Source organism: Salmo salar, chromosome 01 (assembly GCF_965601325.2).
Source record: "Salmo salar chromosome 01, fSalSal1, whole genome shotgun sequence".
NCBI classification, from domain to species: Eukaryota; Metazoa; Chordata; class Actinopteri; order Salmoniformes; family Salmonidae; genus Salmo; species Salmo salar.
The window spans coordinates 58,691,112-58,763,200 of NC_138291.1; the positions used below are offsets into that span (position 1 = coordinate 58,691,112).

General features: G+C 41.5%; 3 protein-coding genes across 3 annotated transcripts; 1 reads left to right on the plus strand and 2 right to left on the minus strand.

Moving 5' to 3' along the window:
• Positions 1-18,279: 18,279 nt before the first annotated feature.
• On the plus strand, positions 18,280-20,285 carry LOC106608651 (cystatin-F-like). The gene is given in 5 exon segments (XM_082975359.1): positions 18,280-18,520; positions 19,040-19,150; positions 19,153-19,196; positions 19,763-19,885; positions 20,073-20,285. Coding segments are annotated over 5 exon segments (432 nt in total). The 5' UTR covers positions 18,280-18,471; the 3' UTR covers positions 20,178-20,285.
• A 725-nt stretch (positions 20,286-21,010) lies between these two features.
• On the minus strand, positions 21,011-29,457 carry LOC100195226 (adipocyte plasma membrane associated protein). The gene is given in 9 exon segments (NM_001140255.1): positions 21,011-22,297; positions 22,628-22,820; positions 23,767-23,901; positions 24,918-25,092; positions 25,331-25,450; positions 25,876-25,968; positions 26,378-26,493; positions 28,338-28,454; positions 29,188-29,457. Coding segments are annotated over 9 exon segments (1,251 nt in total). The 5' UTR covers positions 29,280-29,457; the 3' UTR covers positions 21,011-22,087.
• A 7,939-nt stretch (positions 29,458-37,396) lies between these two features.
• On the minus strand, positions 37,397-40,788 carry LOC106605977 (uncharacterized). The gene is made up of 4 exons (XM_014202008.3): positions 40,484-40,788; positions 39,998-40,255; positions 39,798-39,894; positions 37,397-39,669 (listed from the first exon to the last, which is right to left on the minus strand). The coding sequence occupies exons 1-4, from the start codon at positions 40,628-40,630 to the stop codon at positions 37,874-37,876; spliced, it is 2,298 nt and encodes a 765-aa protein (XP_014057483.1). The 5' UTR covers positions 40,631-40,788; the 3' UTR covers positions 37,397-37,873.
• Between the last annotated feature and the right edge of the window lie 31,301 nt (positions 40,789-72,089).

A 72,089-nucleotide genomic window follows, 5' to 3' on the forward strand; every position in this document is an offset into this window, starting at 1 on the left:
CACAGCATTCAAATAATATGTGAAGCAGTAGCCTATTTGTTCACATTACGCTGAAGCTACTGAACAATTAAAGCATGACCCGTGTACCCTGACCATCAGGATATGGAGTGGATATATTTTCAGGATATCTTCCCTTTCATTGCAGCAGGGTACAAAGTCCAAACTGATGCCCATTAGGTCCAAATCATTGATGTTAGAGTCATGTCAGGATTAGTTTGACGAATCAAACTGAATTCTTCCGCTGCTCTATGTTCGCTACATACTTCAGGCTGAGACTGCCATTGTTGAAGTCATTTGTGGTGGCGTCAAAATGATGTCACCACAATTCAAAGTCATCAGCGATTGGATCATTTCTAACCAATCAGAGTATCAAAGCCAATAAAACATTTTCAAAAACGCTGCTTTACCTACGTGTTCTGGCCATGGCCGTGAGAAGATGTTTTGGGGTGTAACTTGTCTGTGTTCTCTAAGAGGGGCTGCAGGGGTTGGAACCTAAATTATTTTCCAATTGTTTTGTTTTGAACAGAACCATTCTTTTTTTTCCGTTCCATTCCACTGTTCCAACCAGCAAAATAAAGTTCTGAATCGGTTTGAACATAAACATAAACGCAACATGTAAAGTGTTGGTCCCATGTTTCATGAGCTGAAATCAAAGATCCCTGAAATGTTCCATACGCCCAAAAAGCGTATTTTTCTCCGATTTTGTTCACAAATTAGTTTACATCCCTGTTAGTGAGCATTTATCCTTTGCCAAGATAATCCATCCACCTGACAGGTGTCACATATTAAGAAGCTGATTAAACAGCATGATCATTACACAGGTGCATGTTGTGCTTGGGACACTAAAGGCCACTTTAAAATGAGCAGTTTTGTCACACAACACAATGCCAGAGATGTCTCAAGTTTTGAGGAAGTGAGCAATTGGCATGCTGACTGCAGGAATGTCTACGAGAGCTGTTGCCAGATCATTTTATGTTAATTTCTCTACCATAAGCCGCCTCCAACATTGTTTTAGAGAATTTGGCAGTACGTCCAACCGGCCTCACAACCGCTGACTGTGTGTATGGCATTGTGTGTGTGAGAGGTTTGGTGATGTCAATGTTGCGAACAAAGTGCCCCATGGTGGCGGTGGGGTTATGGTATGGGCAGCCATAGACTATGGACAACAAACACAATTGCATTTTATTGATGGCACTATGAATGCACCAAGATACCGTGACCAGATCCTGAGTCCATTAGTGCTCCAGAGTGGCACAGCGGTCTAAGGCACTGCATCTCAGTGCTAGAGGTGTCACTACAGACCCTGGTTCGATCCCGGGCTGTATCACAACCGGCCATGATTAGGAGTCTCATGGCCCAGTCTTGTCCGGGTTAGGGTTTGGCCGGGGTAGGCCGTCATTGTAAAAATGTGTTCTTAACTGACTTGCCAAGTTAAATAATGGTTAAATTGTCGTGCCATTCATCCCCCGCCATCAGCTCATATTTCAACATGATAGTGCATAGCCTCATGCCGCAAGGATCTGTAAAGAATTCCTGGAAACTGAAAATGTCCCAGTTCTTCCAATGCCTGTATACTCACCAGACATTGAGCATGTTTGGGATGCTCTGGATCATACTGTATGACAGCGTGTTCCAGTTCCTGCCAATATCCAGCAACTTTGCACAGCCATTGAAGAGGAGTGGAACCACATTCTACAGGCCACAATGAATCTATGTGAAGGAGATGTGTCGCTTGGCATGGGGTAAATGGTAGTCACACCAGATAATGACTGGTTTTCTGATCCATGCCCCCTACCTTTTTTTAAGGTATCTGTGACCAACAGATGCATATCTGTAATCCCAGTCATGTGAAATCCATAGATTGGGCCTAATGAATTTATTTCAATTGACTGACTTCCTTATATGAACTGTAACTCAGTCAAATATTTGTAATTGTTGCATGTTGCATTTATATTTTTGTTTAGTATAGATTTTTTTTACATTTAGCTCGACATTAAATTACTTCACAGTGCGGATAGAGCAACACGCCTTGGAGCAGGCAAGATATAGCTAGTTGTTTACATGGGAAAAAAATGCCCAGAATGTAAAAGACCTTTATTTACCAGTTCCCAAACTTTTAAAATAACAGTTATTTTCTGGAACAGTATAGATCACTTTCGTTCCCGGTTCTGATTCTGTTCCTCGAAACATGTAATTCTTTTTCAGTTCTGTTCCCTAAACCAGTTGCAGTGATCCATGCCTGGCAGTCATCTGTCACCAGCCTCAGTCTACTGGAAGGGCAATGCAGGCATTCCATTCTCAATCAGTCTGCCCTAATGCCTCTATATACCTCACCTGTTTTCACTTGATCGACTGTATGTACGACTGAGTCCACTTCGGTTAAGACCGCTCTTGCTTTTCATCCTTCCCTCTTTGCATACATTACATATTGTATAGATTTATATTGCAGTAAATCTGATTTAAATTAGTATGCAGTTAACAATCACACAGCACTGCTATCATTGGTGATGTGGTGATGAACAGGTTTGAGTTTAGAGGACCTAGACTGGGGAATAAAAATGCATCCACTTTGGGAGCTGTTGCTAGGTTACATTCAGTTTAACAGAATAATGACATGGCCTGGTTTAAACTGTTGAGAAACATGCCTCTGCTATTTCTATTTTTAAAAGTTGTGAAGATGTGGCAAAAACTCATTATATAAAATACATATCCACTAAAGACTGCAAGAAATACAGGAATTTGTATGTTTTCCTCGCCTCCTCCAAGCTGTCGTGTTGCAAGGCAAAGCAAAGACAGGACAAAGAGTGACAGATGCTATCTGTTTTAATGGGTATATACATAACATTAGTTAGGCTAAAGCCTTGTTTTGATATGTGCCTGCATGAGTTTCTACCATCGAGCATGTCAAATGACTGGAAGTGAGTGAATAAACGTTACTTAGAGAGCATCCCCTTATCTCTGAACATCACATTATACCTGTGGACAGATGTCCTTGTAAAAGCAGGATGGGAGCGAGAGGCAATTCATAACTAAATGCATTATACGCCTCCAGACTGGATGACTAGCTGTATTGTGTAATGCTCATATCTATCTGGAAAACCACAAACACCCTTTATTACTTTTAAAATAGTCATCCAGATAGTTGCCATTTGCCGTTTGTGGGTCATCATACAACACACTTTGAAAGTAAAAATTGCACCACTGAAGGGTTGAAAAAGCCCTTGCAATTAGGTTATATAAATCAACATATGTAAAGTAAATGGAGACGTTCACACCAAGGATAGATAATAGAGTACACAAACCAAATAAACCTACATACAGTTACATCCCATCCACTTGATATGCTCAAGAGAAGGGTCATTCCACGAAATGAGTGCCTTTTGCATCCCTTTAATATTTTAAGTAGAAATTGTGCACAAATATTGAATTTTAACCCTAGGATAAAACCACCTAAATGTTATTTTTTCAACTTGAAATTTGATGGCTTTTCCTAGAGTGACCCCAACATTAGAAAAAGTGAAACATCGCCTTTGTTCATATTTCCATGAAAGCTGAACACCACCAGGGTACAAACATTGTCTTAGGGTCATTTTTGACCTGGCAGTTATAAAATCATTTACACACCACAAAAACCACAAAGACACACACACACACAATGAGAAATTGAGATTATGTGCGCTACTGATTGAACGTGTGCATGTGCAGCATCTCCCCTCCACAACCCCACACATGACTCAAGTTCACAGACAAAATAAACATTTCTTGAAAGCGTTGTTTACTAATGGAGAATGCAGTCAGAGGCTATAAAGGTGCTGCAGATCACAGTCCCCCCAGTTCTCTCTTTGCTGAAGCCATGAGTGCACGTTTCAGTGCCCAACAGGTTATAGATCTGATTTTTTCAGATGTCCAGGAGGAACAAGAGAACAATGATTTAGAAGAGGAGGAGGTATCTGAAGAAGAAGATGGGGAAGAATACAACCCAGAGCACGATGCATCATCTCCAGATGAAGAAGAAATCCCCTAAGCTGAAAGAGAGACATTTTTGTCATAGAGCAGCAACATTGTCCTAGTAACCATATGACAACCAGGGCAAGATGGCAGCACAAAATGTCATAAGCATGACCCCAGGGCCCACAAGACATGCAGTTGCCAATGCCCAGGACATCGCCTCAACATTTTACATGTTCATCACACCAGCCATTGAAAAAATCATCCTGGAGATGACAGATTTGGAGGGTTTCTGTAAATATGGAGACAACTGGAAAAGGATGGATGAGATTGACCTGCGTGCCTACATAGGGCTGCTAATCTTAGCGGGTGTGAATAGGTCCCGAGGCGAGGCTACATGTAGTCTCTGGGATGCAGAGTGTGGAAGGGCGATTTTCAGTGCCACGATGCCACTGAAAGTCTTTCACACTTTCTGAAGAATGCTACGATTTGATAACCGTGAGTCAAGACGTGTTAGAGACAAACTGGTGGCCATAAGAGAGGTCTGGGAGAAGTGGGTGGAGCGTCTGCCATACCTCTACAACCCTGGGCCTGAAGTAACAGTGGAAGAGCAACTGGTTCCATTCAGAGGTACATATTTATTTTCATATCTGCAATGTAAGTGATTTTCACTGTTAATTTTATTATGTACTGCTGTGATGCTGATACTAATTACTGATAGTAATCTCTTTTGTCAAAAGGTTGCTGTCCTTTCCAACAGTATATGCCCAGCAAGCCAACAAAGTATGTCATCAAGATATGGGTGGCCTGTGACGCACAATCCAGCTACACCTGGAGATGCAAGTCTACACAGCGAAGCTGACCAGTGGAGGCCCGGAGAAGAACCAGGGGATGTGGGTTGTGCTTGATGTGACAGATGGACTGAGGGGGCACAATGTCACGTGTGACAATTTCTTCACCTCTTATAAACTCAGCCAGCAGCTCCTGAAGAGGAAGGCACAGTTAGAAAGAAGAAGCCTGAGCTCTCCCTTGCAACAAGGGGGAGAGGCCTTCTCATCAAAGTTTGCCTTCACCACCACTCTAGTTTCTTACCTCCCAAAGAGGAACAAGAATGTGGTCCTCCTGAGCACACTGCACAAAACGGCTGAGATCAGTGATCGTAGGAAGCCAGCCATCATCCTGGACTACAACCACAACAAAGGAGGCGTGGACAACCTGGACAAGGTGATTGAAACTTACAGCTGCAGGAGGATGACTGCCCGCTGGCCCCTGGTCATCTTCCATAACATCATTGATGTGTCCTCATACAATGCCTTTGTGATATGGATGCCTGGATGCCTGATAAGCAGAACAAGAGGGTGTTCCTGGAGCAGCTGGGAAAGGCACTTGTAACCGCACACATTCTGCAGTGCTTGTGAAAGCTGTTCAGGTGGCTGAATCTTGTCCTAATCCACCTGAGGCTGCAGCAGGCAAGAGGAGGAGATGCCAATTCTGCCCCTCAAAGAAGGACTGTTACACAAATACTATGTGCTGCACATGTGAGAAATGCATCTGCAAAGTCCATGCACACACACTTGCATACTGTCCTACATGTGCTAATTAGAGTTGATTGATTTATGTTCTTTATTTTGTATCTATTATCTTATTTTATTTGTATTTATTGTTGTTGTTTATACACCTTACTGTCATTTTACATTTGACATTTTAGTCATTTAGCAGACACTCTTATCCAGAGCAACTTACAGTAGTGAATGCATACATTTCATATATTTGTTTTCTTCTTTGCTGGCCCCCCGTGGGAATCGAACCCACAACCCTGGCGTTGCAAACACCATGCTCTACCAACTGAGCTACAGGGGGGTAATGGTTAAAAGAATGGGAGAAGACTAGTATTTTGTAGTTGAGGGTCTAAGCTAACATGAAATTGTTTTAAGATGGTAAAGGATCCATACCATGGATCCTTTTGCTATTTGATTTTTAATTTTAGGACCCTTTTAGGTATAAAAATATATTGACAAATAATTTGATAAAATATTGAATTTGGCCTTTACTACTACAGCCCATACAAACGCATTGAATAGCACATTCATAAACGGCAAAAAAGACAGTCAACAAATTGATCATAAGGAATAAGGTTTTGAAATGTCAGTCCTATATTCTAGGAGAAAGCTCAGGAAATATTTCAGTTTTTTGGACACATATTTAACCCCTTATTTTGTTGGCACAAAACTACTTCCATTTGTTTGTATGGGTTACCTTCAGGTGAGTCCCATGACACTTGTGGGGGAAACTACCAATGTTTTTGTGAGAAGACTGATTTTTGGGATGTCTCATGGTCTGACGAACAACATTGTAGCTAGGCCACCTTCCTCCGCAGATGCGGAAGGCCGACATATGCATATGCAGTCGATTGAGACGCAGTCCATGCAAAATACCTGCTATCTCTAGTTTAAACTGACGGTTGCGTCAATAGACTCTTAACTCTCGTTTTAATATGTTTTTTAACAGGTCCTTTTCCCCAAAAAAATTCTAAAGAAACATTGAACGTATAATAGTCAAATCATAGTGTGGCCATTTTGTGGTGGAAAACTGAGCGGGTCGAGCATAACACATCAACTCTGTTACACATAGATAGATAGGCTAGAAAGGTTTTCACAATTTAATTTTTTGGAGTGAAACTTGCATTCAATTGCCCCTCCCTGTTGCACACAACAAGCTTCCATTCCCCCTGTCACATGGGGCTTTATGGCTGATTTAAGATGAAATCCTCAACACTGCTATGGTCCACCCTGTTACTTCATTTGGCACTTAATAGGCACTTACTATAGTACATTTTTTAGTTGTGCTCTTTATGACAGAATGCTAACATAGGTGAAATATTACTTTTTTCCCACCTAGTTACACTACTCAAAATGCCCTTTCAGTGCTTATGGCCACAAGGTGAACAAATGTTAGATGTTGACATAAAAAAGGTCAGGTCTCAAGACATGGATAGCAATTGAGAATAAAATAATAATCTGTCTATTGTCACAACTGGTGGCACAGACCATAATTTCAGGAATAAATTCATGGTATTTGATATTACATTTATGTGAGGGAGAAAATCTAAATGATCTCAATTTCAGATCAGTTAAGTTATTTTATTGTTGTCGACAGCTCTTAGAAAACCTTTTCAAGTAATCCTATTTTTTTACCCTGTGTACTGCATTGACAAGGTTATTAGGCTTGCATAACCTATATAACATAATCTCATCACTAGGGAGTCAGACTTTGATTTAAATGCCAACCCATCCGTAAGTTCTCATATACATTTCTCACATTAAATAAGGGAGGTGATGACATAGAACAGTGCCTATAGAAAGGCTACACCCCCCTTTTCACATTTTTCTGCCTTAAAATGTAATAAAAAAATGTATTCAATTATATTTTTTTCCTTCAGATCTACACAACCTAATCCACATTTTTGAGGTGAAAGGAAGTTATAGAATATTATGTATACAGTGCATTCGGAAAATATTCAGACCATTTTACTTTTTCCACATTTTGTTACGTTACAGCCTTATTCTAAAATGTATTAAATTGTTTTTTTCCCCCACATCAATCTACACACAATACCTCATCATGACAAAGTAAAACAGTTTTTAAAAATGTTTTGCAAATGTATTAAAAATAAAAAACGTTAATATTACATTAACATAAGTACTGTAGTCAGACCCTTTACTCAGTCCTCTCAAGCTCTGTCAGGTTGGATGGGGAGCGCTGCACAGCCTTTTTCAGGTCTATCCAGAGATGTTCGATCGCCTTCAAGTCCGGGCTCTGGCTGGGCCACTCAAGGACATTCAGAGAATGTCACTCCTGCATTGTCTTGGCTGTGTGCTTAGGGTTGTTGTCCTGTTGTCACACCCTGATCTGTTTCACCTGTATTTGTGCAAAAACCAAGCCATGAGGTCGAAGGTGTCACACCCTGATCTGTGTCTCACCCTGACCTGAAACAGATCAGGGTGTGACACCTTCGACCTCATGGTGTCAATAATCGGGTGAATGATAGGCGAAGTCAGGTGCAGGAGAGAAGCGAAATGTAACCAAGCGCACTTTATTATAGTTCCAAAATACGAGAGCACTACATAAATCAAAATGTGCTCAAAACCACGGAACATAACCAAAGTAAAGCACGTAAATCAAACACCACGAAAAACATGAAACAATTACACACAAAACATGATGGGAAACAGAGGGTTAAATACAAGTAGATTGATTGGGGAAATGATAACCTGGTGTGTATGGAAACCAGACAAGACAAATGGATAATAGAAAAATGGAGAGGCGATGGCTAGAAAGCCGGTGACGTCGATCGCCGAACGTCGCCCGAACAAGGAGAGGAGCTGACTTCGGCGGAAGTGGTGACACACGGCTTGGTTTTTGCTCTGACATCCACTGTCAACTGTGGGACATTATATACAGTGCATTCAGAGAGTATTTAGACCCCTTGACTTTTTCCACATTTTGTTACATTACAGCCTTATTCCAAAATTTAAAAAAATCCTTCATCAATCTGCACACAATACCCCATAATGACAAAGCGAAAACTTGTTTTCAGAATTTCTTGCTAATTTATACTAAATAAAAAACAGGAATGAAAAACATAAGGCTGTAATGTAACACTGTCTAAGGACCAACGCCAGAGATGAGAAGCAGGTACGGGGAGTCAACATTTAATAAGGAACAGAGATGAAACAAAAGAGGCACAACGTCAGCACACGGGTATACAAGGACATATGACAATAAATGCAGCAGCGGGGAACAGAGATGGGGAACTGACAAATATAGGTGAGGTAATAAACAGGTGATTGAGTCCAGGTGATTCCAATTATATGCTGATGTGCATGATGGGGAAAAGCAGGTGTGCGTAATGATGGCGGCAGGAGTGCGCAATGCTGGAGAGCCTGGCACCCTCGAGCGCCAGGGGGGAAGTGCGGCAGCAGGCGTGTATATGTTTACATAAGTGTTCAGACCCTTTGCTATGAGACTCGAAAATGAGCTCAGGTGCATCCTGTTTACATTGATCCTCCTTGAGATGTTTCTACAACATGATTGGAGTCCACCTGTGGTAAATTCAATTGATTGAACATGATTTCGAAAGGCACACACCTGTTTATATAAGGCTGGCTCAGAAAATAATCGCAATTTTTATCATTCTAACCAACTTGGAGGGTCACTCCTACATATTATATCACTCACATATTATCCTTTGGAAATGCATAATTATGGATATGAATGTCATTCTCTTTATGGTGCAATATCCTTCTTTGCATATTTGGGTATTATCCTACACACTGGCTATTATTTGAATAATCTCCACCCCCAAACAAGACAAAATTTGGTTGGACCAAACCTGAACCAATCACAGACGTGTATGTTTCAAGTTTGGGTATCACAGTACATCACAGTAGAGTAGAGTAGAATACGGTACAGTACAGTAGAGTAACAGAACAGTAAAGTAGAGTTCAGTACAGTACAGTATAGTGCAAAACAGTACATTATACTACTCTCTTCTACTCTAATGTGCTCTACTGTACTACTCTACCGTCTGGACTGGACCAAATCTGAACCAATCATGGACGTCTATGTTTAGGCCAAATCATGGCCGGTCCGGACCGGACCCAAAAACTACGCCTATGTACTTTCAAAATCAAGGCCAGGGCGAACTGAAGTTCAACTACTTTTCAATGTTCATGGATGTCCAGGGTGTCGGTCGGGGCTCAGGGGTAAGGATGCTGGTTACAGTAAATGGAAAGAGAGGGGGCTTATGGGTATGTGTCAGTAATACCCATGAGCCGGGAGAGGTAACATTAACTGGATATAGAGAAGACAGAGCGAGGGAGTGAGAGAGTTAGGGGTTGTCCAAATGGTTTTCCCATTGACCACCAGATGACCGAAAGAGAAAGAAAACAGTTATGAGCTAAACATAACAGTATGCCAGTAGATGGGAGGACAGTAGCAGGTGACCCAACTGTGGCTTGTCACTACTATGATTCCCCATTGTAGCCAATTCAGTTGCAGTCATTCAGTTACCAATTTGGCAACAGAATTCTGAATTTGAATCACTTAATAATTCAGAAACCAAATTCTTATCAGTTAAAACACCATAACTAACTGGTAGGTCTACCTTTACTATTACTTCTGTGAAATAAGAAAATATCTTAAAGATGTGTGGGTTTTTGGTAACAGAATGACAAGACACAAGGCCATATTTCTCTAAAATAATCAGTAAATGGTTTATAAGGTGCTACATTAATCATCAACTGATGTATTAGTAAGTGCATTTACTCACATTTACAAATGCACTCATTCACAAGTATTAAATATCCCATTCATGACATATAGAAATATATTAATAAATATGCATATGGTCAAACCATTAATCAACCATTAACAAATGCCTTAGTATTAATCTTATGAGTTGACAATAACTCCTTTATAACTGGTTTATAAGTACATTAGTAATACATTATTATTAATTGATCATTTACACAAATTGTGAACCTACAATGATCAAAAACCTTATTCATTATCTTATAAATCCTTAATAAATCATTTAAAATAGTGTTCATAAATGCGTAAATTACTATTTAAAGATTGCTTATTGACATTTACAAACATAGGAATAATGATTAATAAATGGCAAGTAAACTCTTTACCAACTATTTATAAACGTTTTATTAAGTGACCTTAATATAAAGTGGTACCTAAAAATGTACATCCCCAAGCTGCACATGGCTCTCTGGCTACCAAGGAAATCAAGTAATAATTAAACAACAGACACTTTGAGATATAAAAACAACCTCTCCCTTTCAAACGGAATCCTCCTGCAAGAGCAACATGAACTCGGAACGAATGCTCACATTGTTGGGCTGAGATAAATTTAGACCACTCCATCAAAATGGCAGGAACCACTCAGTCTATTTGATTGCTTACCTCTTGCAACAAGATTGGCCTCTAAAAGGCCCACAAATCAATACAGTATACTTGACAAGCCCATTTGCATCATGTTACTGTAGCGGTTTTTAAGGCTGACGGCATCATCAACTTTACCCAGTAACAGACCATTTTAGCCCAAAAACTGGTTGCCTCTGCCAGGAGGCTGAAACTAGGCCACAAGTGGATCTTCCAGCAAGACAATAACCCAAAGCACACATCAACATCTACAAAGAAATGGTTCATTGACCATAAAATCAACATTTTGCAATGGCCATCTCAGTATCCGGACTTGAACCCCATTGAAAACCTGTGGTTTGAATTGAAGAGGGCAGTCCATAAGCGCAGACGAAGGATATCAAGAATCTGGAAAGATTCTGTATGTAGTAATGGTCTAAGATCCCTCCAAATGTGTTCTCCAATCTCATAAATATATATTTTTAAAGGCTTAGTGCTGTTACTTTCACAAGGTGAGGTATTGAAAGGTATTGAAAACAGGGGTGCAAATAATTTTGACCCCTATCTTTTGGGGAAAAGAGATGATTACTTGATAAAAACAATCTCTTACTCTGAGCAATTGTATTAGTATAAAATAATATAATAAAAAAATGTTTTTGCATACAGTATACATTAGCTCAGTGTTTGTATTATTTATTTTATACAGTATTTTTGGCTCATCTTTATCAAGGGTGCCAATACTTCTGGACCCGACTGTATATTCTATCACACATCAAAGTAAACATTTCAAAGTCAATATCTATCATGGTTTCTCACCTTGTTTTTTATAGATCTGAATGACAAAAATCTATTTCATGTTGAAGACGTACACTACATGGCCAAAAATATGTGGGCGATTAGGCCTGGCTCACAGTCGGCGTTCCAATTCATCCCAATGGTGTTCGCTGGGGTTGAGGTCAGGGCTCTGAGCAGGTAAGTCAAGTTCTTCCACACCGATCTCGAAAAAACATTTCTGTATGGACCTTGCTTTGTGCACGGGTCATTATCATGCTGAAACAGGAAAGTGGCTTCCCCAAAATGTTGCCACAAAGTTGGAAACACAGAATTGTATAGATTCTAGAATGTCATTGTATGCTGTAGCATTAAGATTTCCCTTCACTGGAACTAGCCCGAACCATGAAAAACAGCCCAAGAACATTATTCCTCCTCCACCAAACTTTACAGTTGGCACTATGTATTGGGGCAGGTAGCATTCTCCTGGCATCCGCCAAACCCAAATTCGTCCGTCGGACTGCCAGATGGTGAAGCGGGATTCCTCACTCCAGAGAACGCGTTTCCACTGCTCCAGAGTCCAATGGTGGCGAGCTTTACACCACTCCAGTCAACGTTTGGCATTACGCATGGTGATCTTAGGCTTGTGTAAGGCTGCTCGGCCATGGAAACCCAATTCTTGAAGCTCCCGACGAACAGTTCTTGTGCTGATGTTGATTCCAGAGACAGTTTGGAATTCGGTAGTGAGTGTTGCAACTGATGACAGCTGATCTTTATGCGCTACAAGCTTCAGCACTCGGCGGTCCCGTTTTGTGAGCTTGTGTGGTCTACCATTTAGTGGCTGTTGCCATTGTTGCTCCTAGATGTTTCCACTTCACAATAACAGCGCTTACGAACTGAGTTGTTGGAAAGGTAGCATCCTATCTCCATCGCTAACTATAACATTTTCCGCCAAGATAGAACTGCCAAAAGGGGTGGTGTTGCAATCTACTGCAAAGATAGCCTGTAGAGTTCTGTATTACTATCCAAGTCTGTACCGAAACAATTCAAGCTTCTACTTCTAAAAATGCACCTTTCCAGAAACAAGTCTCTCACTGTTGCCACTTGCTATAGACCTCCCTCTGCCTCCAGTTGTGCCCTCGATACCATATGTGAATTGATTGCCCCCCATCTATCTTCTGAGCTCGTGCTACTAGGTGACCTAAACTGGGACATGCTTAACACCCCGGCCATCCTACAATCTAAGCTTGATGCCCTCAATCTCACACAAATTATCAATGAACCTACCAGGTACAACCCCAAATCCATAAACACGGGCACCCTCATAGATGTCATCCTAACTAACTCGCCTTCCAAATACACCTCTGCTGTTTTCAATCAAGATCTCAGCGATCACTGCCTCATTGTCTGCATCCGTAATGGGTCTGCGACCAAACGACCACCCCTCATCACTGTCAAACGCTCCCTAAAACACTTCTGTGAGCAGGCCTTTCTAATCGACCTGGCTGGGGTATCCTGGAATGACATTGACCTCATCCCGTCAGTAGATGATGCCTGGCTATTCTTTAAAAGTGCCTTCCTCACCATCTTAAATAAGCATGACCCATTCAACAAATGTAGAACTAGGAATAGATATAGTCCTTGGTTCACTCCAGACCTGTCTGCCCTTGACCAGCACAAAAACATCCTGTGGCGTTCTGCATTAGCATCGAATAGCCCCCATGATATGCAACTTTTCAGGGAAGTTAGGAACATTTTTTTTACATTTACATTTTAGTCATTTAGCAGACACTCTTATCCAGAGCGAATGCATACATTGAACGCATACATTTCATAATTTTTTTTTTTCTTCCCCGTACTGGTCTCCCGTGGGAATCGAACCCACAACCCTGGCATTGCAAACACCATGCTCTACCAACTGAGCCACACGGGACCACAACAAATATACACAGGCAGTTAAGAAAGCTAAGGCTAGCTTTTTCAAACATTTGCATCCTGTAGTACTAACTCAAAAAAGTTCTGGGACACTGTAAAGTCCATGGAGAATAAGAGCACCTCCTCCCAGCTGCCCACTGCTCTGAGGCTAGGAAACACTGTTACCACCGATAAATCCACTATAATTGAAAATTTCAATAAGCATTTTCCCTACGGCTGGCCATGCTTTCCACCTGGCTACCCCGGTCAACTGCCCGGCACCCTCCACAGCAACCCGCCAAAGCCCCCACCGTTTCTCCTTCACCCAAATCTGTCACGTCCTGACCATAGAAAGTTGTTATTTTCTATGGTAGAGTAGGTCAGGGCGTGACAGGGGGAGTTTCTAGTTTAGTTTTTCTATGTTGTTATGTTCTAGTTTTGTATTTCTATGTTGGGATTTGTTTGGGATGATCTCCAATTAGAGGCAGCTGGTCATCGTTGTCTCTAATTGGAGATCATAATTAAGTAGGTGTTTTTTCCACCTGGGTTTGTGGGAGATTGGTTTTGAGTTAGTGTATGTTTCTACTCTGCGTCACGGTTTGTTGTTTTTGTTCGTTCAGTTAATTGTGTATGTATTGCATAGTTTCACAGTGAAAATAAAATGTGGAACGACACACACGCTGCACTTTGGTCCGCTCCTTCCTATGACAGTCGTGATAAAATCCAGATAGCTGATGTTCTGAAAGAGCTGCAAAATCTGGACCCCTACAAATCAGCTGGGCTAGACAATCTGGACGTTCTCTTTCTAAAATTATCTGCTGAAATTGTTGCAACCCCTATTACTAGCCTGTTCAACCTCTCTTTCGTATCGTCTGAGATTCCCAAAGATTGGAAAGCTGCCGCGGTCATTCCCCTCTTCAAAGGGGGTGACACTCTAGACCCAAACTGCTACAGACCTATATCTATCCTACCCTGTCTTTCTAAGGTCTTCGAAAGCCAAGTTAACAAACAGATTACCGACAATTTTCAATCCCACCGTACCTTCTCCGCTATGCAATCTGGTTTCAGAGCTGGTCATGGGTGCACCTCAGCCACGCTCAAGGTCCTAAATGACATAACCGCCATCGATAAGAGACATTACTGTGCAGCCGTATTCATCGACCTGGCCAAGGCTTTCGACTCTGTCATCACCACATTCTTATTGGCAGACTCGACAGCCTTGGTTTCTCAAATGATTGCCTCGCCTGGTTTACCAGCTACTTCTCTGATAGAGTTCAGCGTGTCAAATCGGAGGGCCTGTTGTCCGGACCTCTGGCAGTCTCTATGGGGGTGCCACAGGGTTCAATTCTCGGGCCGACTCTCTTCTCTGTATACATCAATGATGTTGCTCTTGCTGCTGGTGATTCTCTGATCCATCTCTACTCAGACAACACCATTCTGTATACTTCTGGCCCCTCTTTGGACACTGTTAACTAACCTCCAGACGAGCTTCAATGCCATACAACTCTCCTTCCGTGGCCTTTTACTTGCTCTTAAACGCAAGTAAAACTAAATGCATGCTATTCAATCGATCACTGCCTGCACCTGCTTGCCCGTCCAGCATCACTACTCTGGACGGCTCTGACTTAGAATACGTGGACAACTACAAATACCTAGGTGTCTGGTTATACTGCAAACTCTCCTTCCAGACTCACATTAAACATCTCCAATCCAAAATTAAATCTAGAATCGGCTTCCTATATCGCAATAAAGCATCCTTCACTCATGCTGCCAAACATACCCTCGTAAAACTTTACCATCCTACCGATACTTGACGTCGGTGATGTCATCTATAAAATAGCCTCCAACACTCTACTCAACAAACTGGATGCAGTCTATCACAGTGCCATCTGTTTTGTCACCAAAGCCCCATACACTACCCACTATTGCGACCTGTACGCCAAACCCACTGGCTACAGGTTATCTACAAGTCTCTGCTAGGTAAATCCCAGCCTTATCTCAGCTCACTGGTCACCATAGCAGCACCCACTCGTAGCACGCGCTCCAGCAGGTATATCTCACTGGTCACCCCCAAAGCCAATTCCTCCTTTGGTCGTCTTTCCTTCCAGTTCTCTGCAACCAATGACTGGAACGAACTGCAAAAATCTCTGAAGCTGGAGACTCATATCTCCCTCACTAGCTTTAAGCACCAGCTGTCAGAGCAGCTCACAGTACATAGCCCATCTGTAAACAGCCATCTATCTACCTACCTACCTCATCCCCATACTGTATTTATTTATTTATTTATCTTGCTCCTTTGCACCCCAATATCTCTACTTGCACATTCATCTTCTGCACATCTACCATTCCAGTGTTTAATTGCTATATTGTAATTACTTCGCCACCATGGCCTATTTATTGCCTTAACTCCCTTATCTTACCTTATTTGCACTCACTGTATATAGACTTTTTGTTTTCTTTTGTTCTACTGTATTATTGACTGTATGTTTTGTTTATTCCATGTGTAACTCTGTGTTGTTGTATGTGTTGAATTGCTATGCTTTATCTTGGCCAGGTCACAGTTGTAAATGAGAACTTGTTCTCAACTAGCCTACCTGGTTAAATAAAGGTGAAAAAAATATATATACAAAAAATGACGGTGCCACGTTGAAAGTCACTGAGCTCTTCAGTACGGGCCATTCTACTGCCAATGTTTGTCTATGGAGATTGCATGGCTGTGTGCTCGATTTTATACACCTGTTAGCAACAGGTGTGGCTGAAAAAGCTGAATACACTAATTTGAAGTGGTGTCCACATACTTTTGGCAATGTCGTGCACCTCACATAACTCATAGTGATAATTCATGCTTTTTTTATATTAAGAACAAATCTGCCAAAAGTCATAATTTCCTTGGTCAGGAAAGTGAGAGTGCAGTCAGTGGACATCAGACGTCCCATCTAAGAGTTAGTATAGGATTCTCAGAAACATTTTAAAAACATTTTTAAAAGGATCGCCTAGCAGAACTACAGGGTTAGATTTGAGGATATGTCATGTGTCTGATTGACTTATCATTGTGAGATACTAAGTAAATCATTGAAATCCAAAGACCAGTTTCTGCCAACATGAAGCGTGAAAAACAGGATTTTCCCTAGAGTGGGAAGCTGTGAAAAACCAAAATAAGATAACGTTCTCTGTCAGTGAGTGAGCAACGACAGATGGGGAGGGACTTTAATGACAGAGGTTCAACCTTAGAGCATCGGTGAACTACCATCTCTCTCCTCTGAAGTAGAACGTCTACTGACCTTTTTCAGAGAGCAGATTTTTTTAATGCAGAAAGATGTCAAAACCAGAATGCAATTCATGGTCAAGTGATGTGACAGGGAATAAAGAGACAATGAGGATACAGCCAATGAAGACCACATTTGACAGACATGACAAAATGTGTACAGTTTCCCACTTCTGGCTTTATCCCATTTATGGGATGTGGGACCAGTAAACCAGTTACTGGTCCAGTAAACCAGTTAAAGTTGAGCATTATAATTAACTTGATGTTACTTCTACATACTGAAAGTGCAATGCACTTCTTTACAGACAAGACACAAGTGAAATAAAAGTGCATCAGATGTTTTGAGGAGTGCAGTTTGGTCTCTCAAAACAGGGTTGTTAGAGTAAATGTTCAGATTTATCCACAGGATATAGTTTCCAAAAATGTCTCGATTCAGGTCACTCTGACATGGCCTAAACTGATTCCCCCAGTCAGTGTAATCATCGACGTTCTCTAGTTGAGATTTCTACAACTCCATGACGTTTTCCAAAATGTAATAATTCACATCTGGATTTCTACCTCCTTGTGTAAAATAAGACATTATTTTGTCAATTCAATGCAGACAAAGCTCGTGGAAAAGCGAGCTATGTCTACCAGCTGCTGGTGGTAATTGGTACTACAAACAATGTACAGTATATCTACAGTATGAGTAGCCCATAGAGTAGTGTTTTATGCCTGTACATGTCATGAATTTAGTCACTTTTACGGTTTTCTCAAAGCCTACTTTGGTTTCTTGTGGATGATTAGAAGCCTTTTTATTATTCATGTTTTATTACTTTTTATTGCCACTTTCCACAGACATCATTATTTTAAAAATCCCTTTTACGTTTACACAAGCAGCACTGTTCTTCTACTGTTCTTTATTTTCACTAATTGGTCTTTTTTTTGTGTGTGTGCGATATCCAATTGGATATCGGGAGAGGCGAAGGTCGAGAGCCATGAGATGTGTCGGAGGACACCATACAACTGGCCAAAGTGGCAGCGTGCATGCGCACGGCCCGCCACAGGAGTCGCTAGAGCGCGATGGGACAAGGACATCCCGGCCGGTAAAACCCTCCCCTAACCCGTGCGTCGTCATGGTTCTCGCGGTTGCGTATCTGTAGTGACGTCTCAAGCATTGCAGTGCCTTTGACTGCTGCACCACTCGGGAGGGGCTCTGAAAAAGATCTGATGCGATTGGTCAAAAGACCAATTAGTGGGGAAAAAAATCAGAATTGGGCTGCCTGTCTAAACATAAAAATGATGCTATTACACAAGACTGTTCAACGGGAGCTTTAAACCAATGTAAGGCCAATTAAAAATTGGTTGTGGTTCTTTTATTTTATGTACTGATTAAATATAGGTTAAGCACCACCTTTCCATGTAACACAATTCATGAAAATAATGTTCTGTTGCAAAAAGATTAGAGAATGTCAATCAAAAGATATTGAAATGATCAAACTAGTTTGTTCAGTTTTCTCTATTGGCTACATCTGCTAGTTAATTGATTGTCTTGTGGAAGTAGGCCCATGGTAGGTTTTTCTAGTCTGCAACATGTGGTGGAAGTGTTGCCTTACAGGAAGTAAAATAAACAGAACAGTGTTGAGAAATCTCCAACAGGCATGGGGCTGAGTTACATGCTTCTGATCTTCTCTGGCTTGTGCTCAATTGGTAAGATCGTATTTTAATAGGATGAAATTGTCTGTGTTTAGTAGAAGTTGCATGTCATGTTTGTGAAGCCAGTTTATCTAGGTTTTCTTAGGATTGAGGATTTGTCAATTTATGTCCACAATTTAACAATTCTGATTACTTTACCATAACCACACAATGTCTGTAATTACAAAAATGTTGACTAATTAATTGTCTTTTGATCAGTAGCGGTGCATGACTGTTAATGATTATTCTTGTGAAATAATGCAACTGTATCCTGTTAGCGTTAGGCCCTTATGGCCTGGTTTCAGTTTCTTTGTGGGGAGTCAGATTTCTCTGCTCATGTTGGTTGACTTTATCGGTATGAGAAATATTGTCACTTGCCTTTGGCTACAGTTCTGACGGTCAGTTATAGCACAGTCTTGTGTAAGCTGACCTAATTCTGTGTTTTTATAGGAAGTGTACAGGCCTGTAGACATCCTAAAACCTAAAGTAGCAAACATTTTAGTGAATTTGTTGAATGAGCTTTTTTGTTTCCAGTCAGTTGCCAAAGGTTAGTGCCTGGCGCTCCATGTAAGATCAACACAAATGACAAGGGGGTCCTAAAAGCGCTGCTTCATGGGACCTATTCATTTAACAATCAGACCAATGATGCTTTCTCTTCAAGCCATCTGCAATTGAAAAAGCCGATAGACGGGTATGGAGGACTGACATCTTATACTGAAGTAGTCGTGTATATCGAATGTGTTCAATATGGTGTTGAAATAAGGTTGAAAGCTATGTTGAATTGAAGTTCATGCCTCACTGGTACAGTCCAACTATATTGTGAACCATACCATTTGGAATTGTTTCCCAACATCACATTTATGTTGTAGCCTTGGACAAACACCCCTCATTCAACTCATTGAGGGATTTGCTGATAAGTTGAATCAGGTGTGCTTGTCCAGGGCTACAATACAAATGTGTGCTGTTGGGGGAAACACTCGTATATTGTATGGCTCACAATATAGTTCAGGGCTTCCCAACCCTCTTCCTGGAGATCTACCATCCTGTGGGTTTTCAGTCCAACCCTAATTTAACACACCTGATTCTACTAATTAGCTGCTCAACCAGACCTTAACTAGCTGAATCAGATATGCTAAATTAGGGTTGACTGAACCTACAGGACAGTAGATCTCTGGGAAGAGGGTTGGGGCAGCCCTGATATAGTTGGACTACACCAGTGAGGCGCAAACTTCAGTTCAATGTAGCTTTCTGTTACAGATTGTAAAGGTACTCAAATACATTTTGGAAGTAGACCTCTCACGGACCGTGTGCCACAAAAACGGACACAGAGACCCAGACCTGGCCAACTGCAAGTTCCAACCAGATGGTTTGTTGCAGCAGGTATTGTATGTTTTTAGTTTAGAAATAAGTAGTGAATTGAAATATGATACATTATGTTGAAGTTTGTGTGTGTGTGTATAGCAACTGGGTGAAGATCAGCACTAATTTTGGCTGGCAAGTGGATCATAGCTGAAAGTAATGACATTGTTGGAGTGATTCATTATAATAGTGCATTTTTGTCTTTCAGACCTTCCACTGTGACTTTGAGGTTTGGTCTATACCTTGGCTCCACTTCATGAAGACTACCTATTTTTCGTGCAGCCCATCTGACCAACCTTCAACTTCTCCATGAAACCCAATCCATTCAATGTTCTGAGGAAGTTCCTAAGCCGTTTCCCTCCAAACATGATCCCATAACTGAGCATTTTCATTTCTCTAAATAAAATTGAGCCTTAACGTATGGTTTAGCAATGGCAATTACTATATGTCTTCAGTACCAATATGCATGTTAGGCTAACTTACACAGCTACAACAACCTAACCTTGTAATCCTGGACTGCTTTATCCCTTGCAAATTATACAATGATCAATTATAAATAATCATGTTTTGGCCTGAGTTAGTCTGCACAGACTGATAAATTCTGATCAATAACATCTTAAATCCCAAACTGAATCATATCCGAAGGAAAGAATAGAAAATCTGTGCGGCCGTTCCGAGCACAATCTAAACTTCTAGAGATTCCATCTGAAGGCTTGCTCCACTGGGCCTTTTTACGGACAGGGATATCATTCCTCGTCAGCACCCTGTGACCTATACCCTTTGAAAAGCCTGGTCCGGTGTATGATACAGCCTCCATCATTCAAAGGCTCTTATGAAACCAGTGCAGCAGCGTCTGATCTTGAGCGAGTAGAGCCAGCAGCAGTGGAGGGGCCCCTCCCGCAGAGGGCAGCCCTGGTGCTCTCAGTAACCTTTTGAAGCAGCGCTCCGTGCACCCTCTTAATGAGGCCCTTGATCTGAGCTCCACTGGCTCTGAGGCAGGGGAGGGTTTCTGTGTGCTCATGTCTACTGTACATTTGAGGTGTACACTGACAGACTTCTGTCCAACTGGTTTCTCTCTTAAGACATGCAGTGGGTCAGTAGCAGGCTAATATTTTATGGTAGTATATAAACAAAGTAGAAATGTCATGTTTTTCATTATTAGGCAAACTGATTTAATTCAAAGGAAGGTCAGTTGAAGGCCGGCAGCATTCAACATTGAGCAAAAAATTGACATTCCGTTAAGCAGTTGTGCAATATATAAAATCAAGGGAAATGATTGATACTTATATCATTTTTCACCACATTTAGTATGATCAACTAGGTCTAGGATATCTAAATATACACAACAGAAGAAATCAGTTTAAAGTGGCACTCCTAAAATAATACAGATTCAGTGTTTTTTACATCTATTTCTACTGATAAAATTAAGTTTGAAGTACAAGAATAACATTTTCAGTTATATTTAGGGATGAGATGAGAGCTCAGTGCTGAATGGTTCACACAAGAAAAGTAACAGATTTGGCACCTCGTTTCAACAACACAAAACAGACCTGAAAAACAATGTACTTTATAACATGGGGATTTTTGCACAAACAATTTGGCCCAAGGAATGCTTGGTTAAAAAAAAAAAAAAAGCATTTGAGCTCCAAATGAAACACACGATCATACCTGTCGACAGAAGTTAAAGGGTTAATAGTTCATTCTGGGCTGATAAGATTAGAAAGGACGGATATGCATCCCAGTCAAATGTGCCTCAGTAGTGCAGCTACTTAATGAAGACTAGCCCATGTTTTCCTGAAGCTGGCGAAAAGCAATGCAAATGCAGCACATCAAGCATTAAGCCATTCTGATCAATTCCAATGTATCTGTTATTGGAAAACACTACTTTGGGAAAGACTAGGTAGGGAGGTGTTAGGTAGGCAGAGAGCAGTCTCACAGTGTGGAACATATTGCTGTCTGATGAAAACCGATTCTCCATTTTTTTTTTAAACATGTATTGAAAGCAGTAACTCCCCTCAATGTACTCTGAACATTTCACGACTCAGGACCAAGAACATATATTCAAAACAGCTTCTGAAGTTTCATAATAGTATGTTTGTTAATGGGAAAATATGGCAGTTTTTTCCATTTCCTGAAAAGTTCCTGTTTTGGAGATGAGTGGTTTTCATCAGAAAGCAACACTATGGGTTTTGTACGAGACAGCGGTTGTGCTCAGCTCCCAGCTCAAACCTTGCTGAGATCCAGCTTGCAGAGGTAAGGGGAGCGGAAAGAGCCTAGGTAGAGGTGGCCGTCGTGCTCGTGTGCCTCGCTGACGTAGGCTGCCACCATGCCGTGGGGGTCATGGAAGCTACGCATGCACGCCCCGCTCTCCTGGAGCTCTATCACCAGACTGTAGCGAGGCACAAACTTCATCAGCACGTCCTGACTGAAGAGCTGCAGGGAGAGGGGGGAGGGGTGATGAGAGATGGGGGGGGGTGAGTCTTATCACCAAAACCAGACTGAAGTAGAGATCACACAAAGAGACAGTCTAACAAAATGGTCTCATGGTCACAATGAATGAGGTATACTGTATGTATTCCTTCAATATTTAGGCAGATTTCCAGCTTGCAAGATCCCAAACCCTTGTATGCAAAAACACCCAAGAAACAGACCAACAGGAATGAATACCAGACTTACAGTCACAGTAAATAGGACATGTCAAATCTCCCTTTAGTCTTTTGGTGGATTAAAATGAAAGATATTATTTTACAACATATCATCTACCTTAAATATTAGCTTTTTTATCCAGGGCTTCTGGGACAGAAAGTCCAGCATGGAGAATCCAGGGTTGGGCCGCACCGCTGACATGGCCACCCAGTACCCTCCAGAGGAGCTGCGACGGATGTTGTCAGGGAAACCAGGAAGGTTGTCAACAAACGTGTCCATTCCTCCCTTATTTAGACCTGACACATGGACTCTGCACGGACACAGTCAGAAACAAAGTCGTGGGAATTCAGGAGATGAGGGAAAGAAAGTCCATTCTGTCATGCAGATTAAGGTTAAAATGGCTTGCCTCATGCTTATGGTATGTGTGACAGGTAACAGAGGTATTATGGGAAACAATTCAAAACATTTGACAAAACTCCTGTACGAGCAGTCTTCACAATACTTTGAAGTCTGTGTTATAGAAGAACAAGCCAACTTCAGATCTCTTAGCAGCAGCAGGGGATTTGACTCAGCAAACTGTCTGCATTGATAAAGCCAAAAGAAAATGCATTACTTATGACTATTATAAACCAGTTATGGGAGGGAGACAATCTACTTGCTGGGGAAACCTAAAATACCATAAAAAAAAAAATTTTTAAATTGTGCCCCGTTTTTCAAGGAATCACTTACTGATTTCCATTCTGCACAGTAAGCAAATAAAAAAAACTTCCCCTAACTGTCTGCATTACCATACGGGCTGAAATGAACAAACAATGAACACCTCCCTCCCACTCATTCCCCCTCACCTCCAAAATTAGTGGAAGGACAAGCCAATTTTGACTTTCTGCTCAGGCAGCTTAGTGAAGGGGCTCTGTTACCGAGGCAACAGTGAGCTTGCATCATTTATACATGTGAGTCTTGGGAGAACTGACTGTCCTCCCGGCAGGTTTAAAAAAGTTTGATATTACAAAGGCAACATATATTCATGAAATCTTGATAAGGGAGAGAGAAAATAATGAAAACCAGAGAAGAATTTAAAAAATCCTGTTGGAGCACTTGGAGCACGTTCAAAAAGCCGGCAACACAACAACCTAGCATCTGATGAAACATGAGATAACTAAAGAACGTTTCAATCCCCTTTGGGCAGCATTTCGTCACTCGGTGCAGTAGTTAAATAAGGTTGGTTGTGTTCCTCGGGAGGATCAAGTCTACAGTACCTGCGTATCCGAGCCATAGTGGTCTCAGCCACCAGCACAGACTCCTCATCAGGGAAAAGCTGGATCCCGTTGGCAAAACGAAGGTTCTCCATCAGCACTGTCACCTCCTTGGTCTCGGTGTCGTACTCCAACACGCTGGAAAACAGACAAAGGGTTACATACGGACAGCTTCGCTCAGACTTCAGGTTGTTGTCTTAATAAAGTGTTCAATTTCTTAAAAATGTAAGGTACCCGCATTATGTATCAACGCAAATGCTTTTAAGTAAGGGATATAGCTTTCATTCTAGAAAATTCATGATTAAAATATGACAAGGCCCTATATCAGGGGTCTCCAACAGGTCGATCGCGAGCTACCAGAAGCTCGCAGCCCACCTATGAGTAGCTAGCCAAACAATTCTGAAACACAATATCTGCCAATTCATTTACAGAAATACTTTCCCCAAAACCTTCTGAATTAAATGTTAACTGTAAAGTAAGCTTACCTGGCAGAAGTATATCATGAGTAAGTATATCATTTGTATTAGTTATTTGTAAACTTTGCCATGAAATGAGCAGCACAGAACCATCGCCAGACAGGCACATTCCTCTCTCGCTAGATGACAAATTAAAAAGGGCCAAATGCGCAATTAAAGGGGAATTACACTCCAAAATCCTTCCAGACATAAAATAAATTGCATCCTGATGTGATTTAAGCATTGACATGGACTCAGAAGATTCAATTTCATTGTTTCTCTACAAAATTATCATTTTGAGATTGAAAAACTAAAATGTCTAAAACCAAGAAAAATAAAACAGAATTTGGGAGATAAAACAATTACAGATTTTATTGGGCTTTATAGGGATTTTTTTTGTTGCTAATTAGCCATTATTTTACCAGGTATATTGTCAGAAAACAGTGCACTACTTTCTCTTGTACACTAAGGGCCTGGGAAGAGTTGCAGGGGAGAGGAGAAGAGAAGAATGTGCCTATTGAAAGCTAGAAAAAAATGAGTAGCTCACAACATGTTGAATTTTTTTTAAAGTAGCTCCCATGCTACAAAGGTTGGAGACCCCTGCCCTATAAATATCAATAGAAACTCTTGACAAAGTAGACAAGACCTTGCTATTAGAATGTGCTCAAGGATCTCCATATGTTCTGTGGTAACAGTTACCGTCCATCTGCTGTGGCCTCCATGATGAGATGAAGGTAGTCTCTGCGCTGCCACCTGCTGCTAGAGTCGGTGAAGTACACTTTCCTCCCATCCTGCGTTACATCCAGGTCGTTGACGAAGGAGAGCCTCCGGCCCCCAACCATCTGCCCAGCCGACACCAGGTTGGTCACCTCACCTTTGTAATGAGTCAAAGAAACACTAAAATGACTTGTATAATCCAGCACTTTTATTTTGAGGATAGTATATTGAACAAAATGGATTATACTGAGTAAAAGGTGAAATTGTTGGAAAATCTAAAACAAATATTTAATACCTTGCAAAAAACAAAACAGGTCTTTGTCACATTATTGATATTAAAATCGATCCTATAAGGAATAGAGAACTGTGATGCCATTGCTGTGTGTGCTGCTTACCTGTGACAGGGTTGACCTTGAACAGCCCCAGGTAGGCATCAGCTACAAACAGGGTGCCGTTAGGACCCACTCTGATACCCAGGGGTCGTCCACAGCTAGGCTCCTGTTCACGGGATCCATCTAAAACAAAGCACATAACACAGTGGACATGTGGAATGTAAAGTCATTTATTGGGAGCAATTATTTCAATCATTTTGAACAGGCTAATCTGATTAATACGAGCAAATACTTGGGTTAGAGCTTGAGTCTATTCTTGACATGTCTTTACAGTTTTGAGCCGACATGCTAGGCCTGTTGTGCATTAAGCCGTCCTTGTTGCGTAAGCATAAAAACAATCCATACAGGGCATGAGTGAAACGCACCTGCTAAGAGTTGCTTATGAATGAGATTTTGAAACTCCAGTCTTGAGCAATGGGAACTATTGGATCATTTGTCTAAATCATGTCATGTTGAGGGTAGAGACAACATCGTGTAATGAAAGCTTATGAAATCAGATGGACACAATGTGTGAGCAACCAGTTAGTCAAAGCCCCATACTCACTTACCACAGGGTGGCTTGCCAAGTCTGGCTATAACAGTGATGCTCTTGCCCTCAATCTTCACTATCTTCCCATCGGCCGTGCCAGTGTAAATCAAATCTATAGAGAGAGAGAGAGAGAGAGAGAGATAAACAATCAAAATGTGTATGTTGAAACTGGTCGAACGTAAAGGCATTATGTTGGACATCAGCATAGAACAACCGTTGCAGAGGTGAACTAGTAAAGCACAAGTCAAATCAGATGTGTCAATGTGTCATGCCAAATACCTGTCCGTCACTAAGACCACGGAGTATGTGGAGATTTGGAAACTTAAGCATCTGCTATTATTGGTCAACACAACCATCCAGACAGTATTACCCCAGCATTGCCCCTTCAGCTTTGAACTATCAGACTGCTGTTACTGTGGAATCACCCCAAATTACACAAGCCCACACAAACTGGGTGAAAGATATGAAAGACATTGTCATGTGGCGAGACTCCAGCTGGAATACTCTAGTCCCATACTGACCTCCAAAGTTAGCAATAGACTCTGGGCCAACAAGCTGGTCCTCAAACAGCCGCTGTGCCTCCCTCAGCTTAAAGTTAGGCTCGTAACAGCCAGACATAAGGGGCGGCTCACTGAGGCTGAAAAGACAAGAGGAAAGAAATGAGGAAAGAAAATCAAAAAGCGCCTCAGGGAAAATTGAAACCGCTTTGAAACTTTGAGTCGAGTGCCTCATCAATCTTTCTTCAATCAATAATTAAGCAATTACTGAAAAAGTAATGTTTGGCTAAGCATTTTGTCTTTGCATCAGAACATCTAGGCCTACATGATCAATTCTATTGATAAGGTTGACTGAAACCATTCTACATACTGACTATATACTACATAATATGTATGTTATACAAGTAGTATAGGCCTACTCATTCAGTGGAGTGAGATCTGTGAGAAAGACTAGTACATAATAGTTTCCACAAACCGATTTCCTGAAAGTTGAAAAGTAAGCAGAAATGTTGACTATGCAGACTGATTCTAAAGTATCTTGCTGTAAAGCTGATTAAACAGTCTTAAGCAGGAAGTACCAGTGACTCGCTCAATACGGAAGTGGTCAGATGACGCGGATGCTACGCTACAGGACTGTTTTGCTAGCACAGACTGGAATATGTTCCGGGATTCATCCAATGGCATTGAGGAATACACCACCTCAGTCATCGGCTTCATCAATAAGTGCATCAATGACGTCGTCCCCACAGTGACCGTACGTACATATCCCAACCAGAAGCCATGGATTACAGGCAACATCCGCATCGAGCTAAAGGCTAGAGCTGCCGCTTTCAAGGAGCGGGAGACTAATCCGGACGCTTATAAGAAATCCCGCTATGTCCTCAGACGGACCATCAAACAAGCAAAGCGTCGATACAGGATTAAGATTGAATCCTACTACACCGGCTCTGACGCTCGTCGGATGTGGCAGGGCTTGAAAACTATTACGGACTACAAAGGGAATCCCAGACGCGAGCTGCCCAGTGACGCGAGCCTACCAGATGAGCTAAATGCCTTTTATGCTCGCTTTGAGGCAAGCAACACTGAAGCATGCATGAGAGCACCAGCTGTTCTAGATGACTGTGATAACGCTCTCGGTAGCTGATGTGAGCAAGACCTTTAAACAGGTCAACATTGACAAAGGCGGGGCCACTCAAAGCGTGCGCGGACCAACTGGCAAGTGCCTTCACTGACATTTTCAACCTCTCCCTGACTGAGTCTGTAATACCGCCATGTTTCAAGCAGACCACCATAGTCCCTGTGCCCAAGGAAGAAGGTAACCTGCCTAAATGATTACCACCCCGTAGCACTCACGTCGGTAGCCATGAAGTGCTTTGAAAGGCTGGTCATGGCTCACATACACAGCATCCTCCCGGACACCCTAGACCCACTCCAATTTGTATACCGCCCCAACAGATCCACAGATTACGCAATCTCAATCACACTCCACACTGCCCTTTCTCACCTGGACAAAAGGAACACCTATGTGAGAATGCTGTTCATTGACTACAGCTCAGCGTTCAACACCATAGTGCCCACGAAGCGCATCACTAAGCTAAGGACCCTGGGGATTAAACACCTCCCTCTGCAACTGGATCCATAAAATTGTCAGAGACTCCAGTCACCCAAGTTATAGACTGTTTTCTCTGCTACCAGACGGCAAGCGGTACGGAGCGCCAAGTCTAGGACCAAAAGGCTCCTCAACAGCTTCTACCCCGAAGCCATTAGACTGCTGAACAATTCATAACAATCGCCACTGGACAATTTACATTGACACCACCTAATTGCTCCTGTAAGTCGCTCTGGATAACAGCGTCTGCTAAATGACTAAAATGTAAATGTCAACATTCCTTGAAGTCAATACATTTCTGAGACATTAGAGTGAACATGATTCTAAAGACCAGGAGAAAAAAAGAGAGAAGGATTTAAATTCTTGACAGCTCACCTAAGCAGCTCGGGGTGAATAGGAGACTCAAGCAGAAAAAAGACTACAAGCAATGGAAGGATCAGGCATCCTCCCAGGGTCACCAGGATCACACGGAATACCTTTCCACTATAGGTACTGGGAAAAACAAAACATAGATAAATTAAACTTTTTTATACAGCTGAGGAAATGTTACCTCTCTCAAATTCATAGACAGGGCACTATATATATATATTTGTAAGCTATACATTGTCGGTTTACGTTCTTGTTAGACAATGGCGTAGGCCTATAACCTTTACATTTGGGGTTATAAGTTATGATAGTTGTGTCCTCAGGCATAGGCCTAAGTTACATTCTTCAAGAAGCAATGGGTATATTGAACAGATTCCCAGATCCCAGACTGTAGCTTTAATATCAATTTGTTGTTGGGTGTTTGAAGAGATCCATAAACTCTGGTCAACAGTGGATAATACAGTACTCAAAACATACACACAGAATGCACATGTATCTATTTTCAGAGAGAAAGCATCTATGAAAAACCTGAATAGGCCTTACTATCAATAGCCTACACTAAGTGCATGCTGGTCAATGCTCTCTCCACTTATTACTGACTGTTTGGTTCATACCATGCATGCATAATGCAAAGTAATTGTATATTCAGTCCATCCACTTTTACCTTTAGTCAGTGAGTGTAAAACTGACCTAGATATGGATTGTTTACCTCTACATCTGCCATCAGCTTGGAAGCGCAAATGAGAATCATGCAGTCCGATACACAGTGGTTGATTGTGCATCGTTGCGTGATGCAATACTACAGTAGCAAGGAAAGCAGTATCTGATGTTAATATCAATACTGAGGAAGATAGCTTACCTGGTTCCCTTGTATTGGGGTTCCTGTAATTCGTCTGTGATGATCTGTGGTCTGTTCAGTCTCCTGAACCGCAGTCCCTCTGGCTCATTCATATTGAAATGAGACTTCTTCTACTATGACTCTATTATCCAAGAATGATGTTTAAAGTAAGAAGCTCGCTACATGAGTAGGTTGATAATTTGATTGGTTGTAAAGACAGACAAATACAGAATATTGTAGTGATATCTACAGTATACGACGAGCTTTCTTAGTGGACACCTTTTTCGCAATACGCATTTTTTTCTTCTACGTCAGGCGACAGCTGCTGTCTCTAGATCATGGATGTTTAACGCCACCTTCTGTTGTGGAGTGTGCATTACAGACCATTTTGAGACGTCATATTGCAGGAGATAAATAAAATAAAATAAAATGTTATTTGTCACATGCGCCGAATACAATAGCTGTAGACCTTACAGTGAATTGCTTACTTACAAGCCCTTAACCAACAATGCAGTTTTAAGAAAATAGCAACAAAAAAAAAGTAAGAGATAAGAAAAACAAATAATTAAAGAGCAGCAGTAAATAACAATAGCAGGGCTATATACAGCGGGTACCGGTACAGATTCAATGTGTCAATCTGCGGGGGCACTGGTGTGCTGGTAATTGAGGTAATGAAGTACATGTAGGTAGAGTTATTAAAGTGGCTATGTAATAACAGAGTAGCAGCAGCATGGGGGGGGGGGGGGGGGGGGGGGTGCAAATAGTCTGGGTAGCCATTTGATTAGCTGTTCAGGAGTCTTATGGCTTGTGGGTAGAAGCTGTTTAGAAGCCTCTTGGAATTAGACTTGGCGTGCCGGTGCCGCTTGCCGTGCGGTAGCAGAGAGCGCAGTCTATGACAAGGGTGGCTGGAGTCTTTGACAATTTTTAGGGTCTTCCTATGACACCGCCTGGTATAGAGGTCCTGGATGGCAGGAAGCTTGACCCCGGTGATGTACTGGGCTGTACGCACTACCCTCTGTAGTGCCTTGCGGTCGGAGGCCGAGCTGTTGCCATACGAGGCAGTGATGCAACCCGTCAGGACGCTCTCGATGGTGCAGCTGTAAAACCTTTTGAGGATCTGAGGACCCATGGCAACATATGGTTTGAGTCCATTCCATTTGCTCCATTCAATCCATTATTATGTGCCATCCTCCCCTCAGCAGCCTCCACTGGTATGCATAGACTGTTTCGAACTCTGATATAAGGTGTTTTTCTCAAGATTGCCGCGATGTGACTTGCATCACACTTGTCAGTACACTCGTAACAACCTAAGCATTACGAAACTTCTATTAGATCCAATAAGCATTCACCTATCAAAATAGCAGTTCATTTTTTTCTTGACTAAATTCAACACTATCTCATTGCCCCTGCCCTGTGGTGATACTGATGATTTGTTCCCCGACACGACCACTAGATGAAGCTGTAGGCCTACTCCAGGGGAGAAAGTAAGGAGGTAATTTCTGGTACTGCATCCCTGCAAAATAAAAATAAAAACGTAAAAAATCTTGCCAACTGACAGTCGCCAAATGTCATTAGGTCTGCACTTTCTGGTGTTTTGTGTAAAAGATGTCTGTTTCCATTCATCACTGTTTGGAGGCTGGTAATATGTTGTGAGTGGATGAACATGAGCGGGTAGCCTAGTAAAGGAGCCCTTTGAAGTGATTGTTTGACAATCAGATGGAAACTGGTTGTGTTTATTCAACAGTAAAAGGTAATACTTTTTAAAAGTTAAATGACAAATCTTTACGACTAGGCCCACAGAGATCCTATTGAATTAATAGGGATTCTATACGTAATTCTATGATTAGGTACATCAAAAATGTTGGTGCATGAGTTCCCATAATGGGAAGAAATTACATCTACTTTCACCCCTGGCCTACTCCATCTAGCTACAATGGTAGAAACATAAACAAACATTTCAGTTGAAATGTAACTATTGATTCTTGAAGAATATAAATTATAAACGCCTCATGAGCTTTGTTCAACTGTCGTACCCCATCAGAAACCAAAATACACTTTTTTTTACTCCTATGTTTATACACAAAGTAAATGCAAACACTGTATAGCCTCAAAACATGGTTAAAACTATCATATTGATATTATGGATGGTCACTCCTTGCATCCATAGCTCTGTCTATGAATTTAAGAGTGATAACATTTCTCCATCTTTTTTTGCCAAAACAGTGAACACTTTGTTGTTGTTTCAAATGCGGATTGCTCCTTTAAGCAACTGTGATGTCACAATGCACATACTCCTGGGGTGACTCTGGTCACGTTCTCTTGCTCAGACTTTGCATGCGTCAACCAATGGTTGTGTGCCATGTCATCGACTGTGTCATTGACTGACAGGTTACTATTAACATTTGATGTGATTAGCTGATATGTAAAATATCTATCCAGGTGTTGTAAGATCTGGCACGTGTCAGCAACACCTGGGCAGAGGAATGTGCCCATTATTTGCTGTTGCAGAGCAGTTTAAACTGCCATTAGGGGAAGTATTAAATTTACATTACATTTAAGTCATTTAGCAGACGCTCTTATCCAGAGCGACTTACAAAATGGTGCATTCACCTTATGATATCCAGTGGAACAACCACTTTACAATAGTCCATCTAAATCTTTTAAGGGGGGGGTTAGAAGGATTACTTTATCCTATCCTAGGTATTCCTTAAAGAGGTGGGGTTTCAGGTGTCTCCGGAAGGTGGTGATTGACTCCGCTGTCCTGGCGTCGTGAGGGAGCTTGTTCCACCATTGGGGTGCCAGAGCAGCGAACAGTTTTGACTGGGCTGAGCGGGAACTGTGCTTCCTCAGAGGTAGGGGGGCCAGCAGGCCAGTGGTGGATGAACGCAGTGCCCTTGTTTGGGTGTAGGGCCTGATCAGAGCCTGAAGGTATGGAGGTGCCGTTCCCTTCACAGCTCCGTAGGCAATCACCATGGTCTTGTAGCGGATGCGAGCTTCAACTGGAAGCCAGTGGAGAGAGCGGAGGAGCGGGGTGACGTGAGAGAACTTGGGAAGGTTGAACACCAGACGGGCTGCGGCGTTCTGGATGAGTTGTAGGGGTTTAATGGCACAGGCAGGGAGCCCAGCCAACAGCGAGTTGCAGTAATCCAGACGGGAGATGACAAGTGCCTGGATTAGGACCTGCGCCGCTTCCTGTGTGAGGCAGGGTCGTACTCTGCGAATGTTGTAGAGCATGAACCTACAGGATCGGGTCACCGCCTTGATGTTAGTGGAGAACGACAGGGTGTTGTCCAGGATCACGCCAAGGTTCTTAGCACTCTGGGAGGAGGACACAAGGGAGTTGTCAACCGTGATGGCGAGATCATGGAACGGGCAGTCCTTCCCTGGGAGGAAGAGCAGCTCCGTCTTGCTGAGGTTCAGCTTGAGCTGGTGATCCGTCATCCACATCCAAGTAGCAGTCTGACTGGTCCTCCACCCTGGAGTTCTACAGTAGGTGGAGATCTTTGGCTTCACTGATTGAGTCTGCTCAGAGCACCCTGAAACTAGTGATGCTAGAGGTACGCTGCTCTACAGGAACTCTCTCCTGCAGGGTGACCACCTCTTCGCACCTGGGGAAGACGGCAAAGGACCAGGAGAAGTCTCTGCTCTGACAGGGGTTCCCTCAGAGCATTTTAAATTGCCAGTAGGGAAAGCAGCAACCTGACCAGTCCTCCACCCTGGATTTCCTCTTCCAGGCAGAGACCTTCAGCTTTGACTCTGAGATAGCCTCGCAGAACGAGAACTTTGAGTCTCTTTGTCATGGCCAAGGTCTCCACCTCAGCCACCTCAAGCAGTCTCCTCTATGACGAGCTCAGCCGCCTCAAGCCGAGTCTCCTCCATGACGGGCTGGTTGATCAAGGGGGAGGCCACTGTTGCTGTCTGCTCCATGTAAATGCAGGGCAGAATCTGCTCAGAGCACCCAGAAATTAATGACTGTGCAGATCTGTCCCGGTTCATTTGCAAATGAAGTTAAATGACCTTGTTTCAGACTCTTTTTATACTGTTTCAATTGACGTCACGATAGCATAATGACTTAATAACCTTTTCCCCCCTTTTTTTAGGGTGTAGATCAGCTTTAATATTGCAAATAGATTGTGGCTTCCATCAATGTAATTGTCTGCATCATTTCCTATCCCCCATATACACTACTGTTCAAAAGTTTGGGGTCACTTAGAAATGTCCTTGTTTTCCATGAAAACATACATGAAATTAGTTGCAAAATGAATAGGAAATATAGTCAAGACGTTGACAAGGTTATAAATAATGATTCAAACTTTGCTTTCGTCAAAGAATCCTCCATTTGCAGCAATTACAGCCTTGCAGTCCTTTGGCATTCTAGTTGTCAATTTGTTGAGGTAATCTGAAGAGATTTGACCCCATGCTTCCTGAAGCACATCCCACAAGTTGGATTGGCTTAATGGGCACTTCTTACCATACGGTCAAGCTGCTCCCACAATCGCTCAATAGGGTTGAGATCCGGTGACTGCGCTGCCCACTCCATTATAGACAGAATACCAGCTGACTGCTTCTTTCCTAAATAGTTATTTCATAGTTTGGAGCTGTGCTTTGGGTCATTGTCCTGTTGTAGGAGGAAACTGGCTCCAATTAAGCGCCGTCCACAGGGTATGGCATGGCGTTGCAAAATGGAGTGATAGCCTTCCTTCTTCAAGATCCATTTTACCCTGTACAAATCTCCCACTTTACCACCACCAAAGCACCCCCAGACCATCACATTGCCTCCACCATGCTTGACAGATGGCGTCAAGCACTCCTCCAGCATCTTTACATTTTTTCTGCGTCTCACAAATGTTCTTCTTTGTGATCCGAACACCTCAAACATAGATTCGTCTGTCCATAACACTTTTATCCAATCTTCCTCTGTCCAGTGTCTGTGTTCTTTTACCAATCTTAATCTTTTATTTTTATTGGCCAGTCTGAGATCTTTCTTTGCAACTCTGCCTAGAAGGCCAGCATCCCGGAGTCGCCTCTTCACTGTTGATGTTGAGACTGGTGTTTTGCGGGTACTATTTAATGGAACTGCCAGTTGAGGACTTGTGAGGCGTCTGTTTCTCAAACTAGACACTCTAATGTACTTGTCCTCTTGCTCAGTTGTGCACTGGGGCCTCCCACTCCTCTTTCTATTCTGGTTAGAGCCAGTTTGAGCTGTTCTGTGAAGGGAGTAGTACACAGCGTTGTACGAGATCTTCAGTTTCTTGACAATTTCTCACATGGAATAGCCATCATGTCTCAGAACAAGAATAGACTGATGAGTTTCAGAAGAAAGTTCTTTGTTTCTAGCCATTTTGAGCCTGTAATCAAACCCACAAATGCTGATGCTCCAAATACTCAACTAGTCTAAAGAAGGCCAGTTTTATTGCTTCTTTAATCAGAACAACAGTTTTCAGCTAACATTTTTGTGCTAACATAATTGCAAAAGTGTTTACTAATGATCAATTAGCCTTTTAAAATTATAAACTTGGATTAGCTAACACAACGTGCCATTGGAACACAGGAGTGATGGTTGCTGATAATGGGCCTCTGTACGCCTATGTAGATATTCCATAAAAAATCATCAATTTCCAGCTACAATAGTCATTTACAACATTAACAATATCTACACTGTATTCTGATCAATTTGATGTTATTTAATGGACCAAAATGTTTACTTTTCTTTCAAAAACAAGGACATTTCTAAGTGACCCCAAACTTTTGAACGGTAGTGCATATTTTTTTGTAAATATATAAAATATATACAGTGCATTCGGAAAGTATTCAGACCCCCTGACTTTTTCCAAGTTTTGTTACATTACAGCCTTATTCTAAAATGGATAAATACTTTTCTTTTTTAAATCATCAATCTACACACAATACCCCATAATGACAAAACGAAAACAGGTTGTTAGAAATACCTTATTTACATAAGTATTCAAACTGAACAATCGGGGGAGAAGGTCCTTCGTTAGGGACGTGATGAAGAACCCGATGATCACTCTGACAGAGCTCTGGACTTCCTCTGTGGAGATGGGAGAACCTTCCAGAACGACAACCATCTTTGCAGCACTCCACCAATCAAGCTTTTATGGTAGAGTGGCCAGGCGGAAGTCAATCCTTAATAAAAGGCACATGACAGCCCACTTGGAGTTTGCCAAAAGGCACCTAAAGAACTCTCAGACCATGAAAAACAAGATTCTCTGGTCTGATGAAACCAAGATTGAACTCTTTGGCCTGAATGCCAAGCGTCACGTCAATTTGTAAGTCGCTCTGGATAAGAGCGTCTGCTAAATGACTTAAATGTAAATGTAAATGTAAATGTAAATGGAGGAAACCTGGGACCATCCCTATGGTCAGTGGTGTAAAGTACTTAAGTAAAAATACTTCAAAGTACTACATAAGTAGATTTTTGGGGTATCTGTACTTTACTATTTATATTTTTGACAACTTTTACTTCACTACATTCCTAAAGAAAATACTTTACTTTTTACTCCATACATTTTCCCTGACACCCAAAAGTACTCTTTACATTTTGAATGCTAAGCAGGACAGGAAAAGGGTCCAATTCACACACTTATCAAGAGAACATCCCTGGTCATCCCTTCTCACTAAACACAAATACTTAGTTTGTAAATTATGTCTGAGTGTTGGAGTGTGCCCCTTGCTAACTGTAAAAAAAGAAGAGGTGCCTCTGGTTTGCTTAACAAGGAATTTGAAATGATTTATACTTTTACTTTTGATATTTAAGTATATTTTACCAATTACATTTACTTTTGATACTTAAGTATATTTAAAATCAAATATTTTTAGGCTTTTACTCAAGTAATATTTTATTGGGCGACTTTCACTTTTACTTGAGTAATTTTCTATCAAGATAACTTTACTTTTACTCAGGTATGACAATTGCGTACTTTTTCCACCACTGCCTACGGTGAAGCATGGTGGTGGCCGCATCATGCTGTGGGGATGTTTTTCAGAGGCAGGGACTGGGAGACTAGTCAGGATCGAGGGAAAGATGAACGGAGCAAAGTACAGAGAGATCCTTGATGAAAACCTGCTCCAGAGCGCTCAGGACCTCAGACTGGGACGAAGGTTCACCTTCCGACAGGACAAAGACCCTACACACACAGCCAAGACAACGTAGGAGTGGCTTCGGGACAAGTGTCTGAATGTCCTTGAAAGGCCCAGACAGAGCCCGGACTTGAACCCGATCAAACATCTCTGGAGAGACCTGAAAATAGCTGTGCAGCGATGCTCCCCATCCAACCTGTCAGAGCTTGAGAGGAACTTCAGAGAAGAATGGGAGAAACTCACCAAATACAGGTGTGCCAAGCTTGTGGCGTCCTACCCAAGAAGACCTGAGGCTGTAAACGCTGCCAAAGGTGCTTCATTAAAGTACTGAGTAAAGGGTCTGAATAATTATGTAAATGTGATATTTCTCTTTTTATTTTGAATACATTTGCAAACATTTCTAGAAAGTGGTTTTGGCCTTGTCATTATGGGGTATTGTGTGTAGATTGAAGAGGGGGGGAAAAAACGATTTAATCAATTTTAGAATAAGGCTGTCACGTAACAAAATGTGGAAAAGGTCAAGGGGTCTGAATACTTTCCGAATGCACTGAAAATATTTTTATACACGTTCCTTTATTATTTTCCCCTAACCCTACCACCCCTCCCCTAATTGGAGTAAACTAATGGACAACACTTAGGCTTCTACTTCCAGCTATACATACTATATAAATATTTTGTTCGTTTTTTCCCCTTTAGCTACCCTCAACCCCTCCCATCGATCTCTGAACACCATCCAGTTTTGATTTCTATTTGCCATTCAACTCTGCTCTGGTGTTTCACAAAAGTTCTGAACCTTTCTATTCTCATAGTTTGTATAGATTGTACAATAAAGATAAACATTTTTGCTTATAGAGTATTATAATTATATTATTGGTCAATTTACTATGACTTTTCAGATCACCCAGCAGTGCTATTTGCAGAGTTAACTCCAGGTAAACGTTGCAATTCTTCAGCCATTCCTGAACCTGCGACCAAAAATATATAACATTCTATTGGTTGCAAGAATTTTGTATAATCATTTAAATTGAAAAACTCACAACATTAGTTAAGCCTACATTAAAGGACACCTTTTCTTTGGTTCAACTGAACAGCAACGTAGGTAACGAATAAACACACACACACACATATATATATATATATATAACTTGATTCTAAGTAGATTTATTTAATTCCGATTTACAGGGACAAAACACAAGGCAAACACCTCTTGTTACCTGAGTTGTAAAGTGAGCAAATGTATTGCAATATACTGTAAAATACTCATGCTGCAACATTACTGGTGCATGTGGGTTGAAATATGGACATGCTACATACATATAATAACATAGTAGTACTTATCAATAGACTAGGCCCAGGTTACCTGAGAGACATGATGATAGCAACAGTGATGCAAATTTCAACCCATCCTAATATAACATCAGGGGGAATCCATGGAAGGACCATGGACGTACAGTAGAAGGCTTGCATTGTCATTTATGCAGCTTGTGTAATAGCTAGATATTCTATAATTATAATTACTACATGGATTTGCAACATTCATAGCATTTTTTGCTAAGCAGCTCCAGCTAGGCAGGTGTGTTGGTATTGTGCCATTATTCATACATTATTACAGTACTTGTGAGTCTCCAACAGTCACTTCCACTATTTGTTCTTGAACTTCAATACACTTGTGTTCCTTCAAATTTCTCATACAGGAGAAGCTCTTCCTGCATTTGGAGCAGTTGTATGGTTTTTCCCCAGTGTGCACTTGCTGGTGAGCCTTGAGATTGTTAGCTTGGCTGAAAGTCTTCCCACACAAAATGCAGAGAAATGGTTTCTCCCCAGTGTGCACGCGTTTGTGGCGAACAAGGTTCTGTGCAAAACTGAAGCTCTTCCCACACAGGTCACAGGTATGTGGCCTCTCTCCAGTGTGAGTGCGTAGGTGAAGATTGAGGAAATGCTGTTTGGCGAAGTGCTTCTCACACATGGTGCAGCTGAATGGTTTCCCCTCAGTGTGAATGAGCCGGTGAGCGTTATAGTAACTCAGGGAACTGTACCCTTGTTCACATATATCACAGGTAAACGTCTTCTTGCCTGTGTGGACCCGACGATGAGTTTTGAGATTGGAAGCGGTATGGAAATTCTTTCCGCATTCTTCACAAGAGTGCGTTTTTTTCTCTGTGTGTGTCACCTGGTGCCTTTTCAGATAGTTTGCAGACCGGTAGCATTTTCCACACTCTAAGCAGTCATAGGGTTTGTCCCCACTGTGGATCTTCTGGTGGATCATCAGCGAACTCTTTTGGTTGAAGCTCTTTCCACATACGTCACATACAAACGTTTTCTCACCTGTGTGAATGCGCTGGTGAACTTTGAGATGACTAGCTTGAGTGAAACTCTTCTGGCATATGTCACAGGTGAATGCTTTAACACCAGAGTGAGTCTGCTGGTGTCTGCGGAGGTTAGGCGCTAAACTAAAACATTTGCCACAGATCTCACAGCTAAATGCTTTCTCACCAGTGTGAACTACGTGGTGGGTATTAAGGGCACTTTTCAGGCTGAAGCCTTTTCCGCATTGGTCACACATGTAGGGCTTCTCTCCGGTGTGGGTCCTTCGGTGAGCCTTGAGGCCACTTCTCTGGCTGAATCTATTGCCACATATGTCACAGCTGAAAGGTCGCTCTCCTTTGTGTACAGTCAGCACGTGTACATTTAAACTTCGTCTAGCTGTAAAAGACTTCCCACACGTTGTACACTTAAATGGTCTTTCTCCTGTGTGTACACCCTGGTGTACTATCATATCTCTCTGCCTGGCAAAAACCTTCCCACACTGAGAGCACTTGAATCTCTTCTCTCCTCTGTGTACAGTTATTCTGTGAGCTTTGAGGCTACATTTTGCAGGGAAAGCCTTAGCACACAAAGTACATCTTAATACCTTCTCTTTCTCTCCTTTGAAAACCACCTGGTGTTCTTTAAGCTGGCTCTGGGTGCCAAATATCTTCCCGCAGTATGTGCACTTGAATCGCTTCTCCCTTTTGTGGACTATAACGTGGTGTACTTTGAGACTGCACTTTGCTGTAAAGCCCTTCCCACACTGCGTACACTTAAATGGCCTCTCACCCGTGTGGACAACCTGGTGGGCTTTCAGGTTACTTAGTTTACTAAAAGCCTTCCCACACTGTACACAGCTTAAACATTTGTCTCCTTTGACAGATTTCTGGCCCTTTGTGCGTCTCGCCACACGCAGTCTCATTTGACGTACTGTGGGAGCCGCCATCTTAGCATCATTGGATATGCCTGTGGGCGCAGCAGGCTCTAAGTCTTGGTCATCTTGGGCCTTTGCTGGTGAGAGTGGTGTAGTAATCTCCTCCTCCAAGTTGTGTTCAATAGTAGCATCCTCCCCAGCCTCTGTCCTGGATTCTCCATCTGGGCAGTAGATATTCAATATTAATTCATTTCAACTTTCTAAGTTGTGAATATAAGATGTAATGCAGTCAGTTGTCCACATTCAGACCATTCTGAACGTATTGAAAGGCGACTTCATAACTACTTACCTGTGTCCTCACGTGTGTGTCCTGTCTGGGCGTCCTGTTGCAGGGTACCCTCCTTCAACGTGATCCATTCAGCACATTCCTCCTCCGTCTCTGAAGACTAGATGTGAAATAATAAATCAGTGGAAAGTATAGCAACTCATTTGCATCCTATTCATTTTCAAGATATTGGGGACCAGTGATATGGATATATGGGAGCTTACCATGCCACTGTTGACTTCAGACAAGCGCACAATTTTAGTCAGGTCTTTTCCTTGGGTCTTCCTGTCCTCTGCACCCACCTCTCCAAGCCCTCTAGTCGTCCTCAGGTCCCCATCCCTCAACTGGAGATTCTCCTTCAGAACCTGATTATCTCTCTGACACACAGACACTTGCAGACGCAGAGAAGCTGTATCCTCATCTATGAGACTAATGATTTTTTGCATGGCCTCTTTGCACAATCTCTTCATGGTGGCAGACAGCTGTACATGGAGAAGACACAAACATATGACACTGACTCTTTTCTTAACTTCTGAGCTAGCTAGTCTCAATGCCAATTTTCTGACCCAAGACATTTGACATAATAATGTCAAACAAACAATTCAGGTTAGCTACCCATACAATGTAACCTATGTAACACACACGTCCGTGCCAACACAATGCAGGCTGGTTAGCTAGGCAAATGTAAACTCTGCTTGTGACCAACTTACCTCAGTCCCAGGGCCAGTGCTCTGCCTCTGTGACTCGGTGTAAACGTTTTGACTCGTGCACTCGTCCAACAATTTACTTATTTCCACCACGGCTGCATTTACTAAAAGCCTCATGACGGTGGCCAGTTGATCCTTTAAACGTGACATTTTCCCTGAGATTTAAAAGCCTACATTTAGACAAATATAACGTTATGATTACGCAGTAGATGCTGTCACATTTTAGTTCACTAGCTAACTATTTCATTCAACAAGATGACATCGGCATCTCGTCAACAACAATAAAAAAGTACTTCCGGGTCTTCTTCTTCTTCGATGAGGTTAACGGTGGTTGAATTCCAATGTATTGCACAACCGCCACCTACTAGACTGGAGTACAACTCCCTTATACTTTTGTTAAAAAAATATATAAAAAATATAAATACCCTACCATCTAACACTACAATCACAAAACAAATGTTAAAAAATCTATAAAATAAAAATAACACCACCCTACTCCACTATTTAAATATATTTAGTCCTATCTCATGCCAACCTGAAATAGATAGGACATCACCACTTAACACACCCTGTAACTCTTCTGATGTCAAGTCTCGCACACCCAAATACTTCTCTGCAGCTGCCACCACAACCTCAATTTTCTGCGACATACATTCCAACCCTGCATTAAAGTTGAAAACCATTGCTATAAATGCTAAAAATCTAATTTTCCTGAAACATACCGTTGAGGTCGGAAGTTTACATACACTTAGGTTGGAGTCATTAAAACTCATTTTTCAACCACTCCACAAAATTCATGTTAACAAACTATAGGTTAGGACATCTACTTTGTGCATAACACAAGTCATTTTTCCAACAATTGTTTACAGACAGATTATTTCACTTATAATTCACTGTATCACAATTCCACTGGGTCAGAAGTTTACATACACTAAGTTGACTGTGCCTTTAAACAGCTTGGAAAATTCCAGAAAATGATGTCATGGCTTTAGAAGCTTCTGATAGGCTTATTGACATAATTTGAGTCAATTGGTGGTGTACTTGTGGATGTATTTCAAGGCCTACCTTCAAACTCAGAGCCTCTTTGCTTGACATCATGAGAAAATCAAAAGAAATCAGCCAAGACCTCAGAAAAATATTGTAGACCTCCACAAGTCTGGTTCATCCTTGGGAGCAATTTCCAAATGGCTGAAGGTACCACGTTCATCTGTACAAACAATAGTACGCAAGTATAAACACCATAGGACCACGCAGCCGTCATACCACTCAGGAAGGAGACACATTCTGTCTCCTAGAGATGAACGTACTTTGGTGCAAAAAGTGCAAATCAATCTCAGAACAACAGCAAAGGACCTTGTGAAGATGCTGGAGGAAACAGGTACAAAAGTATTTATATCAGTAAAATGAGTCCTATATTCACATAACCTGAAAGGCCGCTCAGCAAGGAAGAAGCCACTGCTCCAAACCCGCCATAAAAAAGCCAGACTATGGTTTGCAACTGCACATGGGGTCAAGATCGTACTTTTTGGAGAAATGTCCTCTGGTCTGATGGAACAAAAATAGAACTGTTTGGTCATAATGACCATCGTTATGTTTAGAGGAAAAAGGGGGAGGCTTGCAAGCTGAAGAAAAGCATCCCAACCGTGAAGCATGGGGGTGGCAACATCATGTTGTGGGGGTGCTTTGCTGCAGAAGGGACTGGTGCACTTCACAAAATAGATGGCATCATGAGGTAGGAAAATTATGTGTATATATTGAAGCAACATCTCAAGACATCAGTCAGAAAGTTAAAGCTTGGTCGCAAATGGGTCTTCCAAATGGACAATGAGCCCAAGCATACTTCCAAAGTTGTTGCAAAATTTAAGGACAACAAAGTCAAGGTATTGGAGTGGCCATCACAAAGCCCTGACCTCAATCCTATAGAAAATTTGTGGGCAGAACTTAAAAGCGTGTGCGAGCAAGGAGGCCTACAAACCTGACTCAGTTACACCAGCTCTGTCAGGAGGAATGGACCAAAATTCACCCAACGTATTGTGGGAAGCTTGTGGAAGGCTACCCGAAATGTTTGACCCAAGTTAAACAATTTAAAGGCAATGCTACCAAATACTAATTGAGTGTTTGTAAACTTCTGACCAACTGGGAATGTGATGAAAGAAATAATTTCTGAAATATTCAGAAATTTCACATTCTTAAAATGAAGTGGTGATCCTAAGACATTTTTACTAGGATTAAATGTCAGGAATTGTGAAAAACTGAGTTTAAATGTATTTGGCAAAGGTGTATGTAAACTTCCGACTTCAACTGTATATCACTTGTTGGCCTATCCCTCTGTACTGGTACAGGGTACTCAGGGAAATAGGGTACTCAGGGAAATAGGTGGTAACTAAATCAAATTGAATTGTATTTGTCACAAATTAGCCGAATACAACAGGTTTAGACCTTACTGTGAAATGCTTACTTACAAGCCCGTAACCAACAATGCAGTTCAAACAAGAGTTAAGAAAATATTTACTCAATAAACTAAAGTAAAAAAATAATAAAAATAACACAATAAAATAACAATAACGAGGCTATATACAGGGGGTACCGGTACCGAGTCAATGTGCGGGGGTACAGGTTAGTCGAGGTAATATGTACATGTAAGTATGGGTAAAGTGACTATGTATAGATGTTAGACAGCACATAAGAGCAGTGTAAAGAGAAATGGGGGGAGGGGAATCAATGTAAATAGTCTGCGTGGCCATTTGATTAATTGTTCAGTAGTCTTACAGCTTGGGGTTAGAAGCTGTTAAGGAGTCTTTTGGTCCTAGACTTGGCGCTCAGGTACCGTTTGCCGTGCGGTAGCAGAGAGAACAGTCTATGACTTGAGTGACTGGAGTCTTTTTTGGGCCTTCCTTTGATGCCGCCTAGTATATAGGTCCTGGATGGCAGGAAGCTTGGCCCCAGTGATGTACTGGGCCGTACACACTACCCTCTGTCGCGCCTTACGATCAGATGACGAGCAGTTGCCATACCAGGAGGTGATGCCATCGGTCACAATGCACTCGATGGTGCAGCTGTAGAACTTTTTGAAGGATCCGGGGACCCATGCCAAATCTTTTCAGTCTCCTGAGGGGGAAAATGTGTTGTCGTGCCCTCTTCACGACTGTCTTGGTGTGTTTGGACCATAATAGTTCGCTGCTGATGTGGACATCAAGGAACTTGAAACTCTCCACCCGCTCCACTACAGCCCCGTCGATGTCAATGCAGGCCTGTTTGGCCTGCCTTTTCCTGTAGTCCACGATCAGCTATTTTGTCTTGCTCACATTGAGGGAGAGGTTGTTGTCCTGGCACCACACTGCCAGGTCTCTGACCTCCTCCCTATAGGCTGTCTCATCATTGTCGGTGATCAGGCCTACCACTGTTGTATTGTCAGCAAACTTAATGATGGTGTTGGAGTCGTGTTTTGCCACGCAGTCTTGGGTGAACAGGGAGTACAGGAGGGGACAGATGTGTTGTTGCCTACCCTTACCACCTGGGGGCGGCCCATCAAGAAGTCCAGGATCCAGTTGCAGAGGGAGGTGTTTAGTCCCAAGGTCCTTAGCTTAGTGATGAGCTTTGTGGACACTATGGTGTTGAACGCTGAGCTGTAGTCAATGAACAGCATTATCACATAGGTGTTCCTTTTGTCCAGGTGGGAAAGGGTATTGTGGAGTACGATTGAGATTGTTTCATCTGTGGATCTGTTGGGGCAGTATGCGAACTGGAGTGGGTCTAGGGTTTCTGGGATGATGGTGTTGATGTGAGCCATGACCAGCCTTTTAAAGCACTTCATGGCTACCGACGTGAGTGCTATGGGGCGGTAATCATTTAGGCAGGTTACCTTCACTTCCTTGGGCACAGGGACTATGCCCCCTGGGATAACTATACAAATTGGAAAGCCTTAAGATTAATAATCCACTTGTTTAGAGAGAAACATTTAGATAATTTTAGAGTAAAGTAGTAATATGTTGGATGAGTGTGTTGGGGGCAACTCGCCCCCGTTACTAGGGGTAACTGGTGTACTCGGAGTGCTAGCTAGCAACCTTTCTACCAGATCATCTGAGGTAAAATACATTAAGAATATAATGTAACTTAATTGCAGTTGTAAATTTTTCCACTAAAGACTGATAGCTTTAAAGTTAATGTTATTTGCCTTTTAGCAATTTTACAAAGCATTTTATGTCATATAGCTAGATAGCTAGCTATATTTTTAAGAGAGAGCTTTTCAATTGGCATCTCTCCCCCTGTTTTTAGTAACAGGTGGGGACTGGATTAGGTGTGAGCAGTGCAGGAGGTGGGCTCATGAGTTGTGCTCCACTTTTACTGGGGATATCGTGCAATAGCAGAGCATAAGAGGGTTGCCACATTAATGTTACACTGAATTAATTAGTTAAGTTATTGTTATTAAATGTTCAATTCCAATGTTATTTAATCTTATTAGTTATATTCCATTCCAATATTATAGTCCAATTAATATGTTTTTTTTATGAATTAAAAACAACTACTGAAAACCTTTTGCTCCTGAATGTCATTTTAAAGACTGCTGGGATTTAGAATGTTGCATTATTCAAATCATATTTAGTGCATAATGGATTGTATAGAAAAGGACCAACAAAGAAAAAAACAAAGAAAATGAATGTGCAGGTGAGTTAAAAAGAGGAACTTTACATCAAATCTCCTCATAGTGCGGATATTAATTGTGACATGTGCAACACCATTTCCCAATTGGGAAGCCCAATTACCCCAACCTAGTTACTCCGGTACAACATTTCATAAAATAACAAAAAAAGTGTGAACTCTAGCCATTTATTTCCTTTTATAGTTTATTTGCCTTATAGTTTATTATAGTTTATTTGCCTAAGCTTGACCTTTGTCCACATACCATTTTTTTTTCGCCAAATGTTGCTTTTTTGTGTGTGTCAGCAATTAGACATTGTTCTTAGGGGGGGCTAGTTACCCTCTAGTACCCTACTCAAAGAAGTCCAGAGTATGATCCCCACCACAGTTGCAACATTTTCCATTCACAGATTCTTCAATAACATACTTCTTCCATCTGCAAACATTTGACATGTGGCCATATCTTTTGCAATTCCCACACTCTACCTAACATATCCAAGCTTCACATGTGCATTTAGAGTCTCAAACAACAATAGTATTGATAGGCTTTTCTCCTTCTTTCCATTTATCAGACTGGTCAGGCGATGTGCACTGTCCACTCCTGGGATTTTCTGAATAAGGTGGGCTACTCGTCATCTATATCGAACGAGACGCCAGATATAATGGTGTTTTCAAGACCACTGGGAACTCGGGAAAAAAACGAGGTCAAATCATGGTGCGCGAGTCAGCTGTGTTTTCACCCGCAATCACCCGCTAATAACCCACCCGCAACCGTCAATTATACAGTATGTGATAAAGTGAAAATCTGAGACCTGCACCCGACCCTAACCCTCAAATATAGAACATGCACTGCGCTCTAGGCTACAGTCAGAGAAGGCAGAACGATTTTTTGACAGGGGGTGCAGGATTTTTTTGTTGCCTGATTTAGATATGTTTCTGTTTATAATTTCCGACATTTTGGTAGGCTATTTGTAGTTCAGTTTGTCTATAATTAGATACATGCAGCTTCTCTTCTGTCATTATGTTGCCATAGAAGACCAAATAAACCCTTGCCCACCAGAATAATGTCATAAATGGTAGAATGAATGCTTCAGTCTAGTTGACATCGGTAATGTTTTCTCGGTCATCTCGGATTCTTTCGCAGAGCTAAGACGTTTAGGGATCTGGGAGAAAATGCAATAACCCCCCAAAACTAGGAAAGATTTTCTGTGCAAAATGTCCAAATTACATTAGTTTGACCGGTTGTAAGGAAAGTTTGACCGGTTGTAAGGAAATATAAAGTTGTGAAAATGACTCAACGTGTTTCTGATAAGATTTCAGTTTGGCTTGGATGCATAATTTTATCAGTTTTTATAATAAAGCAGTTCCCAACTGCGCATTCGCTTTCTCCCAAGGTGCTGCAAGAGAGAAATCATATTTCTCCAATCCTTTCCCCAAGTCAAAATGTAGCATATTTGTGTAGCCTATCATTTTACTACAATTAATGCTTAATTCTGCAGGAGATCATATTACAGTTTTTCCCAATTGTTTACACACTAAAATGGGACGTTGAAACGCAATCACCGAAACCTGAAACTCATGTACCAAATCCCTAAAACAAGTCTGCAAAATTGCAAGCACAATTCCTGCTTAACACTCAGTTTTCAATTCTATGTCACACTTTTTGCAAAACACTACACACAGTTCTCTACATTAGGCACAACATTCCAAATTAAAATCTCTTAAATCCCTTTGGAAAGCAATGCCAACCACAATGCCAAGTTCTATACACCAATTGGCAACACCCGCTCTTCACAGGTGTAAACACTAGTTGCTGAATTGTTCACTTAGAAATCAAAGCTTTAACACTATAAAGGGCCACAGATGTGCGCTCCTGTTTTGGAGGAAAATGGAAGTCAATGGTGAAGCAAGAGCTAGAGGTGAAGGAGTGAGAGGAATAGGAAGAGGAGGACAAGGAAGGACAGTTGTCTCAGATGAGATCAGGGCTACATTGGTTGACCATGTGCTCAACAATGGATTGAGTATGAGGGCGGCTGGGCAGAGTTCAGCCCAACCTGAGCCGCTACACGGTTGCATCTATCATCCGTACATTCAGAAATGAGAACCGGTAGTTACCTGCTATCTACACTATGATCTTTATGTATGTATACTGCATTCTGACATATCAGTAGGCCTATGGTACTCCGTGCTTGTTGGGCAATGTTACAGTAATGTCACTTCATATTGAAAGAAAAAATATTTTAGTTTACTGTAACCAATCATATTTGTGGATCTTCTGCAGAACTGAGAGACGGCCAGGCCGTGGTGGAAGACACTGGCTGATCACACCAGAACAGGAGACCGATATTGTGAACATGGTGGTGACAAACCATACCATTAGATTATGAGAAATCCAGAATCACAATTGCAGACCACACAATATTCATTAACATTCACCAGGTAGGCTTGTCTACATTGGACCGTGTATTACAGCGCAACCGAAACTGGTCTATAGGGTGCCATTTGAGCGAAACTCCGAGGGTTAAAGAACAGCGCTATGAATATGTGCAAGTAAGGGACTTTCACCATGTGCGCAGCCGTTAGCCAGCAAGGCGTCCTCCATCACCATGCCAAACTTGGTCCCTACAACACCGCCCTTCTCATCACATTCCTGGACACACATGGCATCCTCATTCCAGCCGAGCAGAGGGGTGGACCAGAGCAGCCCAGGTTGTCATCTGGGACATCGTTAGTTTCCACCGGGCTGCTCTGGTCTGCAACTGGTTCATCGACCATCCACAATTTATTGTTCTATACCTCCCACCATATTCCCCATTCCTGAACCCAATTGAAGAGTTTTTTTCGGCATGGCGATGGAAGGTGTATGACCAACATCCCCTCGCACGCATGCCTCTTCTCCAGGCAGTGGAGGATGCATGTGGTGAAGTTGATGTGGGGGCTTTCGACGGCTGGATCCGTCGCTCCAGAAGATTCTTTCCCCGCTGTTTAGCCAGGGAGAACATCGCTTCTCATGTAGATGAGATGCTGTGGCCAGACCAAAATAGGAGGCAGGATGCAGCCTAATGTCTCTTACATTCTGCATGTGTTTGTATGGAAAACCCTTTATCTTACTGAATGTTTTTCCTGGTTTTCTCCTGTTGGGTATGGAAAGTGTTATGTACAAAACACGAGTGTTCAAAAATACTGCATTTGGAAGTCAATGTTTTTGTTACTGTATTGCATTTGTGTTTATGTATATTTGAGTAGGTATACATTGTTACACTAGTTGGTTGTGAAAGATTGCCTTAACGCTGAAAATGCAAGAGGCATAACCCTACTGATGGGATATTCATAGTAGTGTTGAGCACATCAGTGTGTTGGTTGGTAGACTGATCTAGTCATATGACGAGTGTGTCATTTTTTATGCAAAAAAAACATTTTGGAAAGAACAGTTTCGAATGCACTGTTTGCTTCTGCTAGAGGTTTGTGGTTTTGGGAAAATGGCCCAAAGGTTCAGCAAACGTGTGTAAACAATTTTGGAAAACTGTAATTGTACTATATATTCATTCAGCAAACACATGCTCTCAATATAAACTCAAGTCATCACAACCTAAACTCAAAGCGCACACCTTTCTCCAGGTGCAACACTAAGCCTCAATTGTTAACACGCCAATCAGAATTGCAGGATCAATAAATAGGTGCCTAGAGGCATGTGCTTTGGAACAATGGATCCAAACCATGCCGAAGTTGCAAGACAACCGAGAGGACGACGACGATGACGACAAGTAATCTCCGATGAAATCCGTGCCACCCTAGTTCATCATGTGCTCATACATGGGTGGACTGAGAGAAGCTGGACAGCTAGTGCAACACAACCTAAGCCGTTACAGTTGCATCCATTGTCCGTACTTTCAGAAGGGGAAAACCGGTAATTTGCCTTGTTACTGTGATACATCTAATGTTGTAGTGCATATAGACTGAATCTCCACTTTGTTCCCAGTGTCGTTTTTACCACAGTAATGGATGACCATAGGTCAGTAATGGTCAAATTTCCTTTTTGCAGAACTTAGAGGCGGCCATCTATTGGAGGTAGGTGGAGACTTCTCACAGCTGAGCAGGAGACTGCCCTGGGGAATATGGAGGTTAGGTGGAGACTTCTCACAGCTGAGCAGGAGACTGCCCTGGGGAATATGGTGATTGCCGATAATGCCATCCGTTTGAGGGAAATTCAAACCCATATAGTTGAAGACCAGGGAGTCTTCCATGGAAATAATAGCATCAGCATTTCCACCATTGACCGGATCGTTCAGAAGAACCACATAAGCAGATGTACCGTGTGCCTTTTGAAAGGAATTCAGAGTTAAGGAGCAATGATTCCAATATGTGCAGGTAATTGCAATACTATACAGAATTTGTACAGTATGTAGAGTATGGCCCATCTCTCCAGCATATAAATACAGTACTGTATAGAAATGTTACAATTAACAGCAGTACACAATCTTTCATACCAGTACTGTATTTGTAGTAGAGTAACATTTGTGTTTTTGTACTTCTGTAGAGAATCTTTGAGCTGGATGCCGTGGATGACCCACAGGAGTACACCTTCATCGACGAGGCAGGGTTCAACCTAACAAAAAGGCGCAAAAGGGGGCGCTACATCATTGGTCACCGTGCCATCATACAAGTTCCTGGCCAGAGGGGAGGCAACGTCACCCTATGTGCAGCCATCAGCAATCGTGGTGTCCTCCACCGCCATGTTAAAGTGAGTCCATACAACACGGCACAACTCCTATTTCTAGATCAGCTGCACAATAACATTCTTCAACAGGAAGGGGAGCCAGGGCAACCAGAGCAAGCCCAAGATGTTGTCAGTTGGGATAATGTGAGTTTCCATCTGGCTGCTCTGGTTCATGCCTGGTTCAGTGACCACCCCAGGTTCACTGTTCTTTTTTTGCCAGCATATTCCCCATTTTTGAATCCTATTGAGGAATCTTTCTCAGTATGGCGGTGGAGAGTGTATGACCGCAACGCCTACACACAGCAAAACCTCCTGGAGGCAATGGTGGACGTCTGTGGAGTCTATCCAGGGTTTTCAAAGGCATTTTTCCCACACTGCCTGGCAAGAGAAAACATAATGTGACGTTGATGAGATATTATGGCCTGACCCAGACGTGAGATGAGAACGCTGATGCTGAGTAACCTGTACATTTGCTGCATTTGGAAATAAAGCTTTTAGAAATTAGGTATTTTACTGTGCATGGACTCTTCCTTACATGTTTTGTCAGTGTGACATTTCAAAGGTCAGGTTTTTGACCAAAACAGCATATACAGTAGTATTCCCTTATCCACTAATGTAAGAGGTATTTATTACAGTACTGTTTTGAATTTCTCTCGCCGGGGTGTTCCTGAAAGGGTTATCTGGATAGTCAGTGCTGTGATTTTACAAAGTTCCAAATTATTTATCTGAAAACCTATTCTAAACATTTTGGTAGCAGTGTTTTGAATTTATCCCTCCAGTGTGTAACAAACAGTCATGTAGTCTGTATTTTTTTTGTCTTATGTGTGTTGTCTGTGGGCAAAGTTTGAATTGGGACCCAGAAGTTAGATGTTTGTACCATTGTGTGGGAGTTTTTAAAATTGTGTGTGAAGATTTGAGAGAATGGTGAGTTGTTCCAGGAATTGTGTCTAAGCAATTGAGAAAAACGACCGTAATTTCAGGACTATTAAACGCACCCACTGAATTTAAAAAAAAATATTATTTTGATCATAAATAAGCCGCACATGTCTATAAGCCGCAGGTGCCTACCGGTACATTGAAACAAATTAACTTTACACAGGCTTTAACGAAACACGGCTTGTAACAAAAATAAATAGGCTTTAACGAAACACGGCTTGTAACAAAAAATAAAAAATTAGCAGTAAGCTTTAGTTGTCTTTTTGCACTGAGTCAATTTCATTGGTCTAATGAAAGCTTCATGCCGCCAAAAAACTGAGCACGTCACAGAATGTGTTTAAAAAAAATAAAAAAATAAATTGAAAGCGGGAAAAATCCATATATTAGCCGCGTCATTGTTTAAGCCGCGAGGTTCAAAGCCTGGGAAAAAAGTTGCGGCTTATAGTCCAGAATTTACGGTAAGTTAATTTTAACAGTGGTCAAATAGGCTACTATGGCTCTTTGATCATACTGTAGGCCTACCAGAGTGTTTTTGATGGTATTTCGAAAATGCTTATCATAACATTTGAACATGGAAATACACTACATGGCCAAAAGTATGTGACCACCCCTTCAAACTATTTAAGCCACACCCATTGCGGACAGGTGTATAAAATCGAGCATGCAGGCATCCAATCTCCATAGGCAAACATTGGCAGTAGAATGGCCTGTACGGAAGAACTGACTTTCAACGTGGCACTGTCATAGGATTCCACCTTTCCAACAAGTCAGTTCGTCAAATTTCTGCCCTGCTAGAGCTGCCCTGGTCAACTGTAAGGGATGTTACTGCGAAGTAGAAACATCTAGGAGCAACAACGGCTCAGCCGAGAAGTGGTAGGTCTCACAAGCTCACAGAACGGGACCGCCGATTGCTGAAGCTCATAAAATCGTCAGTCTTTGGTTGCAACACTCACTAAGTTCCAAATTGCCTCTGGAAGCAACGTCAGCACAATAACTGTTCATCGCTTCATGACATGGGTTTCCATGGCCAAGCAGCCACACACAAGCCTAAGATCACTATGCGCAATGCCAAGCGCTGGCTGGAGTTGTGTAAAGCTCGCCACCATTGGACTCGGGAGCAGTGGAAACGCATTCTCTGGAGTGATGAATCACGCTTCACCTTCTGGCAGTCCGACGGACGATTCTGGGTTTGGTGGATGCCAGGAGAACTCTACCTGCCCCAATGCGTAGTGACAACTAAAGTTTGGTGGAGGAGGAATAATGGTCTGGGGCTGTTTTTCATGGTTTGGGCTATGTCCCTTAGTTCCAGTGAAGAGATCTTAATCATCAAATCACATTTATTTATATAGCCCTTCTTACATCAGCTGATATCTCAAAGTGCTGTACAGAAACCCAGCCTAAAACCCCAAACAGCAAGCAATACAGGTGTAGAAGCTCGGTGGCTAGGAAAAACTCCCTAGAAAGACCAAAACCTAGGAAGAAACCTAGAGAGGAACCAGGCTATGAGGGGTGGCCAGTCCTCTTCTGGCTGTGGAGATTATAACGGGTGGAGATTATAACAGAACATGGCCAAGATGTTCAAATGTTCATAAATTACCAGCATGGTCAAATAATAATAATCACAGTAGTTGTCGAGGGTGCAACAGGTCAGCACCTCAGGAGTAAATGTCAGTTGGCTTTTCATAGCCAATCATTGAGAGCATCTCTACCTCTCCTGCTGTCTCTAGAGAGTTGAAAACAGCAGGTCTGGGACAGGTAGCACAGGTAGCACACGGTGAACAGGTCAGGGTTCCATAGCCGCAGGCAGAACAGTTGAAACTGAAACAGCAGCATGGCCAGGTGGACCGGGGACAGCAAGGAGTTATCATGCCAGGTAGTCCTGAGGCATGGTCCTAGGGCTCAGGTCCCCCGAGAGAGAGAATTAGAGAGAGCATACTTAAATTCACACAGGACACTGGAGAAATACTCCAAATATAACAGACTGACCCTAGCCCCCCGACACATAAACTACTGCAGCATAAATACTGGAGGCTGAGACAGGAGGGGTCCCATCCGATGATACCCCCGGACAGGGCCAAACAGGCAGGATATAACCCCACCCACTTTGCCAAAGCACAGCCCCCACACCACTAGAGGGATATCTTCAACCACCAACTTACCATCCTGAGACAAAGTCGAGTATAGCCCACAAAGATCTCCGCCACGGCACAACCCAAGGGGGGTGCCAACCCAGACAGGAAGACCATGTCAGTGACTCAACCCACTCAAGTGACGCACCCCTCCTAGGGACGACATGGAAGAGCACCAGTAAGCCAGTGACTCGGCCCCTGTAATAGGGTTAGAGGCAGAGAATCCCAGTGGAGAGAGGGGAACCGGCTAGGCAGAGACAGCAAGGGCGGTTTGTTGCTCCAGTGCCTTTCCGTTCACCTTCACACTCCTGGGCCAGACTACACTCAATCATAGGACCTACTGAAGAGATGAGTCTTCAATAAAGACTTAAAGGTTGAGACCGAGTCTGCGTCTCTCACATGGGTAGGCAGACCATTCCATAAAAATGGAGCTCTATAGGAGAAAGCCCTGCCTCCAGCTGTTTGCTTAGAAATTCTAGGGACAATTAGGAGGCCTGCGTCTTGTGACCGTAGCATACGTGTAGGTATGTACGGCAGGACCACATCGGAGAGATAGGTAGGAGCAAGCCCATGTAATGCTTTGTAGGTTAGCAGTAAAACCTTGAAATCAGCCCTTGCCTTAACAGGAAGCCAGTGTAGGGAGGCTAGCACTGGAGTAATATGATCAAATTTTTTGGTTCTAGTCAGGATTCTAGCAGCCGAATTTAGCACTAACTGAAGTTTATTTAGTGCTTTATCCGGGTAGCCAGAATGCTGCAGCATACAATGACATTCTAGACGATTCTGTGATTCCAAATTTGTGGCAACAGTTCCTGTTTCAGCATGACAATGCCCCCATGCACAAAGCGAGGTCCATACAAAAATGGTTTGTCGAGATTGGTGTAGAAGAACTTGGTAGGTATAGAAGGTATAGAAGGAATTGGACCGCCGACTGCGAGCCAGGCCTAATTGCCCAACATCAGTGCCTGACCTCACTAACACTCTTGTTGCTGAATGGAAGTCCCCACAGCAATGTTACAACATCTAGTGGAAAGCCTTCCAACAAGAGTGGAGGCTGTTATAGCATCAAAGCAGTACGAACTCCATGATTTTGGAATGAGATGTTCGAGGAGCAGGTGTCCACATACATTTGGTCATGTAGTGTACATATATGAAAATTGTGCATTTCTATATTTTGTAGAATATGAAGCTAAAAAGTTATACCTGATGACATCAACAAAAAATGTGATTTTCAAACACAATGAGATTCACGGTAACGTGGGAAGCAAAATAAATGCCTTCCCTCTGACTAGAAACTTGTTGCAGGTTTTGAAAATCACTGTAAAAACAAAACTTTTAATCCTACCCTGTGATGTCACAGAGAAGCATTTTTTAGGACCTTATTGTGTATTTAACCACAGAAACACACTGTTTTCACACATGTAGACACTGGTTTGGTGCTAAAGATAATGAATATGAATATAATGAAAAGTGGTGGAATTGCCCTTTAAATTCATGTTCAGTCTGCCTCATATTCCTTGTTATTCCCCTTTATAGCCACACAGTGGTGCTGAGTGTCAAGAGTTTACCAAGAGGAAACTGCTATGGGCTTTCTCAGGGTTGATCATTAACCTCAGTGACAAACCATACTAAGATACTGTTGGTTTTGCCCCTATAGTTTAGAGGAGATTACACCAGTATTGACACAGCTGAGAATAGTGCCTATTGTTCCACTGAAGGAAAACAGTGACTATAAGGACAAGGTGAACAGTCTGTAACGTTCACGATAGCAAACAGGACTGGAAGAGAAAGATAAACCAGGGGGAGTCTCTAGAGTCTAAGAATCTCTATCATGGCCAAGGAGTGATGCATCCTGGTCAGTTGACTCAAAGCTAAGAAGCTCTCCATTTCATGGTTGCATTGTACCGTGATTCAACGGTTTAGAAGCCATTTCGAAGCTTCAGAAATCCCCAATTCGCATTACATAATGTTTAAAAATATATTTTGTGTGTGTTAATGTGGGATGATAGAGAGGTTTTGCATTTGTATGTGTGTATTTGTATTCTTACCCTCTCCTTTGATATCATGGGAATTGCCAATCACAGCAGTCCCAGGAACTGCTGGGTGTTCATCCTAAAGGACAGAAGACAACCATGCAGGAAACAACAGAACAGTGACTCTTTAACATAATCATGAAATGTGTTTTATTAGTGAGTCAACTGAACATATACCTGACCCATTCATGTCGTGATGGAAAAAGTACCCAATTGTCATACTTGAGTAAAAGTAAAAATACCTTGTTAGAAAATGACTCAAGTAAAAGTGAGTCACCCAGTAAAATACTACTTAAGTACAAGTCTAAAAGTATTTGGTTTTAAATATACTTAAGTATCAAAGGTAAAAGTAAATAGCCTTCCCTGTAGCTCAGTTGGTAGAGCATGGTGTTTGCAACGCCAGGGTTGTGGGTTCGATTCCCATGGGGGGCCAGCACAAAAAAAAAAAAAATGTATGAAATTGTATGAAATGTATGCATTCACTACTGTAAGTCGCTCTGGATAAGAGCATCTGCTAAAATGTAAATGCTGTAAATCATCTCAAATTCTTTCTATTAAGCAAACCAGACATCACTAACTTTTACAGGTGCACAATCGAGAGCATCCTGTTGGGCTGTATCACCGCCTGGTACGGCAACGGCACCGCCCACAACCGCAAGGCTCTCCAGAGGATGGTGCGGTCTGCACAACGCATCACCAGGGGCAAACTACCTGCCCTCCAGGACACCTACACCACCCGATGTCACAGGAAGGCAAAAAAGATCATCAAGGACAATAACCACCCACGCTTCCATCCAGAAGGCGAGGTCAGCACAGGTGCATCAAAGCTGGGACAGAGAGATTGAAAATCAGCTTCTATCTCAAGGCCATCAGATTGTTAAACAGCCACCACTAGCACAGAGAGGCGGCTGCCTACCTACAGACTTGATATCATTGGCCACTTTAATAAATGGAACACTAGTCACTTTAATAATGCCACTTTAAGAATGTTTACATATCTCACATTACTCATCTCATATGTATATACTATATACTTTACTATCTATTGCATCTTAGCTGCTCTGTCACTGCTCATCCATATATTTTATAGTTATATATTCTTATCCCATTCCTTTACTAGATTGTGTGTATTAGGTTTTGTTGTGGAATGTGTTAGATATTAGGTTGTTGTGGAATTGTTAGATATTACCTGTTAGATACTGCTGCACTGTCGGATCTAGAAGCATAAGCATTTCGCTACACCCGCAATAACATCTGCTAACCATGTGTTTGTGACTAATAAAATTAGATTTTAAGACAAATTCAGTGCATGGAGATTTACTGAAATGACTAGCAAAAGAAGTGGAGGGGATGTTTAGTGGGGAGGTCACATTTCCACTCCAACAAAGCCCTGTAGATCTGTTAAATAAGGAAAAGGAAGCATATGCTGTCTAGTTTTAATTGCGAAAGGAAGTAAGGCGGGTGTGACCCATCTACCACAGGGTCACATCGGGTCAAGCCTGAGGGATTGGTGGACATAAAGCTATCTGTCTCTGTTCTAAAGATGAAAAGACTGGGACTAACTAGAGATGCAAGAAAGCATAGACAGGCCACCTTCTCCTCCATGAGAACAGGCAGAATTCTGAATGCCGAAGAAGGGCCTCATGGCCAATACACACACATACCGTCTGTGGGGACAGGGAGAGAGACAGGAGGTGCATGGAAAAGTGCAATAAGCAGGGTTAAAGGGATGTGATGCTGACTTATTGGAGAGTAGTTGACATGTACTGTATTTGACCAAAGTCTGGCTGCACGACAGATTGTCTATATTTTCCTAACGGGGAAGAGCGGTGTGGGATGTATTGAAAGGAACCCCTGTGGCTATGGCAAATTAGTAATATGTGATAATCAGCTTAATAAAAAAGGAATTGTAGTACTGGACAAGAAATTTACACTTCATTTTCTTATTAAGCCTTTGGAAGAACCCTACTCTCCAGGCCCCCTCGAAAGACTTTGCACATATGCTCATGGAGAAAACCCCAGAAAGTGATTTTCGAGGAATTAGGTCATGGCCCTCCCCACTCGCCCACTGGGGGGTGTGGGGAGTCGGGGAGAAGGGGGTAAGTCTGTTGGGGGTGTTGGGGGGGGGTATTTTAATTCATTTTCAGTGGAGCATGCAGATGTTCCTTGTGCTAATCGGAAGTTAGTGTTAAACCACTGATAAACAGTATCAGACAGACTTACTGGCTAGATCAGCACAGAAACTACCACAGCAAATCAAGTTGTGCCCTAGACGCAGAGCTTTCTCCTCCAGCAGCTTGCAACACAGCAGCACTAATGTTAGCATTTGTTTAATGCAGAAAATAAGCTTGCTTATGCATGATTTTTGGAAAGTCATGAACTCCTTCCTACAAACCTAACTTGACCTGATTTTCAGAAGCATTTCGATAAGCCCTTGCGCCATGTTATGTACTGTATTATGATGCTCGTTCCATTATGGTAGTGCAATAAAATCTTTAAAGACTTTACAAATTACGACGCCTGTTTAAAAAGACTGAGGAGATTTTATAATGTCCCATTCAGCTGAGACCATCAAAGCTGAAGCATTTACCACATCAGACAACCTGGGCCGAGACAGTCAGCAGCCCTGAGGTTACCTGTCTGCCACCATGTATCCACTAAAGGGCATCTTCCATTTTCCCCCACGTTGTAGAATCATTACCATGCCTCGTGATTGATAGGCTCCCCCACTGCATGAAGAAAGATCCGTTCAGTACAGTTACACTCAGTGATAGTTCATGAAATTGTGAAATGTACTCTAGGCATATAAATGCTGTATTATCTGGGCTGCCTTTTTACTGATGGGGTTTTCAGCTATAAGATACTAATAATAAAGATATTACATTTTTTCGAACTGTTTTGATTAATTGTCATTTTGGTCTATAAATGTGAAGCTGATAGCTATAGCCAAGAACTGAGAGACACATCTTTTGCTAATGTCATTGTAACACTGACAGGAACAACTGTAATCAAGTCAAGTTTCCATAACACGCAAAGCCATTAACTTTGAATTTGGATTGGCATCTATGCAACTAAATGACATACAGAACAGTTCATCAGTCATTTAATCTATCTGGTAGAATCAACTGTTGATAGTATAATAAGTTGTGCTGGATAGTTTGACAACATTGGTTAAAGCGGCAGATTATGATGCAGGGGGCCTCGCTCACCAGAGCCGAGGGTTTTGAGGGAGGACCTGTCATGCTTTTTCACTCAGCGCTCCTAATACTGTACTTCAGCAGCAGCCTGGTGGCAGTGGCAGCACCGTAGAGCCGCTTAAATCCAAAGTTACTCCACTGTCTCCCAGTATCGCCCTGAGGAGACAGAGACAGATAGTCATCATGGCAAAGCCATACACTACACGCATACACATAGTTATTACTCATCGGAAATAAAGTATATCCTTCCTGTCTCTATAACCCACTTAATACGGGCACAGAGAGAAAAACAGGACATTTCCAATTATGCCAAAACTACAGAGTGCAATGGCCGATGTCCTACCACCACATAGCTTACAACAAACCTTAACAATTAACTGATAACACTCTGAAGTACCTCTTCAGTTGACAACCCAAGGTAGTAAACCAAGACTTAACTTGTCATCAACTCAGTTAACGAGTCACTCAACACTGGAGAAATGCCTATACCGCATACTATATGACAAGGAATATATACTGTAGCACAACTTTGGATTTCACCCCCATCTCATAATCAAATGGTTTAGACCACAAGGGTCAAACTCATTCCACGGAGGGCAGAGTGTCTGCAGGTTTTCGCTCCTCCCTTGTACTTGATTGATTAAAGAAGGTCACTAATTAGTAAGGAACTCCCCACAGCTGGTTGTCTAGGGCTTAATTGAAAGGAAAAACCCCAAACCCAAAACCAGCAGACAGTAGGCTCTCCATAGAATAAGTTTGACTCCCCTGGTTTAGACCCCTGGTTTTGACTGCTCAGAGTGAGCTTCTCTTCTTCTCCCACTTCGACCATGCAGTGACGGTAGCAAAAGTGATTTCTATCCTCGTTTTGAAATGATCAACTTTACCTTGTATATCTAAAAATGACCATACATACTGTTTATTTCAAGAATAACTACCAAACCATTGCTAATGGTGAACCTGAACAATAGAAATAAAATCAAATGTAAGCCCCGATCAGCATGTATCCTACCTATATGATGAGAGTCACCGACGGCAGCTTACCGGTAGGCTACTTCATTCCAGTAAAACACAATTTCGATAGCCATTTGATCGAAATAACCTAGCTAATTACGTCTGTGAGTGGAGCTAAACTACAATGCAAACGGATCACTTTACAGGACTGCTACTGGCTTGTCCAACTACTCACACTCAGTATTACCTCCTCCTGACACAAGAAAAAGTGTGAGAAACAATTATTACCTCCTCCAATGGGATGTCTAATTTGCCCATGGGGATGTTGGGTTAGTGGTCCTCTGGGCCACAAACACATGTTGGACAGTGGGGCAGTTCTTCACTGCTGCATCTACTGAAGGTTTCATGTCTATGAACCGACCTCCCCTCACACCTTGGTTACACATGATCACAGCTTTACATTGGGCTGCAGATGGGGGACACAGTCTGCGAGATCTGAGACCGTGCTGACATCACTATACAGTCCAATTGAGAATATGAAGTACTTTGAGAAAATGCAAGAAGCTTATAACAATTGGCCTAATTGCTGTTATCTATTGGTTCTGTTTGAGGTATATACTGTACATGTTATAAATGTTTGATGTGACATGTTGCTCCTAGTTGTCTGTCCAATCCTTCAGTCCGTTTCCTAATCTGCAGGCCTTCTTAATTGGCCTGGTTTCTGTCTGACCGCAAAATTCAGCTTGAAATTTAACAAACCCTTGTCTAATCTCATGATGTTAGCAGCATTTGAGTTAAACAGGACCGTTTCCCACTGGAGTTAATTTGGAAAAAAGGAGAAGAGACTTACAATGACTGGTTACAATGACTGGTGTATCCCAGCTACAACGGCCAAGAACATGTCCTATGCATAAATGACTCACCTGGGAGTGCTGAGAACTTCGAAGACTGTTTTAATATCAGTCATTTACCCTGTGCCTTCAAACAGAAAATCTGAAATTACTGTAAAATCTAAACATGATTAAGCTTTATTTAAATGCGCAAAGCTTAAATATTGTGTCCGATTTTTATGATTACAGTCTCTAAAATCTCAAAATGTTGAATAGCTGCAGGAATGCACAATTGAAATGCCCTTATGCTCAGTCAACCAAGTGTTATGTTTGGTCTTATGGAGGCAGCAACTGTATACAAAACACAAACGTCCTTGAAATGCATTCTTGGGTTACCAACTGGACCATGAGATCTATTGACATGCCCAAGGTTTCTAGCTAGAATGACAGCCTGTCCCAACCATTATGGTTGAACAGTGTTGGCAACCTTGGCTAGTGTGACTTGACCTAACATTTGTAAAGCTTAAATTAAGAGTTCATCTCAGTCAAACATGAGTCCAGGCCCAGTATCACTCACCATCCTGAATCCTCCCAGCCAGGGCCTCTGAGCTGAACCCAGCGAACACTACCGCATCTACAGCACCAATACGAGCACACGTAAGCATGGCAGCCACGGCGATGGGCGACACTGCCATGTAGATGGCCAACCGGTCACCCTTGTTGACAACATGCCTCTTCAGGGTGTTGGCTAAGCGGCAGGTAGTCTCAAGTAGCTCCCTGTAGAACAATCGCATAAAGGTCAGACTAAAGTTATTACTTGGAGCAGCAGTTACCTCAGCTGTTGTTGCATGTGTACGTTAGTAAAAGTATGAGTACTGTATTGATTCCGTCAAACACTATCTGAAGTGTTGAAAACGAATGGGTGGATTTGAAAGTGTTTTGTTATAAGGTCTTTGAGTACTACTTTGAATCCCCACTCCTTGCAAGCCATATAGGAAGATTTATATTAGTGACTTTGTGGCTTCTTTGAGGCACTGCCATTCACTGGCATGTGTGAGCTATTTACAACTGAACAATGGAGATTTTCAATTAATCATTTTCAGGTGCACTGAAATGTTACACATTTTGTTACATTACAGACTTATTCTAAAATTGATTACATAATTTTTTCCCCTCATCAATCTACATACAATACCTCATAATGACAAAGTGAAAACAGGTTTTTAGAAATGTTTGCAAATTTATAGAAAATAAAATTAAAATACTTGAAATTGAGCTCAGGTGCATACTGTTTCCATTGATCATCCTTGAGATGTTTCTACAAATTGGAGTCCACCTGTGATAAATTCAATTGATTGGACATGATTTGGAAAGGCACACACCTTTCTATATAAGGTCCCACAGTTGACAGTGCATGTCAGAGCAAAAACCAAGCCATGAGATTGAAGGAATTGTCTGTAGAGCTCCAAGACAGGATTGTGTCGAGGCACAGATCTGGGGAAGGGTACCGAAACATTTCTGCAGCATTAAAGGTCCCCAAGAACACAGTGGCCTCCATCATTCTTAAATGGAAGAAGTTTGGAACCACTAAGACTCTTCCAAGAGCTGGCCGCCCAGCCAAACCGAGCAATGAGGGCCTTGGTCAGGTATGAGGGCCTTGGTCAGGGAGGTGACCAAGAACCCGATGGTCACTCTGACAGAGCTCCAGAGTTCCTCTGTGGAGATGGGAGAACCTTCCAGAAGTACAACCAACTCTGCAGCACTCCACCAATCAGGCTCTTTATAGTAGAGTGGCCAGACGGAAGCGACTCCTCAGTAAAAGGCATATGACAGACCGCTTGGAGTTTGCCAAAAGGAACCCAAAGGACTCTCAGACCAAGAGAAACAAGATTCTCTGGTCTGATGAAACCAAGATTGAACTCTTTGGCCTCAATGCCAAGCGTCAGATCTGGAGGAAACCAGGCACCATCCCTAGGGTGAAGCATGGTGGTGGTAGCATCATGCTGTGGGGATGTTTTTCAGCTGCAGGGACTGGGAGACTAGTCAGGATCGAGGGAAAGATGAATGGAGCAAAGTACAGAGAGATCATTGATGAAAACCTGCTCCAGAGCGCTCAGGAACCTTCCACCTTCCAACAGGATAACAACCCTAAGCACACAGCCAAGACAAGGCAGAAGTGGCTTCGGTACAAGTCTCAATGTTTCTTGAGAGGCCCAGTCGGAGCCCGGACTTGAACCCAATCAAACATCTCTGGAGAGACCTGAAAATAGCTGTGCAGTGACACTCCCCATCCAACCTGACAGAGTTTGAGAGGATCTGCAGAGAAGAATGGGAGACACTCCCCAAATACATGTGTGTCAAGCTTGTAGCGTCATTCCCAAGAAGACTTGCGGCTGTAATCGCTGCCAAAGGTGCTTCAAAGTACTGACTAAAGGGTCTGAATACTTGTGTAAATGTGATATTTCAGTTGTTTTTTATACATGTGCAAACATTTCTTAAAACTTGTTTTTGCTTTTGCTTTGCTACCACAGATCAAGTTGTAGAAACATCTCAAGGGTGATCAATGGAAACAGGATGCACCTGAGCTCAATTTCACGTCTCATAGCAAAGGATCTGAATACTTATGTAAATAAGGTATTTCTGTTTTATTTTGAATACATTTCTAAACCTGTTTTCGTTTTGTCATTATGGGGTATTGGCGGTAGATTGATGAGAAAAAAATTGATTTCATCCATTTTAGAATAAGGCTGTAACGTAACAAAATGTGGAAAAACTCAAGAGGTCTGAATATTTTCCAAATGCACTGTATATACTGAACAAAAATATCCTACAATGAAACGTACAGAGGAAAGTTAGTTACAGGTACTCACTATCACTGAAGTGTATCTTAGCCTATGACAAGCAGCCGATTGTATTATACACTATTTTCATTTTTATATTTTTGCTGCAACAGTGAAATTCTGCAAATCATTTTTGGGGTGCAATTTTTGGCTCAGCTGGTGCAACATTCCTTTTCACTTTAATAATTTATATGTCCTATAAAGTAGATTGTGGTATTTAGAAGACATATCAAAACTTATATTATTTTAAAACGAGATTTGTGTTAAATATTTAATGATTAGCCTATTGATTTCCTTTATATAGCCTAATGTCTGGTAACACATTTTCCTTTGAATTGTTCATCAGCTTCATCTCGTGTAGGCCCTTAACTAAAAAAGTTAAACACTTCAATTAAAACTAAAATGTTCTTCATATTTTCATATGGGCTGCTACTCTGTTATTACATGTAATTCTCATATTCAGGAATAGTGCTGCCTCCTAGAGGACCATAAAGAAGGGTGGAATTATATTCTCATTTAATCTCAATCCCATCATCTGGATTAGTGGAAAACAAATGCAATAGTTTCAATATAACCTGCAAACACATTCCAACACTTTGTTCAACAACAATTATCCCTTCAGTGTGTGATAAATGTAGACCTTTTTTTCCCCCCTCAAATCCCTAGTTGAAACTTTACATTATATTGGGCTTGTCAATGGGCATAATGTCTAAAATATCCTAACACAGGCCTATTATGCTGCGGACAGTAATTTCCAAGCCTTGCATGAATAGTATAAATTGGAATTAAACCAATGTTAATTCGAACAGAAATCAATTCTTCATCAACACACTGAATATCTACTGAAAAATCTTTAGGCCCATAACCTCCTAATAAATGATGTAAAATATATATATATATATATATATATATATATATATATATATATATATATATATGCTAGTGAATTATCCACCATAAAATATTAATGTTCATGAACTGAGTCGAACAAACATTTGGCAGGCAGTTCCTGCTTGACAAAACAACAACAGATATTTTTAAGTTCTTTAAACGAACACTATTTTCCATTAAGAGACAATTCCAACAAAAGGCCAGATTATTTGCTCTGTTAATCTATAATGCTCTAAAGTAGTACCATCATATAATTGTTGTGTAGTTTGGGGGAGGGGATGGAAAGGTATGAAAGTGGCTCATGGATTTGTGGGATAAATTCTGGTTGGTGACATTTTAATAGATGCAATACCCCTCCTTAAAACTGCCTCTGTCTGTAGTGTCTCTAGGTTTTCCCTCCAACCCTAATCTAACACACCTGATTCGAATAACTAGCTGGTTGGTAAAATGAATCAGGTTCGTTACAACTAGGGTTGGAGCGAAAACCTACAGGCCGGTAGCTCTCCAGGAACAGGGTTGGAGAACCCTGCGTAATCTCTTTGTGTTTTGTTTTTTCCCCTGCTGCTAATCTTTTTGTTCAATACATGAGAAAAGCAATCACTTACATATTGTGACCTACGACTGGTTCACTGAGCATTATCAATAGTTTAATACTAACGCAATGATGGTAATTGTATTCAGCCTGTGTAGTTTATTATAAGTATTGTTTTTGTATGTTAGCTAAGATTGGGAGGTATTCTAGATTGATGAGGCTGTGGAGATAAACATAACGATACAAAATAATCATGTGTTTTTTATAGTAACACCCTTGCCTTTTGTGAACTAACACTAACACTTGACTTTTTTGTACGATCACTGACTTTGCAGGTATATTTTATTGAGGAAAAATGTTCTTACTATGACTGAGATACGTGGTTGTCTCAACTAGCTAAGATGAACGTTCTGGATAAATGACTAATATGAAAATGTAAATTATGTTGAATTAAACATTTTATTCTGCTTGTTGGATTGTACACAGAAACAGATAAACAGTCTGGTTATGCATATCTACAATACTAATTCCAAGAGAACCTTGTTTACAAGCGATCAGTGTAAAATATTTGCATGTGAATTGATTCCTTTGCGCCATTACTTACAAGCAGGATGTGTTGACAAGCACCTTATCATGCTATGACCAATCTCAGGTATTATTAGGGGTTCAGCAGGTTTAAGTGACGTGGAGCTTATAAAGGCTTCTTAAACACTACATACATGTGTTGCAAATCATCTATAACCGTATGCCTTATAAAGGGTTCATAAATGTGGCATAACTGTGTGACATAACCACCAATGTGCAATAACCCACTATGTCTAATATGACAACCTGTGGTTTATAAAGGGTGGCATAAGTACCGCTTAATAAATTGAAGCTTTACAAAGCATTTATAACCCTGTCATAGTGGGTTTGATTCCTGGGACCACCCATACATAAAAATGCATTCAGTCATTACTGTAAGTCACTTTGGATAAAAGCGTCTGCTAAATTGTATATTACTCTAAAACATTTCTAGAATGGCCCAACCTCTTTCCCTCTTGGGAGCATAGCCAATACTGGATGTGAATTCAACTTTCCTCAAAATTCTGTGCTGCAGGCAGGGGCGAAAATCTGATATCAACTTTGGAGGGGACAATTACATTAAATTTTCTCAAGAGCAATTCCTGAGGGGGACACCAAAAGTAGTGCTGTAACACATAGCCTACATTGTAATATGGTAAATGTATATTGAGGAACCAAAGAAATAAGGTGTTTGCCGTACTCCTAACTACCGGTACCTAAAACTACACAACTAATCACAACAGCAATACCATTGCCTTTAACAAATCATAGTTCAGTCACCAGTTTAAGTTGAGAGTGGGGGTATCCATGGCATTTTCCAATTATGTTCCTATTTTACAAGTCAAAAAAATTGAGAACCTTTCATAATGTTGCTAAACAAAGACTCAACAAACTTACCTGAGACTCCCTGTCTCTGCCAGTCTGTCCCTGCATATCTGTCCCCAACTCTGCTGTCTGTGTGCCATCTTTTGCCTGCTCTGCCTAATGACATCATTGTGAAACATTTCCATAAGAATTTCATTTCTTTCTTATGAACATTTTATTACATTTAATTTACAATAAATGTAAATGTAAATGTAACATTTTATCAACTAGTCTTTGAGATATTAGGCTACTAGGGTTCTTACTATGCGTTTTGGTGTATTGAAAAATACTCTGATGTCCGTCTTTTATTTTTCTGCCATTTTTCTACCTGGCTGGCTGGCTGGCTGGCTACACACACACACAGTGTGTAGGTTATTTACAGTAGGAGATGGGCTTCTATCATCTTCTATCATTCTATTTGGGCTTCGATCTAAAAGGTAGCTAGCAAATGTGAAACGGATTAAAATGACAAGAGTTGACAGCTGTATGAGTTCACCATTTACACAACATATGCTGCAACCTTTTGTAATTTTAATAGTTTGTTTCATATTGGCTGGCTTCCAACAATAGCTGAATTTGCAAAGCTAGCGAGCACCAATTCTGTTTCAGTGGTGTTTGCTATAATCTTTGCTACCCGGGTTAAATAAAGGTGAAATAAGATAAATAAATAAAAGTTCCCTTGCGACAATTTAGCTTTTGCAACGAGACCATTAAATATATTTAAGACAATGGTAGATGAGAGTGTAGTTCTGTTCAGTTTGGACTTCAGTTTATCGCTAACCTTATCACAGGGACTTTGAAGCACTAACTTACATCATCTGCGTGCTGATCTTGGAATAAATTGACGATAGCAAAGATTCCATCTTTGACGACGCCACATAAATGGAATAGGTACTAGCTAGCTTAATAGTTAATATTTGCGCGCTAGCTCTGCATATTCAGCTAGTGTGTGTGCGCGATTGACTAGATTAACCTCACGTCAGTTACATTCATTGAGTGCCTTTCAGACAGTAGATACGACCCCTCTGTTACCTTGCCAACTAAGGAACTGGCAGTGGATCAAACCATTGTGAGGCAAAGGGTGGGGGGGTTGCAATCTTTTGAAACTTAAAAACGCGCTATTAAGTGTCTATAATCAGCACAATTGCTTTCATTGCATATTATTAATATTATTTAAATTACATAGTTATGTTTCAGTGATATATTGGGGGGGACAAATCATATTTTTCCCAGGATGGGGGGGTTGTGTCCCCCCCGTCCCCCCCCCCCGGGATTTCCGCCCCTGGCTGCAGGATGACACACACACTAAAGTGCAGTCATGAACAGCAACAAAAAAAAACGTTGGTGGGGTCTTTTAAAATCTGTTTGAATTTTTGGGCCTAATTTCTCCCAATTTCAGTTTTTCCAGGTTTTCTTATAATTTTCCCCCATTTTTTTGGCACTTTTTTAATAGAAAAACAACAAAATGGGATTTTCTGTGTTCACAATGCTTAAACGACATCAGGGGACGACTTATGAGGTTTTGGGACAATCTACATGCCCTGCACTGTTGTTTGGTTAGTGGTGTTTCTGTAGCACAGTAAGCACACATGATCAGATCGCAAATCAAATGCCCACTGGACAGCGAAAAAATTGTAAATGAATCTTTATTTCTTGTCATTTAAATTAGTTTGGAGTAGTTAAGTGTTTAGTTAGATTTCATACTGTAGCTACCTCAATTATTATTTAAAATTATTTCTGTGACTTCCACAGTAATTGGTAGCTAGCTGAAATTTAGCTAGCTACTAGCAGGCTAAATATCAATCAGTCTAGATACAGCCACATCTCATAGTCATGTCATGAGATTTGTAAATGAAAGAGGAATATAATAATACGAATTGAATGGAGTTTCCCATCTCCCATTTAGAGTATTTCTGGTGCAGCACAGAAATGCCCTAATCCAGATTGTGAGACAAAGGCATTTTCTAACAGACCTTGTAACTTTCTTTGTTGTTACTTTTAAGGTTGGAACCAACATGCAGTACCTCCAGCAGGCAGAGAGGCAAGAACCATTCATCCGCGAGCTCAGGAACAAGCTACACTGTTCACAGCCCTGTGTAATGTTCAATGTAATTGCATTGTTGGACTTTTTGAACTTAATGTATTTGTGTTGTTTTAAAAATGTACAAATATGTCTTTAATGTTTATTTGTTTTAGCTGTTAGTGCTAATTCCCTAACTGTTAATACATTTGTGTTTACATCATTAAGATTTTATGTATGTGTTATGAATGACCAAAGGTGTCTGACTTTATAATAAATACAGCATAATCTGATATAAGGCATTTATGTATGTGTTATGAATGACCAAATGTGTCTGACTTTAAAGTAAGTACAGCGTGATGCGATATAGAGTCTTTGTAGATGTGTTATGAATGACTGAAGGTGTGTCACTTCAAACTAAGTATTACAGGACACTACATAGTGTCAAAAAATAGGTTATTAACGTTCTTCTGATTTATGATGGTTCTCTCAGGATCCACAGCTTACTCTAGAGTGTGAGAGGTATTTAAATGGGTTAATGGACCTGCAAAGCTTGTGATTACGTATGTGTCAGAGCCAAGATGGTTTGGAGTAGTCCAACCTGTGACTACCGCACCAGGCATTCCTCTTCTGTTCCCATGCTGGAGACCAGGGCTTGATTACAACCTGTTACAATGGTGCCAACATTTTGTTCCTGATCTTTCAGTGGGAGAGTGGGTGAATGAGTCAAAGACCTGACTGGGTCCTGTACAGCACGGTTATATTGTTGCATGCGTATTTGTGTACTGAGGAACATGTACTGCAACTTGGTTCCAGAAGAAAGCCACTTTCAATTTCCTTGGGGGCTTTCATCAAGGTAAGTGTTTCTTGGTGTAACGTTGTCCACAGGCTATTACGCACACAGCACATACAGGCGTGGGATATTAACCATCCAAAGCTGGCCTTAGTAAGAGTGACCATGTCATTCTATGGGAGTGACCTTACTGAGTAAAGAATTGCTAGCAAAAACATTCCCCCTGGTCATCACTGGTTAACACGGCCACAAAGTCTAAACCTTGCCCATTTCCACAATTTCTCTTCATAAAATGTGACTTTAAACCTAACTCTAAGTAATGAAGGCCAAGTTTGATGAGTTGGTCCACCAGAACTTCCACGCATTTAGGCGGAAGTGTCTGTGAACGAGATTAGGTGTAATGTGACTAACATGACTTCACTTTAGAGCGTATGCCTTCAGTACAACATGTCACCCTTTATAAAGCACATATTTATATCATATTCGACATAGTGGGTTGTCACATTTGACATTGGTGATTACGTCACACAGTTATTACACATTTATGAACCCTTTATAATGCATGACATATGGTGATAGATACTTTGTAACACATTTATGTAGTGCTTATGAAGGCATTATGAAGGCTTTATGAAGTCTTTATAAGCAGAACGTCATTTAAAGATGGGACCATTATTCCTATGTAAAGCCAAAATTCACATGCAAATTCCTGTGAGATAAGACCTAGGAGGATGAACATTTGTATGGTGGTAAAGGGCCATGGGACAGATGGTGGCGCTATAACAAACTATTGAAAATGCTAATATTGAAAGCTCCCGCCTGCACACCGTGTGACCTAGTCATGAACTTTGTTATACATATGTCTCTCCCCTCACAAGGAATACATGTACCTGACAGACCCATAACGTCCTCCATGATGGATTTTCCAGCATTTTGAATTTTGTGAAAAACACTTAAAACGCTACTCACCGAATGGCTGATCTGTACAAAACTGCATATATGGCATCTATTGACCAAGGTCTGTAAACACACTATAATCCAGGCTAGTATCTCAAATAAGATGGCCACAACTGACTAATAAATATGAATGTGGGCGTGGTCTGTCACAAATGCATATAAATCAGTCACGGATATCTGTATTGTAACAACATTTGGTACACATGTTCCAATCACTGTGAAGACTCAGCAAGCACATTCATATCGACCACTGGTGGCGCTTTAACAGAAAACATTTTATATCTCTTGATCTGTTTGACAGAGTGATGAAATTTGGCATACATGCTCAAGGATATGAGTCTAGCTAACTTGTAAAGTATGGTTGAGTTTGGCCACATTGTGGCACTGTTGGTCAGGAAAAAACATTCATGCAGGTTCATAGGCTCATAGTGGCCATATAGTTTCAGCTAGAGTAATGGAAAATACTGTGTTTAAAGATATCCATTCATTGCTGCTATATACCAAATTTGGTGATGATTTGGCCAGCGGTTCTGGAGAAGTAGACGTTTAAAGTAGTCAACATAATTGACAATGGTTCAAAATACATCAAAAGCATATTATATTACATGATCAGTTTGATTTTGAGTTCTGATATTTGGCAAGTGTTGTAAATAGTACAGAAATAGCTCATCCTAGGGAAATGTGTCCAATTTGTCCTGATGGTGGCACAGTGGGCACACAGCCAAACCCTGGCCACGCTGCTTGCAGCTTTAACTATTGTTTGGAAATGTGTGTTATGTATCATATTAAAGATGTTGTTGATGTTACAGGATAAATAAACTATTGGTGAACCCGAATCAAAATACTATTTCATTTGGAAATCTACTGGCCTATTCGCTATTCAAAACATTGTAATCTCAAAACAATTTCAGATTAAAGGCAGTGGGCCATTAGACGATAATGTGGAAAATGAAGGAAAGGCAGGAGAGCAATTATATGATTTGTGAACCATTAAGTGGGAATTATATGTGATGAAGCAGGGTTTTAAAGCTTAATCTAGACATGAAAAACAACTAGATATTATAAATCTTAAGAACCATAAACCAAATAGGGCAACGGTGATAGTATTTTGGGTTTTCAATACCCACTCAAGCCATCACAATGAGGCTTATAGGCTAAGCAAAGCAATGTCAACAAGATACTTTTTTTCTGTGAGAAAACAGCAATAAAATAATTCAAATAACAGATATCTAAAAGTAGGATGTTGAAATAAAAATACTCTGTTTGAAAATACATAAACTCTATTTAAGTATGTGTAATAATAATTCATTAAAATGTTTATTGACGTGCACTTAGGCCCATACAGAGGCTGCATTTAATAAAAAAATATTTTACTTTTGATAATGTAATGTATTGATTAATAAATATCAGTACTCATATTCAGTGCTCATCTATTACATAGTAGGCCTACATATCTTCCCCTGAAAAGCAAAATCAATTCTACTCAAACTGTGGACCTGCCCGTGAGTTCATTTCAAGCATCCTCATCTTCTGTTTTAAGTGTCTCCTGATGAGTCTTCAAGAAATGAGACAGAATCTCTTTCCACATGTGGTACATATAAAGGGCATTTCACCTCCGTGAAAACTGCTGTACCTGGAGAGAGACATCCTTGATCCGAAATCCTTCCCACAGGTGGCACATTTGTATAGGTTCTCACCTGTGTGGAAATTCTGGTGCTCCTTGGCTGTAAAAAATCTGATCAAATCAATCATTACAGTATTTATAAAGAACATTTCAGACATGGAATGCAACAGAATTTGCTTCACAGGAAAGAAATGATGAAAAACAATGAAAATAAAGCTGAAATATTTACTACACAATAAACATAAGATAAAAAACTAAAGAATTACAAAAACTGAACAACTAAAAAGCACCCTAAGGAAAAGCAAAGCTAAAAAGACGTGTTTTAAGATCTCTTTTAAATATATCCACAGTTTCAGCCCCCCTCAGGTTCTCTGGCAGGCTATTCCAGAGGCTGGGGGCATAATAACTAAAGGCTGCCTCTCCATGCCTCTTGGTCCTAGGCTTTGGGATTGTTAAAAAGCCAGTGCCAGAGGACCTGAGGTACCTACTGGGTACATAACTTAAAAACATGTCTGACATGTATTAGGGTGCACAATCGTGGATTGATTTGAAAACCATTAGAAGAATCTTAAAAATGAATTCCAAAACTTACAGGCTGCCAGTGCAGAAACCTTAAACAGGTGTAATGTGTACTCCTCCGTCTGGTCTTGGTCAGTACGCGTGCTGCAGCATTCTGTATGTTTTTCAGTTTACCAATGGCTTTCTTGGGTAGACCAGACAGGAGAGCATTACAGTAGTCAAGCCTGCTTGTAATAAAACCATGGATGAGTCTCTCTGTATCAGCCTGAGAGAGAAACGGCCACACCATGTCACTGTTTCTGTCACGACTTCCGCCGAAGTCGGCTCCTCTCCTTGTTCGGGCGGCGTTCGGCGGTCGACGTCACCGGCTTTCTAGCCATCGCCGCTCCACCTTTTCATTGTTCTTTTTGTTTTGTCTTGTTCCCTGCACACCTGGTTTACATTCCCTAATCACACTGCATGTATTTATTCCTCTGATCCCCCTCATGTCTTTGTGTGGAATTGTTGTGTTACGTGTTTAGTGTGATGCGCTAGACTGGTTTTCCCCCGGGTATCATATTTTGACCCATTGTAT

Coding starts and splice junctions, on each gene's coding strand:
- LOC106605977 (XM_014202008.3), bottom strand. CDS start 40,630: ATGTCACGTTTAAAGGATCAACTGGCCACCGTCATGAGGCTTTTAGTA. Junction 39,895..39,997: donor CTGAAGTCAACAGTGGCATG/GTAAGCTCCCAT, acceptor TTTCACATCTAG/TCTTCAGAGACGGAGGAGGA. Junction 39,670..39,797: donor ACACACACGTGAGGACACAG/GTAAGTAGTTAT, acceptor TCTACTGCCCAG/ATGGAGAATCCAGGACAGAG.